This window comes from Alligator mississippiensis, chromosome 2 (genome assembly GCF_030867095.1).
Source record: "Alligator mississippiensis isolate rAllMis1 chromosome 2, rAllMis1, whole genome shotgun sequence".
Classification (NCBI taxonomy): domain Eukaryota; kingdom Metazoa; phylum Chordata; order Crocodylia; family Alligatoridae; genus Alligator; species Alligator mississippiensis.
In genome coordinates this window covers 261,388,131-261,459,853 of record NC_081825.1, presented here as the reverse complement: position 1 = coordinate 261,459,853, position 71,723 = coordinate 261,388,131, and the positions used below count along the sequence as shown (strand labels likewise).

General features: G+C 48.1%; 1 protein-coding gene across 1 annotated transcript; it reads right to left on the bottom strand.

The window, feature by feature from the left end:
- Positions 1-20,291: 20,291 nt before the first annotated feature.
- JDP2 (Jun dimerization protein 2) lies at positions 20,292-44,003 on the bottom strand. Its single transcript, XM_014611335.3, has 4 exons — positions 43,709-44,003; positions 29,022-29,245; positions 22,932-23,036; positions 20,292-21,457 (listed from the first exon to the last, which is right to left on the bottom strand). The coding sequence occupies exons 2-4, from the start codon at positions 29,220-29,222 to the stop codon at positions 21,272-21,274; spliced, it is 492 nt and encodes a 163-aa protein (XP_014466821.1). The 5' UTR covers positions 29,223-29,245; positions 43,709-44,003; the 3' UTR covers positions 20,292-21,271.
- Between the last annotated feature and the right edge of the window lie 27,720 nt (positions 44,004-71,723).

Genomic DNA, 71,723 nt, shown 5'->3' with positions numbered 1-71,723 from the left:
TGCTAATTAGTGGACACCTGTGAAAGACTTTCTATAAGTAACTTCTCCCTTTCCCCTTTAAACAGGAACAGAAGCTGGACTAGAAGCCAGTTCTCTAGAGAGACATCAGTTACCTTTCTTTTGAGATCTTCTGTTCTCTTCCCACAATCCCCTGCCTCATTCAATGGACACCTGACTTCTGCCGCCAATGAAGCAAGACTCCTACAGACAACATCTCCTCCCCAGAGAAAGTCCATCATGTGCACTGAAGAGGCTGAGGTCTTGTAGCCAAGATGGTCAGTGATCATACAAGGAAAGGCTATATTGTTATGCATACACCCAGGAGAATGGATTTCAGGTTACACAAACAAGCTTAGTTCTGCCAGTTCTCAGCTATGGAGTTTTCAGCTACAACCCAAATCATTTGAACAATTTCTTACATCCAGTTTTCTAGGTTTTATTATCATCAATAATAATAACAACAATAACCATAACAATAATAAATACAATCAGAAAAAAACAAAATTCCATCGTGCAACACAAGCGGGACTGAAACCTTTACTTTTGCCACATGAGCTAGCTCCCAGGCCCTGCACCTACCTGCCAAAACTGGAATAACGAGCAGCTCCTACTTATCTGATGACCATAGCAGGAGGCTCGGAAATGACTGATAAGAGTCTCAGTTGGTTCTGAAGATCAGCTGGAATGGCAGGGACCATTTAAGATGCCCACGATGTCTCCTTCAGCTCCTGGTCTTGCTGCCTGTAACAGGACCAGTCCCTCAGGGGTGGCCATCTTGCCCCCTAGTGATAACTCAGCTCTTGCACTGCTCAATCTCTAAGGCAGGGTCAGCAACCCCTGGTATGCATGTGGAGCATGGCACATGAAGCCATTTTGCTGAGTACAGCCCAGGCTCTAAGCAGCTGCCGCCAGCCATGGAGCCCAGGCTGCTCCCAGCAGGTGGCTGGGAGACTACAAGCCCAGCTGCAAGTAGCCCAGGCTCTATGGTTGGCAGCAGCTACCCAGAACCTGGGCTAGCTGCAGCCAGGAGGCTGCAAAGAACTGCTCTGGACTCCAGCATCAGCTCCAAAACAGCAGGTGCACACACGCCTCAGAGTGGACAGTGGGGGAGGGGCCTGAGGTAGCACAACCCTGGCTTCTCCCCCGCTGCCAGCACAGAGCTGGTGACTGGGCTCTAAAGCCCGGCACAGTTGTTCATAGCCAGCCTGGGCTCTGGGCAGCCGCAGCAGGCAGCAGGCAGGCTCCAAATAGATGCACTGGGCTCCACAGGGATTTGGCTTCTCAGCCCTGGCATCAGCTCGATGCTGGTGGTGATTGCATGTGCACTTCAGAGGGACAGCGGGGATAGGGCCCAAGGCAGCACAACCCTCCCACTGTCTGCTCTGAGGTGTGCATACAGTCCCCTGCCAGCATGGAGCTGATGCCAGGGCTGTGGAGCCCAATGCAGCTGTTTACAGCCTACCCAGTGCCTGCTGCAGCTGCCCAGAGCCCAGGCTGGCTACAAACAGCTGCGCCAGGCTCCGGAGCCCAGTCACCATCTCTGTGCTGGCAGCAGGGGAGAGGCTGGGGTTATGCTGCCTCAAGCCCCTTCCCCACTGTCCAGAGGCACACATGCACCCGCCGATATGGAGCTGATGACGGGGCCCGGAGCAGCTGTTTGCAGCCTCCTGGCTGCAGTTGGCCCAGGCTATGGGTAGCTGCTGCCAACCACAGAGCCTGGGCTGCTTGCAGAAGGGCTTGTATCTGAGCCTACACCTGTCTCCCACCTGCTCCGTGCCCAGCCCCGGCCCATCCCCACCACCAGGATGAGGCTGGTGCTGCCCCATGCCAGGAGCACTGCTCCTTTGCGGGCTTGGCTGTGTGGGGTGGGTGAGTGGATGGGCTGATGGGCTGGCTCCAGGCCAAGGCTCCCGCCGGCCGCGCTCCAGCACAGGGGCTGGCTCCCTGGGGAAGCACAGAGGCTCCAGTGGGCCCAGGGCATTGTTGGGCCAGACTTTGTCCGGTGGCCCAGCAGCCCGGCTCTGTACGCCCATGCATCTTGTTTTGCGTGTTTGTCTGCCTGTCTGGTTCCGTGTGTGTGTGTGTACACATATGTCTGGTTCTGGATGTGTGTGTGCATGTGTGTTCTGTTTCTCTGTGTTTGTGCACATGTGGTTCTGTGTGCATGTACATGTCTGGTTTTCTCTCTCATCTTTTTTCTCTCTCTTTTTTCCTCTCTCATTGCAACATGCTTACAAAAAAGGAATACACAACAACAAAGGCAATATTTATGATTATTAAATATACTAATATGTAGTGCATCCTGCCATTTACCCCCCACCCAACCCTCTTTTTTTTGGGGGGGGGGAGGGGGAAGGGACACGCCAGCACTCTAGTACCTTCCAAGGTAGACATTGTGGTTTTTTAGGCAATCCGGCCAAAAAACATTGCCTACCCCTGCTCTAAGGTATCTTCCCTTTGCTTTCATCTGCCACACCTTGATCTTGTTAATAAAAAACTTGGAAGGGTCTTAGATCCAGCTGTAACCTGTCCTCTTTACACATGGATCTCTCTTGGACCCCATTGTTCCCAATCAATTCTTCCCACTGGGTGAGCCGTCCTGGCCCACATGTGCCCCCAAGAGCACCCATTGCCTTATGGGCTAATCACAGCCTCCAGCCTCCTCTGTATCCATGCCCATGCCTCATAGGTGTACCAATCAAACAATCTAGTGGGCCTCAGCCTCAGTCTCTCCTACAGTCTTCTCCACCTTTTCAGACTTTTGTCAGTCTCCTCCTCTCCTGGGCTGTACTTTCTCTATCATCATCTCTGCCCCTCTTTGGGCTGTGGGCTCTCACTAGCCCCTCTTTTTCCCTACCTGGGCTCTGGCCTTGGCTCAGCCTTTCTCAGCCACTGTACTACTGCTTACTCTGCCCTCCTGGCAGGGACAAACCTCATGTGCTTTGCTGGCACTACTGGGACCTTCTCTTGCCCCCTTCCAATCCTACTCAAACCACCAGCTAAAACACAAACCAACACACCAGCTCAGTGGCTATAACTTAATCCCCTAAGCATGCCGGTAACCTGAAATCCCCACCCTACAGTCTCATCCTCATGCCAGCCCTCAACTCCTTACTGACATATCTCAGGGACAGAAGCATCTCTATCAAGCTCTCATGAGCAAGCATCTTACTGCAGAGCTCCTTCCCCTTCAGCCTCCAGGGCCAGAATGACTGTTTGGGTTCTGGCCCTGATTTATATGCCAGGAGAGCCCTGCCCCCTTCCAGTCAGATGACTCCCTGGGCAGCCTGCAGGTTTTATCCTAACTGGTTTGACTTACCTTCAAAGTAGCCTATAGCAGCAGACGTAGTAGTTGTAGCCTTGCCTTGTCTCCCACACAAGGCTTGGTCTTGTACTACTGCCAGAAATCTGCTAGACTGCAGCATGTTTCTTGCTACTCACATAGATTACTCCACTATTGTAATTACTGTACTACTAGCTACTACCTATTGCTGTGCTACTAGAACAGCAATTGGCACCTCCCATTCCTGGGCTCTGGTGGTCTATCTCGTTACAGCTAGCCCCCTTTTAGTCAATCTGGGCTCTGTTTGCCCGTATTTTCTTCTCTGCCCCCTTTTACTCTCACCCCTTGATGTCCCCTGAGGAGGTACTACAGTGTCCTCTACCTAACTGTAACAGAATGCCCTGTACCCAGGGATCAATGGGACTACAGGAAGCTGCTTCCATCCCATCAAACCCACAGCTTCCTCTGGCCTAGAATTCTGTGGACCAAAACAGTGACACCTGTGTTGCTTTCATGGTCAGATAACTTCTGCCCACTGACTCTTTATAGAAGATGTGGGCAGTTCTGAGTTAGCCTACAGGTGGCTTACAGAAGCCATCCATTAAAAAAAAAATCTTTCTATATCAATTATGCAAATATAGGTATTCCTATTACCCATATACATGTCTAATCTTTTTACCTACCCCATTAATCCCTATGCCTATAGGACATCTTTTGACCAGGAGTTCCACAAGGTAGTTTGTCTACTGTAATAAAGCGTTTCCTTTTCTTCGTTTCATTAGCTGCCTTTTCATGTCATTGATCATTCCTTTGTTCTTCCAGTAAGAGAAAACAAGAAGAGAAGAATGTAGTTTGCCTGGTCAAATCCATCCATTTTCCTGCATATCTCTTTCACATCCCATTGTCCTAGTCTCCTCTCTAAACTAAGGAGTTCCAATCTTTCTATTCTCTTCATAGGAAAGTTTTCCTAGGCCTCTACTCATGGTCAGCATTATTTCTGAACCCTTTCTATTTCTACTCTCTCCCTTCCAGGATACAAAACAACTGGAATTGATCACAATGCTCCAGGTAAGGGTCTCCCACCAAGTTGCATAATAACATTACCATATGTTCTGTATTTTTTCCATCCTAATCCTTTGCTTGACTTTTTTTATACCACCAGTGAACATGAAGTTGGATCCAACAGCTCCTCCATCTTTTCCCTGAGTGGTCACAGTTAGAAAAAATGCACTGATGTGCCTAAAAGGATCAAATTATTCCTTTCCATTATGGATTCTGTTGTATTTGAATTTCATCTCCTACCATGCTGTCTGTTCACTTAGCTTTATTCAGTCACTCTGAAATTCTTCAGTCCTTTCTGGTCTTGACTAACTTAAATAAGTTTGTGTTGTCTGCAGACGAGAGGCAACTAATGAATCAGGTCACTTTGTTTACAAAGAGGTTCTGCCCATAAGAAAGAGGATTCCTTGTTCTCAGAAAAGTCCCCACAACAGGACTGCTGACTGCTGCTTGCGCCCACAGGTTCTACTGCGATTGCCCGTTATTGTTAGAACCCTGCAGCCCACACAGAATGAAAGCACTTACCAGAAACCCACACACTGAAGCTGGCAAGAACCTTTATTTGGTAACCTCTAAGACAATGTCAAGTCAGGGTGCCATGACGGGGCATTAATCTGTTGTCAGTTCCAGCCTCAAGAGTAACCATATATATGCCCTGTATACATGTTCCATTGGATTTCAAATCTGTGCCATGGGCAGAAAAACACTTGCCAGATTTCCTTATGCTGCTCCCAGACCTTTCAGAATAAGCAGATTTCCAACAATCCAGCTCTTGTGCACTGATTTTGCTGGAATTGTATTTATGGCACAAGTACAGGCAGGAAGTGCAGCGTCAGAACTTAGGACTTCCCCTGACAGCACCACAGATGACAACTCAGCAAGTTCATTCTACAGAAACCAGATAACATCAGCATAAGGTGGAGGTTACTGGCAAAGAATCTTGTCCCAAATCTTCATCTGAGACGTGACACTCTGCAGTGAAACCTCTATGTCCCACAAACAAAATGCTGCCCTCACTTACACCCATGGAACCCCACTGATAGCAGCCAGCTTTCCTGACTGTGATTGACCCCACTCAGCTCTGACACACCAGGCTCCTTCCATCAGGGCTTCCTAGCCCTGTCATTCCCCATCACATCAAATAGAGATGCTAGACAGGTTGACAGTATTTGAATATTTGTGCTTAAGGATGGTAGAAATTTTCCTGAGCAGAGACCTGACTGCAGCCTGCTTAAAGGGCCTTCCTTCCTGAAGAGCACTAGACAATCTACACTGCTGTCAGGCACAACAAACTGCTGAACCACCGTCAGTAGCTGGGCTCTGCTCAGACGGATGAGGCAGAAGCTCATGCTAGAGAGGTTGGCAGCATTTGAATATTTGTGCTAGTGACAGTTTTCCAGGAAGCTGGGGATCTGAAGCCCACCAGCCCCCATCATGACTGCTTCTCTCCTCCCAAGGCCCAACCTGGCTTCTTCCCTCCCTCATTTCCCACAATTGTTGGCTGACTGCTACCCACAGTTCCCAACCTAGCTGGCTGCTACTCCCTCCCAAGCTGATTGACTTCTACCTACATGGATGCAGATGAACACAGGGTGAAGGGAGGAAGACTACACATTTTACAGATGGGAAACTGAGGCTTCCCCACACCGGGACACTCAGGAAAGTTAATCTGAATTAACTGTTAAGGTGAGCTAGTAAAAAAACTCATTAAATCCCTGTGTAGACAGTCTCAGTCTGAATATGTGGCTTAATTTGGCTAAACTGACTGCATTTCCAGAGGACTTGTCTACAAGAGGCAGTTCCTACAAAACAGGATGTTAATGCAATCTGTGCTAACTCCCTCTATGGATGCTCTTAATGTGCTCATAGTTGCTTTTGTGGTAGCCCATTCACTCAGAAAGTGAAGTAAACTGAGTCAAAGCAAGGCCACTTTTATTCCGAGTAACAGCATCCACAGGGTTGAATACAGTTTAGCCAATCCACTTTGATGCTGCCCCTTCAGTCCATAGGGATTCACTTTCCTGAATGCCCCTATGCAAGCAGGGGTTTAGGTTATAGGCAGACAAGGAACCTTGTCTGCCTATACAAGCAAGCCTTCAGGCACTGAGAGGTTAAGTCACTCTCCCAAGTTGACATAGTAAATTGGCAGCAGCAGTACAAACTAAACTAAGGTCCTTGAGGCTAGTGCCTTGCCTACGAGACTAACCTTCTCCATAAGGTTAGTTCAAATGCTCTGTGCCAGCCACCTCACTTGGACTGTGACCAGCTAAAATGTGACTCCTGCAGCTGGGAGAAAAAGAACAGGGAGCCACAAAGATGCAGCGAGAGGAAAGGATTTGAGAGAAAGCAGACACCAACCTAGAGGCCATTTGCTATAAACTGAAGCACAGCTATGCCCAAGAGGAATCCTAAACTCAGTTGCTTCTCACCCCAAGACTAATAAAGTAACAAGAGAGTGAATACATACCCAGCTAGTGCCTCCTTGCCCCAAATGTCAGCTCTTCTGTGCTCTCCCTTCCCTATACCCTTGCTTTTGAAGGCCTAACAGCTTGCTCTGAAGGTCAGCAGGCTGCAAGCACTTCTACATGAATAAAGAAAGTTGATACAGAAGCTGAAGGACCTGCTGAAGAGGACTGGCATAGGGAGGGAGCCATGATGTGAGTAGTGACACTGGCCACAGCTGTACTAGGATCATGCTTGGGACCATCCAAGACAAAAGCAATGCAAAGGAATCAGGCTTCAAGGAAACACCTCAAGCATCTCCTGGGCTGGGGGATACTTAAGCCTTGCGGCAGCTGGCAAAGACTGGGGAAGAAGCCATGCTCAGAGTTGCAAGAGCATTGGGTGAATCTGAAAAGTTCCATCCCCCCATTACTATTTTTAGTTTACAGTCCTTATTTTATCCTTACAGTGCCTCAGTCCCTGAAGCTTCTCTTTTTTCCTCAATCCTCCTGTGCCCCTGGTGTCTCCTCAGCTCCCTGCTCCCCCTGGATCTCACCCCATTCACATTTCCACCCACTCCAGACTGCAGAGGCGGCAGTGTTGACACTAGTTTTGCTCAGAGCAGTTTGACACCCGTTCTGCTGAGAGCGGTTTCCGAGTCTCTCGGTAAATATCAGGGCTGGGGATTTTTTTGGGGCTTGTTTTCCAGTGAGATAACTAAAAAGAGCCAATCAGGACAAAGATAAATTAACACCTGTTGGCCCAGGGGCCTGACACAAAGTGAAACAGGGAGAAAAGGGCAGTCGCTTTGCAAAGGTTAATAAATGCCATTGAGTGCAGTACCACAGCCCCTGGCTCAGCCTGGGCCTGGAAGGGCACTGAAGCTCTGTTGGGTATAACAGAGCTCCCTGTAGAGAGAGCGGATGCAGGGAAGGGTGCTATAGCCAAGTTTAGTGACATACGGGGGCTTTGGGAGGCTCAGGGTCTGTGGGACCTACTTGGTTTGTAAGGGAAAGGGTTAAGAAAATTAGAATAGTGAGACAGGGTGGGATCTGCAGGGAGATGAGAAAGATGTGAGAGATTTGCGTTTGCACACAGGTTGGTGTGTTAGTGTGGACTCTGGAGTCTAGAACACAGGCAGGAACCAAGGGCATGTCTACACCAAGGCAGGAGAGTATTAAACCTTGCCCCTGAAGAAATAAACCCCACCTACCCACTCCTGCCCCACACATATCAGACCCAGAAATGAGGCAGTGAGGAAACCCTGGGGGTACCTCTGCTGGTCCACACCCTGACCTGGGTTTCCAGCATACTCAAGAGCAGCAGCTTGGGGTGCCCTCACCACCTTTTCCAGGGCTGATGCATGTAGACTGGGAGCAGGAGGATGTGGCTTAATCCTCAGAGGGAAGACTGAGTGTTCGTGCCATGCTGTAGACATACCTTGGGAAGCTGAGTGACTACTGCAGCTTTTCCTAATGTTGTCACTGCCCTTCTATCCCTCCTTCCCCATCCTTAGGTTTTCCTCAGAGCTTCACTTGATAAGGGGGATTGGGGGGGAAGGGGAGGGGGCTGAGGTGAGAAGGTCTCCATAGGGGGAGCTAGAGAAGGTATCTGAAGGGCAGTGGGAAGCCATTACTGATCTAGACAATGGAAATGAGGTATATCTCATTTGGCTCCATATCAGCCAGTATTTGGTACAGTGCTGCATGGGAGATTGCTGGGGAAGGTGGAGAAGCTGGGGATTAGTGAAGGAACTGTAAGGTGAGAAAGGACCTAGCAAAAGAGACAGCAACAATAGGTAGTGTGGAAAGGGGAAATATCAGATTTCAGAGACATCACGACTGGAGTTCCCCAAGGATCATTCTTGGGACTGACCTTATTTAATATTTTCATTAACAACATTAGCACAAAATGTCAGAGCGTATCCATGAAATTTACTGATGAGACAAAGCTGGGAGGCTTCCTCAATACAGAGGAAGATCAGATATTGGACAGAAAGCCCTGGAGGACTAGAGTAATAGAAATGGGATGAAATTCAATAGCGCAAAGTGCAGTCATGTACTGAAGGACTAATTTCTGCTACAAACTTGGAGCTTGTTGGAAGAGGAGAAATGCTTAGGTGTACTAGCTAATCACACAGTGATTATGAGTTACAAATGTGCAGCAGCTGTTAAAAAGACATACACTATCCTAGACTGTACCAGGCACGGTGTTTCCAGTGGAGACAGGAAAGTACCAGTGCCATTGTACAAGGCAAGGGTGATGCTTCATCTCACATACGGCACACAATTATGGCTGTCCATATTGCAGAAAGATGAACTCACACTGGAACAGACAGAGAAGGACTCCTAGAATGATCATAGGGTGGGGAGGAGAGACAGGGAGTCCATCTAACAGGAGAAAGTGAAAGGAGCTTGGCTTGTTAAGCCTAACAAACTGAAGGCTGATGGGCTGAAGTCTAAAAATGCATCAGGGGAGGTCAAATGTCAGGTACAAAAGCTCAAGGACAATGTTGGCATGAGAACAAATGGGTATAAACTAGCCATAATATGATCAATTTAGGCTAGATTTTTGAACCTGCCAGAGCAGTGAAATTCTAGAACAGATTTCAGATTAGAGTAGCTGGGGTAAGTCCCTTAATATAGAGGTTGGTAACCTACAGCCTGCAGGCTGAATCTGGCCCACAGAGCTTTTGGATCTGGCCTGTGGAGCTGGGGTTGCTTTGGCAGTGTCCCAGGGGTGGTGGAAGGAGAAGCAGAAGCAGGGAGAAGCCAGGTAAGGGATAAGTGGTGGCGATGGTGGCAGCAGCTGGGTCCCAGTGTGGTCTTCCTGGATCCAAGATGGGTCATTCTGGCTCACCGCTAGCCAGTGTCACTGATCACTGCCCTAACTACTTTTAGGGTGGAGCTCAATTGGGTTCTGAAATGGATTTTACAGTGTGGTGCTTGTGACGAGTCATCCTGTGATATTGAAAATCATGGACTATGGACCCAGGGAGCTGGGCTGAAGCAAGGGTTGAATCCTGTTGCTTTGAGCATAAACAAAGAGAAGGTAACCAGTTTACCATTTTATGGGGAAATCACTGAACCACTGCTACATGAAACGTCTACCAGCACTTCTCCAGAATAGGCTTTAGGGGAGGAACAGGACATGTACCAGCTTCACAGGGCTGTATATTCTACAGTATCCTTATAGCCCCCCCTGCTGGGAAAGATAGAGCTGCAGGTATTTGCAAGAAATGGGAGGAAAGGTGTTTCCCTCCTGAGAAAGATCTTACCCAAGGCAAGTCCCTGCATGGCAGGTGGGGATGAAGAAGGGAAGCCATTCCAAGGATGTGGGACTGGGCAGGATGTGGATGAGGGTGATCTGAATAGAGGCAAGGCAGCAGTCCCAGCTCAGGACCTGCATTTGGAGAGGGAGGTAGGTGGGCAACCAGCCCCAGTGCTCAGAATTTCCACTGTGCTGCTGCCATCGAAATGAAAACCACTCCCACACACTAACCAACCTTTTCTCCATCCAAATGCTGGTGCTGAGAAGAGAGTGCCAAGGGGCTCCCTTGAGACACTGTGGAGCCAGCAGCCTATGTCCGTGTTTCCTGGGACCACTGCCTGAGAATTAAGCTAGTCCAGAGATACTGATACTAGATGTGAAATGAAGGAGAGAGCTTGGTGAGAACAGAAGCACTGAGGCCTGGTACAAGAATGCAGAGCTCCTGGCATTGCCAGTGCTTTCCTCTGCTTTGCTGTTCTACTCCCCTGGCACTCAAAGGGCTACACCGTTCCCAGACCACCAACACTGGCACTGAAATGGCAGGGTAGCATTTTGCTCCCACTAAAGAGGAGCACCGTGGGACTGTGCCAGGCTCTCCCTTTCTGTTTACAGTTACATGATGATGACACTACTGCAGAATGACCTGGAGGTGGCCAACAAAACTGCCCAGAAAGGGCAGTCACAACAGTGCTATCCCCTCCCTTACAACAAGGGCCAAGAGATGAATACTTTTGTGCATTACAGACCTTCCCACTGGTAGCACTTATGCTGCCCATGCCCAAATACCCTGGCATAGGCATGGTCTATGGCATTGGTTCTCAACCTCATTAGACTCCAGGCTCCCCTTGGATGATGCTAGCTCTGAGTTTTCATTCACTTCTTAAATTCAGAAAAATAATGGAGCAATTGTCCTGTTGTAAAGAACTCAGAAAAACCACAGCAGGTCAGAATGGTTTTGACACTCTGGATTCCTATTGGAAATTTCTGCCTTGATCTTGTGACTTATGTGTAAGTGTTTGCACACCTCACAGTGCTAGTATTGTGCATCATGCTACAGTAACCTTAAAATGATCTCATGACCCCCGGGCATGAATCACTGGCCTATGGGAATGAGCTCCAGAACTGGAAATTAAATGGTCTTGATCAAAATAGTCTCAGTGATCAAAGGGAAAAAAATCATCACAGAAAAAGAGTGGATCAGATCCTGACCATATTTCTGGTGTGGAGAGATGGTATCAGCTGTAATTACTTCCATATTCTCAGCTGTACAGTGCAACCTCTTGAGACCTCCCCCAGGACAGATCTCTCTCTTCCCACCAAATATGAGATGTTATAATAACTAGAAAAAAGAACTAACACCAGAGAACTAACAGCTAAGAATCAGTCACCACAGCTCACAGGTGCCAACCCTAGCAGCCTGTGGCAGGGATTGAAATATCTCCTAATGACAGTGAGAAATAACCTCTACAAAGACACAAGTGCCAAGCACACTGGCCATTTTCCTGTGAAGAAAGCCAAAGCCCACACGTTCCTTTCTCCCGTGGGGTTATCCTGCAACCCAAAGTATCACCAGTAGGTGGCAATACAGGCTTTGGCATACTGCATCTTCTTAGGGTGGCCCTTAGCCAGCATGGCCCTGTTCCTGCTCTCATTTTATCCATCCTTTATACTTACCCAGAGGAGGGGAGGTTAAAATTGCTACCAGCCTGATTTGGGATGTGTGCACCCCACTCTGCCCTGGTGCCAGATGAGAGTCCAGCCACAGCTGTGAGGAGATGGGTGAGCTTGTTGTAGCCAAGGGTGTGACATCCAGGGGGATGTGCAGCCAAGGAAGCCTCAGGAAGGAGAGAGAAGAGAGACATCACAATTAACCAGTGGTAGGGGGCTGCAGGGCAAGGGAGATTGGTACCTGCAGAGCTATGTTCTGTGTGCTGGGCCTCTGTCCTTGCCTGGGTCGCTGTGGTTTTAACTTCTGAAAGTTCAAACCTCACGCTTGGAAAAGGGGGCAGGGAGCACTGGGACCACTGGGAAGGGGGCTTGGTGAGTGCCCTGGGGTCAGCAGGCAGGGAGTGTTCTGACACCTTTTCAGCTGTTGCTCTCAAATGAGCAGGGAGGCTGACATTGATTTAAAATCTCTGCAAGTCCTCACCGTGAGAGAACAGCAAAGGCATAGAGATAAGTCCCTGGCCCAGGGCCCACAGCGTGTGCTGGGCATGTTCCATCAGAGCCTGGTCATGTCAGCCGGCCCCACCGTGCGCTTCCTCAGAGCATGTGCAGGGCTGGTACATCCTGGGAATAAGGTCCTTCTTGCTGGGCTGCACTGGCTGAGAAATTCATCCAGTTCATCTCTGCTTCACTGTATTTTCCTACTCATTGCAAGCACCACACCTCCACAGATGGCAAACAAGCCCCCATCAGCTGGCCAGCCCATTACTTGGACCCTACAGTAATAAAGACCAAGAGAGAGGGAGAGGACACATGAGTATCCTGTCATGTGGCTAGTCCTGGTCTTTTCAGGAGGTCACACATGTCCAAGGCCCATTTTGGAGGCAGCACCAGTCTTCCTTGGCATGACCTGATTTGCTGTTTGCTTTGCTTCCTGCAGGCTTGGATCTGCCTGTTTTCACTTCCCTGCCTAGCCCAAGCCCCCTCCATTAGCCTCATTTGGTCATAGCTGGGTCCTAGCCAAGTATGACTGAAAAAATGACCTAACCCCAGCGGCAGCCAGTTGAGCACTAACCAAAGTTCAGCAAAGGGACCTTGTGCAGAGGTTGCTTAGATAGAATGGGCTGTACTCAGCATGACCTGCCCAGCAGCACACCTCTGGGAAGAGCAGGTTGGCAGTCAGAAGCAATCAGTGTTCATGGACAGACCATTTATTGACACCATCACCATAGTACTGGAGCATTGTAACCACATGCAAACCATTCAAAGACTACATCCTTCCCTCTGGCTTCACAGCAGTTGTATGTGGTACAGGTGGTTTGTCAGGTGGCTCTATCATTTCCCTCCCAAGGTGGTGAATTCTGCAGCCTCCACGGGGCAGGGGGGGGAGTTTCAGAGCTGAATGGACTTTCCCCAAGGAGACCTGTCGCCTGCACCTGTGTCACTGGCAGCATGGCAATCTCTGACAATTCTGAGGAATGAGGCTGAAAGGGGTAGGGAGAGCCACAGCCAGGGCTGTGACCTCCACGACCACGGGGTCTTACCTTGGACAGGTCTGAGGTCAGCATGCCCATGCTGGAGTCAGGTCTTCTCCATATGCTTGGCAGGTTGGGATGCAAGCACATTATAGGGCAGAGCTGCATCCAGGCCTGCACCTCCCATTCCAGCTGTTGGCTATTGTAGTGATGAAGCCTGAAGTGGTAGCCATGTAGAGCACTGTACCCAGCTCTGAATCAGACAGGAAGAGGCCATTTTCTGTCAGCTGGAGGCAGCACAAGGCATTTCCAGATGCAGAGGTGACTTGGATGTCTAAGCACCATGAGGAATCCAGGAGGAGCTCAAAACTCCACCACCAGAGCACTCACAGGGAATACCAGGCACAGATGGTGAAGCTAGGAGGGCAGACTGGCTGGGCTACCAGTCTCATCTGTGCTGACACGTAAACTTCAGGGCATTTAGGACCAGGTGGGTTGCCTTTAAGGCCCCTGAAGGTTTGTTCTGGTAACCCACGCAGGTAGGAAAGCAAGGACCTAGGGCAGGAGGTAGGAAAGTAAGCCCCTAGGGCAGGAGAGTCCTTGGAGGAATCCTGCCTTGCCTCCCCCCTCTTCACTTCATCTCATCAGCAGGGAGGGATTAGAGCTCTGAGGAACTAAGTGAGACCTTAGGGGTTGTCTCTGCACTCAGCTCAGAGCCACTGTCTACAATGAGGCAGTTCCACCGGCATTCATAGTGGCTAGGAACATTAGTGCAGAGAGCTAGTGCAAAGGGCAGGCCAGCAGAAGCATCTCAAGCCCATTTCCCAGCATGGCCCACATGCTACAATGGATGTTGGCTTGGCCCAATTACTGGCTGATCAGCCTAGAAGCACCTATTGCACTGGAATCTTTCTGACCCCACGATATGCAGGCATAGTTGATTTTAGAGAGACTGCTCTACCAGTGAAGCCTACAATAGGCTTACTTGTAGGAGTCTACTATAGACCTCCCCATCAAGAGGAAGAACTAGATCAGGAATTCAGTAGGGAACTGGCCAGGGCCGTGTGCTCCCAATACTTCCCTGACGTATCGTGGGATGAGCGCACGGCCAAATCTGATAGGTCACGGAGCTTTCTTGCTTGCATTGATGACCTCTACCTAATGCAGGAGGTCTATGGGCTAATTAGGGGAGAGGCATTGCTTTATCTGGTCCTGGCCAAAGGGGAGGACAGGTGAGCAACGTGAGGATTGAGGGGAAGCTTGGTGATAGCGACCAAGAATTGTTCACCTTCTTAGTTCACCAAAGAGCAGGCAAACCCCTCAGTAAAACAGAAATCCTTAACTTTGGGAAGGCTGACTTTTGCAAACTCAGAGATTTGGTCAGTCAGGCAATTAGAGGCCATACCCCCCTAGAAAAGGGAGTACACAAGGAATGGTCATCTCTCAAAAACATAATGATTGAAGCACAGGGAAAAGCAAGTCCATCTCACAAGAAATGTAGTCATTGGGCAAGGAAACCCTCTTAGCTGAACAAGGAAATGTTGGACCTCATTAAGCTCAAAAGAGAAGCCTACACCAGGTGGAAAATGGGAAGCATCACCAAAGAGGACTAGTCAGCACTCACCTGCACCTGTAGAGAGCAGTCCAGAAAAGCCAAGGCACAAACTGAACTCAGGCTAGCTACAGGAATCAAGGACAACAAAAAGTTCTTCAGATATATGGGAAGTCAAAAAAAGAACAAAGGTAGCATTGGGCCCCTGCAAGATCTAATGGGGCAACCGACATCTGATGCTCAAGAAAGAGCTAATCTCCTAAATGACTTTTTTGCATTGGTTTTTCACCCTCCCAAGAGGATCACACCGTCAGAAAAGACACAAACCATCCTGGGAACAGGTGATGGGCCCAAAATTGATGTGGATTAGGTGAGGGAACACCTTGAGAAACTGGACATTCACAAGTCCATGGCCCCAGACAGAATGTACCTGAGAGTCTTGAAGGAGCTGGCAGACATCATTGCATCCCCCTTGGCAAAGATTTTAAAATTTGTGGCACTCAGATGAGGTCCCAGAAGACTGGAAAGGATCTAACGTGGTCCCTATCTTCAAGAAAAGGAGGAGGGTGACCCGGAACCCTCATCAAGACAGAATCCAAGGTTGAGGGAGTAGAAGGATTGTGGGTTAGGCTACATGGGGGGCAAGGAGAAAGGGATTTGGTGGTAGGGGTCTGCTACAGACCCCCACACCAAGGGGAAGAAATAGATGCGGGGCTCCTGAGGCAACTCTCGGAGACCATAAAAGCTAAAGAGGCGGTAGTCATGGGGGACCTAAACTACCCGGACATCTGCTGGGAGACGCAGACAGCAAGGTCCCATTGCTCACGCAGGTTTCTAACCTGTGTACAGGACCTCCACCTGACACAGGAGGTGCATGGTCCCACTAGGGGGAATGCCATACTGGATCTGGTATTGGCAACAGGGGATGACATGATAGGGGACCTCCAGATCGGTAGCCATTTGGGAGACAGTGATCACCTAATAATAGAATTCAACATAAGACGTCGAGTGGGTAAGGTAACTAGTAGGGTGAAAGTGCTAGACTTTAGGAAAGCTGATCTCAACGCACTCAGGCGATTAGTCAAGGAAGCACTGCAGAGTAGGAGTTTTGAAGGGATGGGAGCCCAAGAAGGGTGGCTGTGCCTTAAGGAAACGATCCTTCGGGCGCAAAGCAAGACGATCCCCGAGCGAGGCAAAAGAGGGAAAGGGGCCAGGAGGCTTCCATGGCTGACCAGAGAAATCCAGGGCAGCCTAAGGGCCAAAAGGGGAGCACATAAAAAGTGGAAACAAGGTGAGATCACTAAAGATGAATATACCTCCTCTGCTCGTGCTTGTAGGGAGGCAGTTAGACGGGCCAAAGCTACCATGGAGCTGAGGATGGCAACCCAAGTAAAAGACAACAAGAAATTGTTTTTTAGATATATTGGGAGTAAAAGGAAGGCCCAGGGAGGAATAGGACCCCTACTAAATGGGCAGAAACAATTGGTGACAGACAGGGGGGACAAGGCTGAACTCCTCAACGAGTTCTTTGCCTCAGTGTTCCTAAGTGAGGGACACGACAAGTCTCTCACTGGGGTTGTAGAGAGGCAGCAGCAAGGCGCCAGACTTCCATACGTAGATCCTGAGGTGGTGCAGAGTCACTTGGAAGAACTGGATGCCTTTAAGTCGGCAGGCCCGGATGAGCTCCATCCGAGGGTGCTGAAGGCACTGGCCAACATCATTGCAGAGCCACTGGCGGGAATATTCGAACGCTCGTGGCACACGGGCCAAGTCCCGAAGGACGGGAAAAGGGCTAACGTGGTCCCCATTTTCAAAAAGGGGAGGAAGGAGGACCCGGGCAACTATAGGCCAGTCAGTCTCACCTCCATCCTTGGTAAAGTCTTTGAAAAAATTATCAAGGCTCACATTTGTGAGAGCCCGGCAGGGCAAATTATGCTGAGGGGAAACCAGCACGGGTTTGTGGCGGGCAGATTGTGCCTGACGAATCTAGTCTCTTTCTATGACCAGGTTACGAAACGCCTGGACACAGGAGGAGGGGTGGATGTCGTATACTTAGACTTCAGGAAGGCCTTCGATACGGTATCCCACCCCATACTGGTGAACAAGTTAAGAGGCTGTGATGTGGATGACTACACAGTCCGGTGGGTGGCGAATTGGCTAGAGGGTCGGACCCAGAGAGTCATGGTGGATGGGTCGGTCTCGACCTGGAAGGGTGTGGGCAGTGGGGTCCCACAGGGCTCGGTCCTTGGACCGATACTCTTTAATGTCTTCATCAGTGACTTGGACGAGGGAGTCAAATGTACTCTGTCCAAGTTTGCAGATGACACAAAGCTATGGGGAGAAGTGGACATGCCGAAGGGCAGGGAACAGCTGCAGGCAGACCTGAATAGGTTGCACAAGTGGGCAGAAAACAACAGGATGCAGTTCAGCAAGGAGAAATGCAAAGTGCTGCACCTAGGGAGGAAAAATGTCCAGCACACCTACAGCCTAGGGAATGACCTGCTGGGTGGCACAGAGGTGGAAAGGGATCTTGGAGTCCTAGTGGACTCCAAGATGAACATGAGCCGGCAGTGTGACGAAGCCATCAGAAAAGCCAATGGCACTTTATCGTGCATCAGCAGATGCATGACGAATAGGTCCAGGGAGGTGATACTTCCCCTCTATTGGGCGCTGGTCAGACCGCAGTTGGAGTACTGCGTGCAATTCTGGGTGCCGCAATTCAAGAGGGATGCGGATAACCTGGAGAGGGTCCAGAGAAGGGCATCTCGTATGGTCAAGGGCCTGCAGACCAAGCCCTACGAGGAGAGACTAGAGAAACTGGACCTTTTCAGCCTCCGCAAGAGAAGGTTGAGAGGCGACCTTGTGGCTGCCTTTAAGTTCATCACGGGGGCACAGAAGGGAATTGGTGAGTATTTATTCACCAAGGCGCCCCCGGGGGTTACAAGAAACAATGGCCACAAGCTAGCAGAGAGCAGATTTAGATTGGACATTAGGAAGAACTTCTTCACAGTTCGAGTGGCCAAGGTCTGGAACGGGCTCCCAAGGGAGGTGGTGCTCTCCCCTACCCTGGGGGTCTTCAAGAGGAGGTTAGATGAGTATCTAGCTGGGGCCATCTAGACCCAGCACTCTTTCCTGCTTATGCAGGGGGTCGGACTCAATGATCTATTGAGGTCCCTTCCGACCCTAACATCTATGAATCTATGGAGAATTATAGACCAATCAGTCTGATGTCTGTCCCTGGAAAAATCTTGGAGGAAATTGTCAAGGGATCCATCAACACGACTGATGGAAGGCAAGCATCTGAATGCCAGCCAACATGGCTTTGTGACTGGCAGGTCTTGCCTGACCAACCTCATCTCCTTCTATGACCAGGTAACATGTGCCCTGGACAAGGGAGATGACGTGAATGTCAGATATCTGAATTTCAGGAAAGCCTTTGACCTAGTTCCCCATGATGTCCTCATGGTTAAGCTGGGGAACTGTGGCCTTGATCATTTTACAGTCCAATAGCTAGGTAACTGGCCATGGGGTTAGACCCAAAGAGTACTAGTTGATGGGACCAAATCAACATGGCACAGAGTGACCAGTGGAGCCCCTCAGGGCTCAGTACTTGGGCCGGTACTCTTTAACATCTTCATTAACGATCTAGGTTCCAGAGTCAGATGTGAACTGGCAAAGTTCGCAGATGACACCAAATTATGGGGGAGGGCAGTCACACCACAGGACAGACTGGGGATACAGGCCGACTTGGACACACTCTCAAGGTGGGCTGACCAAAACCTGATGGCCTTCAATGTAGAGAAGTGTAAGGTGCTGCACCTTGGTAGGAAGAACCTTCAACATACTTACAGGCTTGGCAGTGCTGTGCTCACTAGCACCACGACTGAAAGAGACTTGGGGGTCTTGGTTGACCACAAGATGAATATGAGCCACCAACACGATGCTGTGGCTGGCAAAGCAAACCAAACTCTGGCGTGCATCCACTGCTGCATCTCAGGCAAAACAAGGAATGTCATCCTCCTGCTTTATTCATCCTTGGTGAGACCACAGCTGGAGTACTGCATCCAGTTTTGGGCCCCCCCACTTCAGGAAGGATGTGGAAAAGCTTGAGAGAGCCTAGAGGAGATCCACTCATATAATCCAAGGCCTGGAGGGCAGGCTGTATGAGGAAAAGCTGAGGGACTTGGGACTCTTCAGTCTGGAAAAGAGAAGGCTTGGGGGGGGGGGGGGGGGGGGTTGGTATCAGCCTACAATTATATAAAGAGGGGTACATCAGGACCTGGGAGAACAGCTGTTCATCAGAGCTCCCCAAGGGATAACAAGGTCTAACGGCCATAAACTCCAGGAATGCCGATTTAGACTAGACATAAGAAAAAAGTTATTTATGGTGCGAGTGTCCAGGGTCTGGAACAGACTCCCCACAGAGGTGGTGCAAGCACCTACTCTTTCAAAAAACACGTGGATGTTTTTCTTGCTGGGGTCACTTGATCCCAGCTGACTTCCTGCCTATGGCAGGGGGGCTGGACTTGATGATCTCACGAGGTCCCTCCCAGCCCCTAGTGTCTATGAAATCTATGAAATAAGGAACCATGCTGCCCAGTGGTAAAGGAGGAGCTAGGGTTCAGCTGTTCAACCTCTCGCCCTCCACTGCAGCAAGGCTGGAGGTGGGCAAGAGCCAGGATGGGGTTTTGGGCTTGGCTGGAGTATGGCAAGTGTGCTAAGGACATGGCAGGACCTCAGAGAAGATACCTGCCCCTTCAGTCAGGCACATGATCCCAGTCAAGTCTTCTTGACCCTGTGTCATCCCTTGAGAGTTCAAGCTGCTGTAACTCACAACCATGGAGCAGGGAAAGAGGAGCCACTGAAAGGAAGGCTAAGACTGAGACTGAGATGGCTTCTGTAGCTCATACCTTCTGCCTCCTCAAGCTGCCAGTCATTCTTCACCCAGCACTAAGGTGTGTAGCACCTTCAATTATATCACCCTTCCCCTCTCTTTGCCCTGGCATACCCAAGGTCTGAACCTCCTTCAGGGTTCTCAGCTTCACCTCTGCACTGGAATTTGCTATGCCACATCACTAAGGCCTCGTCTGTGCTTACCTGGTTCTGCCAGCGGAGAGTCTAGTGGCAGACAGCAATGATTGAGCCACCACGGCATGTTTATATCTGCATTCTTCTGGCAGCTCCACATGTCTGCACTAAGGAGTTGTGCTGCCAGAGCACAAAGGCTTCCCTGGGAAGGTCTCGGCTCCAGGGAGAGACCACAGGAGCATCTACATACCCTTCTGCTAGCTGCTTGATGGCAGCAGAAGTCGTATTCTGGTTAACAGAGGTGGGGTAACCCTGTTGGCAGAGGAGAGGGTGCTGCCAACCACAGAGGGTTCAAAGTTCTGTTGGCAAAACTCTGCAGCACAGCCATCAGAAACTAGGCCCTACTCAGCCAGTACCAGGCAGTCTGAACCTGAGCCAGCACAGCACACTGACCAGTGTCTGCATCCAACCCAGTGAGCACCAGGACCCCTTCCAGACAAAGCACAGGAGGCCAGGGTATAAGTAAAGGTAACATTTACTGAGAGATACAGAACTGAGTATTATGAAGGACATACATGGATGGAGCTGGTAGCAGTGCCGGTGTTGGGGGAGATCCAGACCCCTCTCCCAGCATGCCAAGAGGAAAGGAGCCAGGCACTACCAGACAGGTAACACAATGGAGATAACTGCAGCATATGTATTTGTAACAAACAGACCATCATAACATACACTTCTATAAGATCACATCTAGTGATTATATAAATCCATATAGAGATCGCTGTATAAAACCTTTGTAAAAAATATAAAAAACGTGTAAAAATGTGCATTTAAAAGCACGGCCGACAGGGACAGCTGGGCTGTAAACATTATACTGAGAGTGTGCTTGTGGGGGCGCCTGCGCCACAGTGCCACGAACAGGCCCAGCCGTGAGACAGGGCTTGCATCAAGTGTTTGCGCTTCTTTGTTTCAGATTCTTCTCTGGAGTGTGCGCAAGGAGCAGTGGCAGGACCAGGAGGATGGTGACAGGACAGGCCTGGGGGATCTGTCCAGCATGCCTCTATCTGCTGCCTGCTCCCCACCCTGTGGTCATTTCTCCTGGGTCGAGCCCCTGCTCCCAGCTGGGTGCATACTGGTAGTTATGGGGAGAGGGGAAGTTGTAAGTCCCTGCTCCCCTCACAACATGATCCAGACTCAAGGTAGACTGCAACAGGCTGCTCAGTTGATCCCTGGGGCAGGCAAGTGGATGGAAGAGCCATGATGAGGTATTGCAAGGGGCTGCCCTCACCAGAACCACTAGACCTGCTCTGGGTGCAGCATCAGGGAAGGATGAATGGCAGGTGCCTAATCCTCTCCTCCCCAATATTTGGTTGGTCAATAATCACCTCTGAATTCTGGCTGCACAAGGTCTGGGGACACAGTTCTTTGTACAGTACATAGATTAGAGACCCTTGGAGACCCCACTTCCCGTCTCCTCCTCCTCCTGGCCCAGAGATCCTTTCACTTCTTCTCTAGTTGTTCAAGCAGTGGGTTGGCCTCACTTTCTGGCGTCTTGATGCTGTCTGTCCGCACGATGCATGTGGGACGGTGTCGGTTCAGCATCAGGATCAGCTGCTGCCTCTCTTGCTTCAGCTCCTCTATCTGGGCCTTCAGCTCAGCGTTCATGAGCTCCAGCCGCTCAGACTCCTAATGGGGCCAGAAACGCAAGCAGACAGCTTTAATCCACAAGCTCACAGATGAGGGAAAGCTCAGCCTGCTCCCACCCTGCCCCAGACAGTGGCCCTGCCTCTCTAGCATATACAAAGCATGAAGAGAAACTGCTCTCTGTAGCATAGAGTGGGATTGTTCCCACTCTATGCTACAGAGAGGGTGTGTAACACGCACACACCCTTTGCATGTGTCCACAGCCCTCCTCGCGAAACAGCTAAACTCTGCCACCACCAAGGCATACAGGCTCATCCCCTGGTGAACAGATGGTCTTTGTGGCTCCTGCCCCCAGTAAGTCCCTCCAGAGAAGGTGCTTTGCAGTAGAAGTGTTTTCTGCACTGATGTAAAAATAAAGCCAAGGCTAAAGGGAGCCCCAGGTTCTCAGGGGGTTGACGAGCACCAAGAATAGCAGCTTTTACTCTGACCTTCTCAGGCTTTGTTTCATTATTAAGAATAGTCAGTTTTACAACAAACACCTTTTACAAAAGCCTGACATCTCAGGTATGGAGGACCGAGGCCAAGAGTTTGCCCCCACTGCACATGAATGCATGGATGTGATCCCTGAGGGAGCTGAAGGGGGGCACATCTATGCTGCAGGCTGGGAATGCAATGGCACGCTTGCTCCCTGTGAGGATGCCGTGCTGTGGGAAGAAAGAGTGCATAGATAGCAGCTGTGCCTGAACTGGGAATTGCCAGCCTCAAGGGCAGTGGTTCTCAACCTTTTTGGACTCAAGGCACCCCTCGCTGGACATGAGGCAGTCTCCACAACTGTTGTGACTTGAGTGGCACCCAATTTCAAAAACTAATTCATATATGACAGTGTTTACCTCCCTGTACAGGGGCTGGGAATTGGCCAAAAAAGGACAAGCCTACTCCTCACACCTACTGGCACCCTTCAAAGGGTCTGGTGGCACCCCAGGGCCAGCATCTGATGAAGTAAATTCCAGTTAATGAAAGGTTCTGCTCTCTCTATAATCTCATGTAGGTAATCTGTAAGGTGCATATCTACCCAGCCTTCACCCCTGCTCTAAGAGCCGCCAGACTCTGTCCATTTCACTAAGGCATGTTAAGCTAGCAGGTCTCAAGAGCATGTCCTCTGGCTCACCCTGATTCCCGGGGCCCCTGGTTCTGTTGCACTCACTCGGGCCTCTGGCCCATCAGCTTCTTGGATGGGGCCTGGCTATGAGAGAAGCAGGTTTCATCCAGGTGGTGGGCATGTGCTGACAGGACACAGTCCAGCCCATGCCCCAGAGAAGAGTATGTCTTATGCCTTCCTGCCCTCACAGCCTTCTGTGCCGCAGAAGCAGGGTGAATGAACTCTTTAAAAAACACCCATGGGAGGGTTCCACTTTCATGCCTCTTGACTGGAGGGTGGGGGGACCCAGGTGTCATGCTGCACTGGAGCCTTGCTGCAGAGGCGATCGCTGGCCAGACCAATGGCCAGGGCACTCACCCGCTGCAGGAACTCCGTTCTCTCCTTCTTCTTGTTGCGACATCGAGCAGCTGCTACTTTGTTTTTCTCGCGGCGCCTTTTCCTCCTCTCCTCTTCCTCATCCAGCTGGAAGGGGACACAGAGCCCCAGGTTAGAGCAGAGGAGTGATGTGGGACACAATCACTTTTGTCACTAGATCTCATGGCAGGGAGTGACTGGCAACAGCATAAGCAGCAGCTGTGCGTGCTGCCCACACATGGCTCTGTTCATGCTCTTGAGCCCTGGTCTGTGGCACCTTTGGCAATGCAGGTCTGGCTTTTCCTTCCCCAACACCCCTGTCAATGTGCCTCAGTTCTGCTCCCACTGCTGAGGTCAGGGACTGATAACCAGATAGATCTGTGACACACTAACCCAGTGGGGGTCAAACTTTGTGGCTTGCTTGCCAAAAAAAATCAAGCCCCACACCTTCCCTGAGTGACGCTCCAATCCCCCTCCTCTATCTGCTGCTCAGATTTCTGCCCCATGCCCTATCTGCTACTGCTGCCTGAGCCCTCCATGGTCTCCTGCATGCCATGCACAGAGGCTGCCTGTGCCACCTGTACTGTGCGCGCCTCAGGTTGACCACCCCTGACCTAGCCTATCTCCATAAGGTAGACTCCAGGCTGAGGTAAATTCTCTCCATTAGTAACCTGTCTGTATCAGGACAGCACCAAAATTCACCCTACCCCAGCAGAGAGATGTGCAAGCACAGGCAGAGAGGCTGGAGAGGTGCTGTAGTAACTGCAGGTGTCAGGAACAAGAGACCTTGCCAAGCATGCAGAGGCTAGACCAACCAAAAAGAAGAGCCCCTCAGCATATTTCCCAGCCCTGCACAACAGTGCCTTTGTGTCTTCCCCATATTAACTCAGAGCTGATCCTGTAGCAGAGGAGTTCTCAGCTGCAGGACACCAATGTGCAGCGCGTGGATGACAAGGGCAGGCACGGGAAGAGAACCAACTGATGCCCTCCCCCCAAAACAGACCTGGTGCTAAGTTGTTCCACGTGAACTAACTCTGGCACAGGATGCAACAGAGACACTCAAGTAGGGTGCCATTAGCCCTGCTGAGATGTGCAGCTTGTTAGCCCAGGTACAGCACCTGTATCACAACCATGCTGCTTCCTACAGAATCAGGATGTGCAGTGAGCTTGGGTATTTGCAGCCTGCCCAGCACAAAGAAGGCAAGCCAAAGGGCTGCACATGGCATTAGTGGAGAGTTGGACCATGCAGCATCAAGATGTCAAGAACCATTACTGGTGAATCAGCATGGGAATGGACATGTTTTCTCTGGGGACTATTCAAACTGTGCTGCAACTTAGGTGAGGAGTGCTCTGACGCTCTCCCCTATGGTCTCCAGGCAAGAGACAAAGGAACTGTGTATTCCACAACTGCAGAGAAGCAAAGCACACAATGAGCAGGCAGGGCAGCAAGTGGTCTCAGGCCAGGAGCTGGTCAGAGTCAATAGCCACAAAAGCCTGAACAAGCTGCTTCTGACTGGCTCCAGTCACTCCCTGTGCAACGCAATGGATCAGTGTCCTTGGCTAGGTGTACCTCTCTGGCCTGTTTCTTTGCCACTGGCTGAACAGTAGAAGGCACAAGGGCAGTGCGTACAGAAGGCAGCAAAGTGGACGGTGGACCCTGGCACCCAGATTCCATGACAGCACAGGGTAGGAAGTTTCTCTGTGCTACTGACCCAAGCCACACAGACAGGCCAATAACCCTGTGGTCTGGAAACCTAATCAAAGGAATAGGGGCACTGCTGCAACTCTGTTCACAACCCTAGGGCTGTCAAAAGACCCCCAAAAACCATTTGTTTAGGCACAGTGAAGCTCATTAACACTCATTCACCTCCAAAGACAACATTATGGGTGGATGGGTCATTTTCGACCTGGACGGAAGTGGGCAGTGGGGTCCCCCAGGGCTCAGTCCTTGGGCCAGCACTGTTTAATTTCTTTATTAACAACTTGGACAACAGGGTAAAGAGAAGCCTGTTTAAATTCACAGACGACACCAAGATTTGAGGTGAGGTGGGCACGCTAGAAAGGAAGGGCAGATTATAGCAGGACCTGGACAGGTTACAGGGGTGGGAAAATGAAAATAGGATGGGATTCAATACTAACAAGTGCAGGGTGCTGTACTTGGGCAGTAGGAACCAGCAGCATACCTATAGGCTGGGGAACTCCCTTCTCTAAAGCACGGTGGCAGAAAGAGATCTTGGAGTCATTACTGAACATGGATGAACATGGGCCGACAATACAAGAACACGGTCAGTAGGGTTAACCGTACCTTGTCCTGCATCCACAGATGCATCACAAACAGTGCCAAGGTGGTGATCGTCCCCCTCTATGCGACACTGGTGAGGTCACAGTTGGAGTACTGTGTCCAGTTCTGGGTGCCGCACTTCAGGCGGGATGTGGACAGCATTGAGAGGGTCCAAAGGAGGGCCACTCGCATGATCCAGGGACAGCAGGACAGACCCTATGAGGAGAGACTACGGGACCTTAACCTGTTCAGCCTTTGCAAGAGAAGGCTGAGGGGGGACCTGGTGGCTGTCTATAAACTTACTAGGGGGGACCAGCGGGGTTTGGGAGAGACTTTGTTCCTTCAAGCGCCTCCCGAAGTAACAAGGAATAACGACCATAAGTTGCTAAAGAGTAGGTTTAGACTAGACATTAGAAGAAACTAGTTCAGTCAGGGAGGCTAGGATCTGGAACCAACTTCCAAGGGAAGCGCTGATGGCTCCTACCCTGGGGGTCTTTAAGAGGAGGCTCAATGTTTACCTGGCTGGGGTCATTTGAGCCGAGTTTTCTCTCCTGTCCACGGCAGGGTGTTGGACTAGAAGATCTACAAGGTCCCTTCTGACCCTACATCTATGAATCTATTACTCAGGTTGCACTGTCAGTAGTTGGGAGTCTGAAAAGTCACCAAACAATCTTAAAACTGCCACTGAATCAGCCCTCAGGAAACAGCCTTAGCCATGAACAGTGCAGCTCTCCATCTCTCCATTGTGCTGGGGACTTCCAAATCCAGGAAGCTATCAAGCTAACCCACCTACTTAGATCTTAGCCATCAACTTGAGTGTGCTTCTTTGAAATGCTTAAGCAGCAGCATATTTTGTCATCACTTCAGCAAACTATCCTTGCCATCTCTAAAGCCAACTGCAGTCACTGACAGGGCAACTTTGTAGCAATTAGGACCCAAGTTGACCACAGTCAATGAATTCCCTCAAAGTTGACAGGATTTTAAATGCTGTCACATAACTAGAATCTCTAATGGAAAGCTAGGACGTTTATATTCAAGACAGAATTGCTTCAGCAGCACACATCTGTCTGTATGAGCTGAAAACCATGTTCTCCAGACCTCCTACCCTCCACAGGCAAACTACTACATGCATGTTTGTAAAGCACATGGAAACACAAAAGGTGGGGGAAGGGGGGGCAAAGCTGGCTGCCAGATTTAATTACATACTTGAGTTTGTCCCACCCCCTCCAGTTTAGGGAGAGGCTGGCACTGCCTTGCTCAGCTGCAGGGACTGGGAGCACAATGAATCTGACTGGGGATGGTACCTTCAAGAGAAGGACTTAGTCTTTCTTCCTAGGGGAGTGCTCTGCTGTGGTCTGGAGGGATCTCCAGCAAGCACAGCAGCTACCCTTGGGGCAGTGGTTACAGATTCAGGTGGCAGCTCCAGGAGAGTGTCAACCTTAACCCAGACTCATGAAAGTTGCTCCCAGCTGTGTTAGGCACCTGGCCATTCAGGCCAAGGAGTGGTATGATGCTAGCCACACCATTCCCTGGTGTGCTGTTTGCCACAGGAAACTGGGTGCCTTAGCCATACTAGCGGAACAGGATGCCAGGCTCAGGCAGATGCCTAACCTGTCCTGAGAGCAGTGGCTGTTTCTAAGCACCCCAGAGATGGCCAAACAATCCATGCAGCAGTGTATGCTGCTCCCACCTGCAGAAAAGGTTCAGCACAGCAAAGTGCCCAGCATGTACATACTCAGGTCTCCACCCCTGCCCATATATGAGCATCCACACTCAGGGATACTCCTTCCAGGATGGGTTGGGGGGCAGCTTCTCCTTCCCAATGCCAAGAGGGTCCCTTTCCTCCCGGACAGGAGTACGGCCATAGGTACCAACTCTATGGGTGCTCCATGGCTAGCAGGTGCTCAGCACCCAAGGAACCACGCTTGCAGACATTAAACAACACCCCCCCCCCCAAAACAAAACAAAAACAAAAAAAAACCCCAAAACCAAAAACTGTGCATTACTGGAAGCAGCAGCATGTTACTTCAACATGGCTCTGCAGCATCTGTAAAGACTGGGTGCTTCAGCAGGGCTTTTTGGTGCTTTTAGCTGATTGATTCAGCTTTGGCTATTAGATAAAAGCTCCAAAAAAGCCTCACTGAAGTGCCCCATCTCTACAGACACTGCAGAGCCGGGGTGAAGTAACGTGCTGCCTCTTCTGGGCATGTACAGGGCTCAGCATAGGAATGCACCGAGTTAAAAGTAAAGCACTGATTTTTGGGGGCTTTTTTGCAGGGGAGAAGAGGTTATCTTGGTAAGCACCCACCAGCAAAAGACAAAGTTACTGCCTCTGAGTCTGGCAGGCAGGTGTCTCTAGTGCAGGGGTGGGCAAAACGCAGCCTGCAGGCCAGATGCGGCCCACCAGACCATTCTATCTGGCCCGTGGGCCCCTAAAAAATTTAGAAAGTTAGTATTTATCTGCTCCTAGCTGCCTGTCATGCGGCCCTTGATGCCTTGCCAAAACTCAGTAAGCGGCCCTCTCTGCCTGAAATAATTGCCCACCCCTGTTCTAGTGCCTCCACTCGGAAAGGAATGAGGCCAAAACAACTGTGTCCACTGCTTTTAGCCAGTCCTTGGTGCAGCAGTTCTGGCTTTAGGTCACCCAGGTTTGGTTGCCAAGCCTTCGCCTTGGGCACTGCCATGAGGTGTCTTCAGCCTGAGATCATCATGAGTGTTGCAGAGGAGGAACATGCTGCAGCGCAGCAGCTTGGCTCCACTGCCTGGCACTCTCTGCCCTGGGATTTCCCCTTTTTCTCTGCATGGTGTTTCCAAACTAACAGTCAGAGGAAACTCAGCACTTTCAGTACCTGCTCTAGACCAGCACAGAGCAGGGCAGAGAGCAGTCCACTTCCAGACACAGGCAGATGATCCGGCCTATGCTAAAAGGCATGAGCTCTATGCTGCGGCGTCAATCATGGATATAGCTGGAACTTCATGGGGCCCCTCTGGCATAGTGAGAGGAGGGAGGCAGGATTCCCATTGTACAGGTGGGAAGAGAGAGGCACAACGGCTGTGTCTATGCTGCTTCCCAAGTGCTTCATTAAAGCAAATAGCCCTGCCTACCTGCTCCTGTTCCACATATACCAAACCAGGAAATGAGGCAGTGAAGCCATTGAGGGCAAACCCCCTCTCTCGCGCACACGTGCTTGTGCGCACATACATGTATACACATGTTGCTCTCAAGCCACCTGTCTGTAAGGCACTTAAGAGCAGCTGTGGAGGAGGACAGTGGCTTCCCTGCCTCATCTCTGGGTTTGGTGCATGTAGAATGGGTGCTGGACGACAAGATAAGTTCTTTAGTGAGGCACACTATGAAAACAACATAGATAGGCCCAAAGAGGAATGCATCTAAGGCCATGGGAGGAGTCACTGGCAGCAGAAGGCACCAGAAAAAGGGGAAGCTTTGCCTCCAACAGGCTGGTATGGCATAGGAAGCAGCTAGGGAAAGGGGCTGCGAGGGTACAGTAGAGGGTGGTTTCCCAGAGCAGGGCTGCCAGAAGAGGGTCCTGGCTAGGATACACTCAGAGCTCCCACAGCAGCGGAGTCCAAGGCTGGGGCCCTTTAAGCCTTGTTGCCCATAATCCCAGGAGGTGATCAAAGGAGGGCTGGGACTAGGAATCCTAGTGGCAGCCCACAGCACAGGAGCGCTTCACCTAGCCCCAAGGGTGCAAGCCTGCAGCTTGATCCCAATAACCACTGGGCAGATTCTATTTCTGTGCCTGGGGTAGGTTCACACAGCTGCCCATTGCCGCAGGTCTGTCAGGACTAACCTCACTTTTCACTGGCTGGGGTCTCTTCCCAAGCTTCACCTCCAGGAAATGCAGTGGTGAGATCATGGCCCCAATGTTGCGGATGTCGGCGTACTTCAGCTCTTCCGTGGTCAGGGCGGTGCCAGGCAGTCCCGTCAAGGGGCCAAGCCCAGGCAGAGTGCCAGCTGTCACGGATGGGTCTGGAATCTGCCCTGGCATCATAGCAGGACAAACAGCTCCACAGTCTGGAAAGAGACCAAGACATGAGCTGTTAATGGAATTCAGCCAGGAAAAACCCAACGTACCCCAACCCCATCACCACACAAGAGTGCAGGAAGATGTAGCTTTCTCCCAAACCTGTAAAATACCATGTGATGAGGCAACTAATCTACTCTGTTACAGGACATCCTTCTCTGAGCTGGAGTCTCTCTGGTGCTCTTGAGGAGGCAGGAGACACCAAATCCCTTTGCTCTCTGCTTTGATGCTGCAAGCCGTGCCCCAGTGAGAGTCTGGCAGAAGCATCACCTCAGCCCAGCCATGGAGAAACACACAAGAGGGCATCATACTCCTTTAGTGCCCCTGGAAAGGCAAAATGACTTGAAGGAGAGGAGGCAACCCTCAGCTCTATAACAGATCAGGCTCAAGAATACATATGTGGAAGATGCCCAACGGGGATATCTTATCTGGGAGAGGAGCAGATCCATCCCTGTGATGGGAGCTCCCCACCCCAGCTCTGTGGTTCTGTGAAGTGAATGGAACTCAGGTGCTGCACAGGAACAGCATGCACTCCAAAGAGCATCACAGGGCTGAGGGTGGAAAGGAATGGCTTCAGAGAAGGGGCCTGGGAGACACCCATATCAGTTATTTACTGCAGCTGCTCCAGGGCAAGGCTATAGGGGAAAAGCATGCTAGTGCCAGCAGATCAGCAGCGAGACTCGCTTTGGATATTGGAAATCCTAGCTCTGAACTACAGAGGAAAGTCTGGACTGGTTACAGAGGCCAAGGAGCATGCCACTAGAGCCCATGTGGAATTTCACAGGCTTCCTGAATGAGGGTGCCTGAGAGGCAATGATTATCAGGTAGGATACACAAAGAAACAAATACTAGGTCAAAGGGAATCGACCCGCACAGCAAAGGCATACAACTATCCTGCAGATCAGGATGGTGAAAGAACTCAGAGGCAACAGAGCACAATAACCCCAATGGATAGCAACAGCTACTGGGACACTACCTGGTCAGTGCTACCTTCAGGCTGAACAGCTTTTTGCTACCAGAGACCACTACTTCTTGAAACACCTTGTTCTGGATCAGATAGGATCCGAAGCTACACAAACTTAGTTTGAAGTAATTCTCAGGAACTGATAAAGGAAGAAAGCACAGTGGAACCATTAGTGACCAGAACATGCAGAAAATCTAACACTGTCAGGTTCAGGCTGACAATTAGGGCCGTCACAGCAAGACATGGGAAGCGGAACTTTGCCCAAGTGAGAACAAAGAAAAATAAAAGGAAACCAAAGTCCACAGAACCAGCGTGGAAACTGCTTAAGAATAACTCAGAATCATAGAGAAGATCTATTTCCCAAGGCAAATGAAAGGAAACAAACAGGCAAAAAGGAGGGGAAAAAAAATCAGGAGACACAAGAGTTTATTCTGGCCAAGTGGAAAGAAATCCAGCCCAAGTGAGACTAAGGGATAGGGACAAGCTTTGGCAAATCACTTGCAGGCTGGAGGCTGAGGGGAGCTAGGAGGAAATATAGAGAACAGTAGCCAAGAGTACGACATTATTTAATTAGATCTGAAGTGGGAAGCCCACGAAAGAGCAAATGGGATGCTGAGACCAACAGACTGCAAAGAGTACAGTCAGACGCCAACTATGGAACCTCTGTGTTTGCATAACAGGACTGTAACACTTGCCAAAGACCCAGTTACAATAGGCCCAGTTCATTTCTGTCCAAACAGCAGCTTTTTTCACAATGCGACCGTATGCCACCACATTTGTGCACTGCACTCATTACTCTGCTTAGTTGGATTTGTGTCGATGCACTCTGGAAAAGCCTGGGTATAGGCCATCAGCAGGTAATCAACATGACACCTATGAAAAAGTAGTAGATGGAAAACTCATACCCCTGAATTGGGGTAGCTTCACCCAATCTGATAGAGGATTACCCCTGAGAGTCATGGATAAAGCAGTATTGGTGGAAATTACATTGGTTCAGGTTTTGTCTCTCTGCGTCCACCATAGTTTGCTAAGGGCAAACAGTCTGTTTTATAGACTCTATTACCTGCTCTCCCATGCCACCAAGCAGTTACAGTAATAGCCACCTACTGTGCAAGATACCTTGGGATAGTTCCACATCTGCCTGTTTTTGATCCCAGTGTAATTTCCATAGGTGTAAAATTTAAACGTTTATTCTCCTGGGGTACGTGTTCATCTGTCCATGCCCCTACAGTACCTCATCTGGGGAAGGAGTACTTTGGGGACAAGCACACAGAACTGGAGAGCATAGGGAAATGAATCTTGCTATATCCTGTTACACAGAGCTGGAAGGCAGGGGGACTAGCGGAACAGTCAGGAGCTCTTTTACCCAGCCCAGCAAAACATTTAGAGCTGGTTAGTTACATGAAAGCAGACACATACCAGTGCAGGCAGCGAGTTGCCACGGTCACCAAGGGCAGAGTCCTATTTCACTTACAAGCCTAAATGGCAGTTTTTCCAGTCATGTAACTTCCATTTTGGCACTTCTGAACAGTTTGCAATAGCATGCCCTGTGTAGCATTGACACATAAGCATCCACACAGCTACTGAGCACTGCAAACTGTGCCTCAGTGCCAAAGGTGGCAGCTACACAGGTGGAGAACTGCCAACTGGCCTTGTAAAATGAAATAAGATTCTTCCTTGAGTGGACACCGCCTGTGTCGAACTGATACAAGACATATCATGAGAGGTTATATACTTGGTTTAAAGTTAAGAGTGTGGACACAGCTTCTGGGTGGATAAGAACACTGCAGAGTTGCATCAGCTAGGGGTTGATGACCAAGCAGCTGGTTTTGGGAGCTAACTAGAAGAGGGAAAGCAGGTAATAGTGATTAGTTCAAGTTGTTTGGAGCATTTATTAATCTCAAGGAAGAAGAGAGAAGCAGAAAGAATAAACCTAGCTGAGAACATAGATGAGTCAAGTCAAGGTGGACTGGAAAGGTGGCTAGAAGTTCCTGACTATACTAGATAAGTGGGCACCACAAGGGAAGTCCAACCCACTCTAGAATGAGTCTGTGTAGTACAGCGGGCTAGGAACTGGTTGTTACCTCACATAGGTACCACAGCAGCAGTCACATAAGTCACTAAAGGATGGGAAACCATTACTGTAAATTAATGATGGTTCCATAGAATCAGAGCAGAAAGGAAAAGGCAACAGTCAGAGGCACAGGGGCAGGTTCCAGACACAGAGAAGTCAGAAACTCCAACACTGAAGCTGGAGACTACATTGATGCTGCTTGATAAAAATGGATGTCCTTCAAGTACTTCTGCCTATCTGGCATCAGACAGACAGAGAAAAAAAACGCAGTAATATTATTTGGCCTGAGAAAAGACAGATTAATCAGCTGGTTGGGACTCCAAAACCAGAAAACAATATAAGGTATTAACCTCCCTCATGGCAAATGAGAACAAGGCAGCTGCAATTCCACATGTTTGGAAGTGGTTACGTTTTACAGAAATACAGAACAATACCCCCACATAGCAAAGCACTGAAGCAGCATGTCATTCTCCTTTTATGCTTTCCAAGCTGATTTATGGCTAAAAGATTTTGCTCTCTCAAGAGCTCATACAACATCCTCTCTGAAAGGCACCACTCTGAAAAGAAGATTGCAAGCAGGTACTCCAGCCAAAATGCTCATGGAGTTCCTGAATAAGCTGCTCCTCAACAGTAGGAGGATTCAACTCAAAAAGGTGGGTTGCCAAAGGGTATATGATCACAGAACTGGGAATAACTCAGAAAACTACCATTTGGGGATATGTGCATGTGCCTGCAAGTTAGACATATCTGGGTACTGTCACTAAAGAAGGCATGAAACAGCTGGAGAAGAATGCATTTGAAGGTATACCAGTAGCTAAAGATATACCCCAGGTCTTTAGGATAAAGTCCTAAAGACTTTATCCCCAAGGATAAAGTCTTATCCTTACTGCACAACTTCACAGAGAAATACACAAAAAGTGCCAATCCCAAATTCTAGACCCCAGGCTTTAGATCTTAAAATTTCTCTTTCAGATAATCAGTGACAGAAGCATTCAAATACTCCTTTGAAGCCATTCTTTGGGGAAAAACAAGCAAGTCCAATGCTTCGTTTTGTGGAGATCTTACTGGGTTCTTATAATGTCAAGGCAACTGTACGTCTCTACTTGGCTAAGAAAATCAGGATCCGAGAATCAGTCATCCTCATGCAAATGTCGTAAAGGAGCACCAATCCACCCTTTTCCATGTTCCGAGTTGAAAACTGACTCAGGCCCAGGGAGTCGGGGGCCTGACTGCCTTCCTAGCTTTACCCTGATGCTCTGAATCACTCTCTGGGAAGCCGGTGCTAACTCTTATGTGCTATATAGTGCCCAAGTTGAAGGTGCCTGGGGGGACAATCTTTATTTTGCCCAATATTCTTTCTGAAGTAGCTTCCAACTGGAAGAACAGCCATTCTTGATGATAGTGATCAAATGTTTATTATAGTTTAAGGTTTGGCCTTTACAGTACCACATGTATGATGCAGGCTGTGTGGATGCAGTCAGTAGATCTTGCAGTAGCTTTTAGTCCATCATAGACCTGAGTCAGTGGTGCAAAGGGCACTTAAAGCTTATCCTAGATGCCGGAACTGCATCCATACAGCCTGTCACACCCATGGCACTGTGAAGGTCAATTTAGGCACTGTAACATATAGCAATTAGGTACCTGGTCTCAGGTACGTGATTCAAAGTATATAGGTAAGGTTCCACAGCTCAAGAGAGACTCACTACAGAGTTAGGCACATCTGAAAGGTGATTTAGGAATCTGAAAGTCCTTTAGAATTAGCCAGTAGGAAGCACTGGGCACATGGATGCATCTGAATGCCCATCTCTCTCAGAAACTTAGACACTTTATTCAGGACAGCACATATCAAATTCACCCAAGGAACCTTGTCTGCCTTAAGTATCTCTATGCACTTTAGATCCAGAGACTAAAGTACCCTTCTGAGGATGGACACCTAATAGACATCATGGGAGTGTCCACCTTTTACATAACAGCTTAATGGTTACAGCACTCACCCCAAGTGGGACACCTGGGTTTTAGGTCCTCCTCAGCTTGTAGGGATTCAAACTGACATTTCCCACCTCCCATATGAGTGTCTTCTTCACCAGTCTGGGCTTCCTGGACTGTCTCTGGATGTTACATTTGATAGCTTGGTTCTGCTTTCTGTCTAGCTATCAAGACAGGCTTTCTCTAGCTGGCTCTCTTTCTGGCCTGATGACTCTTGCATTCTTGTCTGCAGAGTAGCCCAGCTTCAATAGAGGGACTGTAAGGGGACATTCACCCAGACTACCCTACTATTGAGAAGTGGGAACTCCAGGTCTGAATCTTCTCAGTCTGAGGAAAGCCTAGAAACCAAGTCTCCAGCTGTCTGGCTGAGCTACAAAGCTATTAGGCAAAGGCAGGTATCATTAATCCCTGTGTTAAGTGAAAGGGTCAGGCTGCTCCAGTTGTACTGAACCCAGTGTTACTAGTGTGATAGGTGCACTCCAGGTCCCTCAGAGGACTTTGACAGAATGTAAGTGCTGCAATTGCAATGGAGCCAAGGTGGGGAATAGACACCTAGCCATTTACACTGGGTTACTTCTGTACATGCTCATAAATTTTACTTTAGGCATCAAATAAGTTTAGACGCCTGAGAGTTCTGCAGCTACAGAACTGGGGGCGGGGAAAGAGTTCTGTACCACTTTTTGTAAGTTAGGTGTAATTTGGGTGACTGGTTTATAAATCTGGATCCATCCAATAGAAAGTACGCAGAGAACCAACAGGGAATGGAGAAGAGATATGCCAGCAAAGAAAGCACTGTCTTAGATGCAAGAGGGAAGCAGATAAAGCAAGGCTTGCCAAGTCACACTGAGCTAGACCATGTAAAGGAAGTTAAAAATAAGTAGCGAGAGGTTCCATAATCTTATAAAATAAAAAAGACCAAGAGGAAGTGGCACCACTACGCAGTAATGATAGGGTTAAGATTATCTAGAGCATACTCTGTGTGTTATTAAATCCCTTAGAGAGGGGAAAATTAACTCCTATTTGATAGAAGCACTCTTCCGGTCACTCATTTTGTTTGTTCCGCCAGCTGCCCATGGCACACCAATCTTGGCAGATGTTCTGGTTTTACTCTTCAAACATGTCCCAGCTAATTCTCTTTCCCAGATAACTGTGGTGACAAGGAATTGTTGGCCTCTGGTACATAGTTATTCCATTTAATATGTGTTTTCCCGAGGCATGTACTTTTGAAGGTATTTAGGTCTCTCTCTAACTTGGGTAGCTTTCCAGCTTTCACATCCATATACGAGACAAAAACGACATTTGAATTCAACAGTCATAGTTTGATGATGACTATATCTGCTTAAGATGGTGAATGCAGTTGCCACCTTCCCAATTCAGAACTTTGTTTCCTTCCAGATATCCCCATTGGTGAGCTGTTTATGGCAAAGATATGTAAACTAACTCACTCCTTGTATTCCTTTGCCTTCTGATAAAACGCTTGAGTTGGGAGTTTCTGAGATTTTCATTAAACTAGTTCTCATAATTTATTAATCTCAGCAAGTTCAGGACAATTTTGTTTGCCACCAGTTTTAGTGTTAAACCATTGCTCAAGTATGCGCTTATTTTATATATGCTGTACCTTGATATAAAGTCTTGGGGATTTTGAGTATTTCTATTGGCATATATTTCAAGGTGTTGCACAGCCAGTTATGTTATTTACAAATTCTCTCTTTTTTCTTTAAACTGCAAGGTTACAATGTATGGTTTTTGTCATTCAATAATTAGTCTGAGTGGGAAAAACAAACAAACAAACACCTGGTCAACACCTGATCTTCCAAGTAAAACAAAAATTCAGTCTGTTTTTCCCTGAATTTTGCCTCAACCATTTCCTGTATTCTGCTTAAGATATGGCAACGGCCTTCATTTATTGTTGAAAAGAATGTTAACATCATACTAGTTACTGGAGTCTCTTAGGTCACAAGTTTTGACATTTTACAATGCCATCTTTTCCTTGTTCTGGAGTCCTTTTCCTGGTCTCATGCCATGCAGATAAATTTGGATTATTTTGTCAGTGGTTACATCAGAAGTCATCATCATCAGCTTTGTGGTGACTTGATCTTTACCTGCTGCTTCCTGGCCTTTAACGGTTTACATTTTCAGCTTCCTCGTAACATGAAATGTCACAATGTCTAGTTCTAGTGCAGAATTTCTTTGTCCAAGTCAATAGTTTCTTGTGGCACTGATCTGTTCAACAGTGTTTCAGAGTGTTGCCTATCACGGTCTTTGGTTTTCTTTCCCTTTCTCCATTGGTTAACAGGCTCTTACAACCTCAACAAAAGGGTTTTTTTGTTTGGGTTTTTTACTACCTCTCTCAGCAGCTTACTCAGCTTCCCTGGTAAGGCTATGCACATATATCTCCCCTCATGCTGCTGTTTTCCACTATTTGATCCTTTGTTTCCAATTCCAGGATTTTTTTGCAGATTCATTTTGTGGAGGTATTTTTGTGAAGCTGATATTTGCTTCAGGCTATATGCAGACAGCAAAGTGAAGGAATCAGTTAATTATGTTTATAGACATTACCTACTTGCCCACGATTTTATGTTTTGGTTGCTAACCTATGTTGAGGCCTCTCTCACCATGTGTCCACTGTTATCATTCTAGATAAAAGACAGCCTGGGTATGCCTCCCTTTGTTGCAATGCCATCTTCCTTTTGCTCAGCAGACACTTTAGCTCATTTCCTTTCCTCCATGCAAATTCCACATACCCTCCCTTATTCAGACTTTAGGTTTACTTTTCTGGAATCTTACTACCATTACTGTGGCACTCATAGTCTCCATGTTGATTTGTCATGATGAAGAAGTCTTGGAACACACAAGAACATGCATTCTTCACTTCAGTTTGAAATCACTGCTGCCATGTTTCATCTGTTGGCTTTCTGTGGTCAGGTTTTTGAGAGTTTGGGGGCCCTTTCACTTTTTTGTGTTTAATATTCAACCTTGTCACATGTAAATTGCAGTGACTTCTTAATGTCAACTCTTCTCTATGCTCTGACATCCTGGAGATCTGATCTAAATGTCTATCCAATAGTTAGATGGTCTCTTTGGACCCTGGAATTCTACTTAGAGAGCATAATTCCTTATGCATCTAATTCAACTGACAGTTTAGATGGGGATGATCCTGCCTTAACTATCCCAGCTAAATGTTATCTTATGTGTTTTAAAAAACTTCCAGTGATGAAGGTCCCATGGCCTCTCTAGGTAATCTGTTCCACCTTCATACGTGGAAAGTTCTTAACATCCAACCAAAATTTCCCTGTAAGGGACAGAATAGGTGGTTACCATCCTCTTTGTAACCCTTTTTGTATTTGAAGAGTTATCAAATCCCCATTTAGTTGTCTTTTCCTCTCCAGACTAAATAATTCTGGTTCTTCCAACCCTTCTGTGTGTCAGGCTTTCTAGAACCCCAATCATTTTTATTGCTCTGCTCAAGACTCTTTTCAATTTATCCACATCTTTCTTGAAGTGTGGTACCCAAAACCAGAACAGCACTCCAGATGGGGCCTGAGACCAATGCTGAAAAGAGGGAATCACTTCAAGAATTGCAAGTGACACTCCTAATACATCCAGGTATGCTATTGGCCATTATTGCAACACCACACTGTTGACACACATTCAGCTTGCTTTCCACTGCTTCCCCCAGGTCTTTTTCTGTAACACTGCAACCTAATCAGTCATTCCCCAATTTGTATTTGTGCATTTGATTATTCCATCCTAAGTGCACTACTTTGCAGTTGTCTTTACTTAATTTTATCTGATTAATTTCAGTCCATTCTTTTAAGGTCCTTCTAGTCCTATCCTTTAAAGCAGCTGCTATCCCACCCAGCTTAGTGGCATCTCCAGATTTAACCAAGTATGCACTCAGTTCCATCTTCCAAGTCATTAAGTAAGCTACAGAACAGTATTAACCCAGGACAGATCCCTAGGGATCCCCACTTGACACCCTCCTTCCAGTTAGACATTTAAGCCATTCGCTTATCATGCTTGAAGAGTGGCAATCAATCAGTTATAAACCTAGCTTATAGTAGTTTCATCTAGAGTGTCATTTCCTTAGCTTATGAGAATAACATGGGAGATGGCATCAAAAGCCTTGCTAAATTAAGGTACATCACATCTGCCATTCTCCCTCTATCCAAAACTCATCACCTTGTCACACTAGAAAATAAGATTGGTTAGGCATGACTTGCTCTTGACCAGTCCACATTGCCTACTTCTGATCACCTTGGTACCCCCCTGAGTGTTTAGAAATAGATACTGGAGTATATCATCAAGGAATCATTCCAGATATTGAGATTAGACTTCTTACAGTCCTCATTCTAAATACTTAGTAGCTTGTTTCACCTATACTAAATATGGTAACCTCTCAGAACCTGGATAGATTTCATCAAGATTCCTCTTTTTTTAAAACTAGTCAGGCCCTTATCTGGCATGCTGTTTACCTGTATGGCTCCCTGTTGCATTTCTATAACATACAGTATCTTGTTTTACACATATAGGTTGCTGGGCTCTTCCTCAACCCCAAGGTGGAGACCCAGCAGACTGCTTTTCATTTCATCCTGCCTTAAGCCTGTCTAGTTTAAGTAACACAGTAAGAAGTTAAAATTCCTGATGGCATCTCTCTCAAAGCCACCAGAACACACAAGGCTTCCTAACATGTCAAGGGGCAGTCTGAAGGGAATTGCTAGGCGAAATATTAACTTTGGAGATGGTAAGCCAAAAGCAAGCTTTGATGTATACCACCCACCTCATCATTCAACAAGGGTTTTCTTCTGTTATCAAACATTTGGTACTCTCCTGTTCCCATGCAACTGTTTCTCATTTTGTCTATCATGAGCACATATATGCATTTTCAAAAGAATGTTCTACAGATGGCTGACCAGGGTCATATTTAGCCCTTTCTGCACCATATTTCAAAAGCCAACAGCTTTAACCCTTAGATCACTTCCAGTCCACTGTGTTATAGCATTCACTTCTGCATTTATAGAGAGGGGTGCAGTATTAATGATCAAAGGCTGTACAGCAATCACCAGTGGCAACCAAGGACGGTCTTGTTGGGATTCTTGTGCTAGCTACTGGCAGAAGCTGACTTGAGCAGCAATTGCCATGTTCTTTTCTTGTTATACATTAATCTGTGAAACAAGAATAAACAGATGTAGTGACACTAGCTAGCATGCAGTCAATAGTCACAGCTCAGACAGAACAAAACAAAAAAAAAAAGTTATCCTCCTCTCTTTACCAAGGATATAGTGGTATCAAGTTTTACAGTGCATTCTGGGATATTTACCTTTCTCTAAAAGGATCAGATTTTAAAGGCACTTGCAGGGATGCTCTGCTAGTTCAGCTGATGCATGAGCTTCCTACAGTGCAGCAGCCTCTGTAGGACTAAGATTCTTGAAGTGCCTTACAAAGGCAACAACATTTCCATCTGGAGTCAGGAAAGGAACTCCCAGAATCAGGCCCCTGAATCTAAGGAGTGATATCAAAGTTCTTCCCAAAAGGATCCAGAGATGCCCTTGCTGTGTCCTTTCTTCCACAGACATCAAGATAATAGGATGTGAACAGTTATGTACAACAGACTTTATAAAGCTCTATCCCTGAAATGGCCTTCTACCAGAATACTTGGATATTCTTGGGTATTGAGTATGTGAACACATCCCAAGGCCCTGATGGCTGTAGCAAGGATAGAGGGAGAGAGTTGCTCCCCCAAAAGACAAACCACAACCTGCTTCTTGTGCAGGAAAGGCCTAGCTCTAACTTGAGCTTCTGTTTATTCTCAGAAATGACAGGAATGATGAGAGTCATAGACAGACAGTCAGGCAGACACCTATAAAGATTTCAGGAAAGCATAAATCCAACCCAAGAACCCTTCCATGCACCTTCCCTTCCTCATCAGAAAGAGAAAGACATTTACCCAGTGTCTTCACACTGCCATCAGTAAGATAGCTCCACTGCCCACCCCGACCAGAGACGGGATCCCAGACAGCAAAGAGGGCACCATTCCTCAGCCCCACCTCTCAGTAAAAGTCCCCCTTCCTCACCCTGCAGCTCAGCATAACGATGTCCCTTGGAATATAATCTCCCACACTGACAGGAGCTTTTGGGAAAGAATAAAGTTACAAAAGAGCTTACCACCCACAAGGCCCACCAAAACAGCCACCACTTGGGAGTAGCCACTCAAACTTTCAGACAAGACCAGTTCAACACTGAGCCCCAGCTACAGCTGTTTGCATTACAGCCACCTTTGTGCACAGGGTGACCCCTTCTAGAAGCTGCTGCTAACTCAATGAAGATGTTACCAAGTCCCCTTCATATGTCCTCCTCTTTTTGCTCTGGCTACAGATCGCTTCCTATTCCTTCTTCTTCCTTCCCTCCATTCAATGCTCCCAACCCACAACCTTTCACTACCCAGTCCTCACACATGCTGTCCTCCCCCCTATTTCTCTATCACCTTTCCTCCCTAATAAATCCCAAGCTTTCCAAAACAAGTACACATGGGGGATCACCATCCCCATCACCACAGCTCTGTAGGCATCTACTCAGACTGTCTCTCCATCTTGGGTGGCACAGTACTAATTGCAATGGGGTCCTTCCTGGTCCATGCCTGGGGCTTCCCAGAGCTACTGCAACACCAGTAATAAGTTATAAATTGACCTCTGGAATGGAACATGACAGATATTTAACAACAATATATTGTGCAGTTACATAGCAGTTTAGGACACAAAGTTAAGAGCCATCTTATTTCCAGCTAAAACAGCTTGGGGGGTGGCAGAAATGATCCTAGCAGGGTGTGGGGCCCAGGGCAAATCAGCCTGTGTGGGGCCCCGCCCCTGGATGCAAGAAAGCCAGGGGCAGATTCAGTGGGAGGGGAGGTGCCGAGCAACCAGATGTGAAGCCAGCGGCAGCACAGTTACCATGCCGCTCTGCGGGGGCTCCCCCAAAGCGAGGGGACCGGGGTGGTCACCCTGACTTGCGTCCCCCCTAGGGACAACCTTGGGGAGGGAGTATTTAATTATCTCAGTTGGTGTTTCACCCAGACACTGAGGTTAACGACCTGACTCTTGTGAAAAGTCCCCATGGACCTTTAACAACCACAACTGCTCAGAACAGGAGTTTCTTTTTTGAAGGCATCCCATGGGAGTTGACACCTCCAGCAACACAGCACCCGTTCTACCACTGCACTGGGGCCTTCAGGTTAATACCAACTCAGAGGGATGAATGTCCTCTGCAGATTCCTCAGAGACACTTCTTGCAACTGAAGGGCATTTACATTTCAGTAGTGACCAGCACCAGTCAGGTCACACTAACATTAGCAGAGAAGTCCATTTGTACCTGCCCATTGCCTACCTGCGGGTTAGAAATCCTTCGGGGTTTGGATCAATATTTTGAATTCTCAGATTAATTGGAAAATATATCAGGCTTAGCCAGTGACAGATGGGATACCACAAACACCTTTCCCCCAACTGGTTGTTCTAGCTCCTAAAGAAACCTGCAGCCTACCACAGTTACTAATGCCATGCACCAAAGGTCCCATTCAGATCAGATAAGGTCCTGAGCCCAGATTTTCAAGAGTGCCCAAAACCCACCATCTCTCCTAGTGTCTAGTGACACCAATAGGCAAATTCTCAAAACAATTTAGCACCAAACATGCTGAACTCCTCTGAATATCTGACTGCTGGAGTGAAGCAGAGCCAAAGCTCAGCCCAGGGGCCGGGAACAAAGAAGCTGGAGAAAACACTGTCCAGTTCTCAAGGCTGCCCACTGTGAAGCCCCTCTGTTAACAGCATCAACAGAATCTGGGAAGGGGAAGAGGAGGGGGATCCCATCTACACTTCCTTAGGGCCATAATATAGGACCTCAAAGTACTGTGAGGAGGCAGATTACTATAGCATAGTTATTGTGAGAAGGAGAAAGAAACATCCAAGGATACAAGACATTTAAGGACACGAGGCTGAAAAGATGCAGGTCTAGACAGCAGTTTGCACTTTACTTCTCAATGGAGAACATGAAATCCAGGACAGTCAATTACTGCTCTACAACAGGCCAATTTGGATAGCAACCCCCCACACCTCACCCACTCGTCCCTCAAGTGGGCATTTTTTTTTTTTTAATTATTGGAAGTTAAACTAAGAATCTGGATGCCAACAAGTTGTATTCCCAGAAGTCCTCAAGTAAGAACGAGCTAGCAGATTCCCAATGTGGGCTCTGGCAGAGGCCACCTGATTGCAATTTTCATGCAAGTTTCAAGAAACAAACTAAAAATTTCTAGCCTGAGTTGCTCAAGCATCCGTCTCTGCTGTGCTCCGAGAGTCCAAACACACACACACACACACACACACACACACACACACACACACACACACACAGTTTGGCAGTGGTTGCGTTCCAGGGCTGGTAATACAAGCCATGAAGCAAGCTGCCAAGACAAGCAACAGAATGAGCCAGGCCCCGTTTCATTGGCCACCATACACTGCATATGGCCCTGGAACCAGCCAAGAGAGTGTTCTCACCCTCCTTGAAGGCATAGGAGATCCTGTGTTTTCAAATACACCTCCACAGGGCCTTCATTAAAGGAAAATGGAAACATAACGTGGCTGTTGCTCACTCTCTCTATTTCTCCCTTTCCCCCAGTTTGCTCTCAAACCTATTTCCCCACCGTGGAAAAAAAAAAGTGCCTCATGGAGCAGAAAGTGCAAAAGAATGTGGCTGCCATTCAGCTGTACGCCTGAGTGCTGAAGTGGACTTGGGACCCAGTGAGCAGAGGGAATCTCTGGGGGCCCCTTTCCTTTGGAGGGCCTGGAGAGCTGGGAAGGAGGCGGCAGCAGCAGCAGCACACGCAGGGCACTACAGCATCCACTCCCCAGCCACAAAAGCACAGTGGGGCACATGGAGGAACCCCAACTCCCTCGCTCTTAGCACGGGCCCTTCCTAGAAAGCTTCGACCTTGCCTGACACTGGCAGGTGAGGCGGGAAACTGTGATGCCAGGAGAGGCTTGAAGTGGCTCTCTGTCCTGAGGCATCACAGCCCCGGAGGGCAAGACCTGGAGTCCCCGGAACCAGGCGCTGGGCGAGGGGCCTCACTACACGTAGGGCAAGCCCTGCTCAGACCCGCATGCGGGGGGGCTGGCCCTGCTCTCCGCCAGGCTGCCTGTGCCTTTGTCGCCCAGGTGGGCCCGACCACCGGGGAGCCTGGTCTGTCCCACCAGCCCTGCGCCGCTCCGGCCAGGCACGGAGCCACTGACTCCGGTCTTCCTTCACCTGCGGGCCACCCCTGCCCCTTAAAGCCCCGGGCCGGCCCCGCAGCCCCGACGGGAGCTCCGCTGCGGCCGCGGGGACACGGGCAGCTCCCAGCCCCGCGCCCAGCCCCGCCGGCAACCGCGCGCTGCCCGCACCCACCGTGCACGGGGAGGAGACGGCGGGGCCCGGCCGCAGAGGCCGGGGGCAGGCTCGGCTCGGCTCGGCTCAGCCCCGCCGCGCCGCGCCGCTGCCGGGGGCAGCCGGAGCCGGAGCCGGAGCCGCCGGGGTGCCTGGCCAGCTGCTGCCGCCGCCGCCCCCCGTGGCTGCCCCGCTGCGTCCCTGCGGCGGGCTGAGGCGGGCAGGCGGCGGGGCGCGTTGCATCAGCCCGGTTATATAGCGGCCCCCGGGCTGCGGGGAGGGGTAGGGAATGCGGAACCGGCCGCGCTGCCAGCTCCACACGTCAGGGAGGAGGGACGAGAGGAGGCAGCGCCGACCGGCCGGGCAGCGGGGCGGGACCAGCCCGGGACCGGCCCCCGCCGCTCGCCAGCCCGGCCGCCCCGGCACGCGAGGAGGAGCGCGCCACCGCCTCCGCCTCCCGGCCGCCGACTTCCGGCGGGGCGGAGGCAGCTGCGGGACGGGCGGCACGTGCTGCCGCTGCCCCCCGCATCCCCGGGGACGAGGAGAGGACGCGGAGCGGAGCAGCCGGCTGCACCTCGGGCTGGCCCCACATCTCCCTCGCCACGTTTCTAGGGGGCATTCCCGGACTTGCCGGCCTGGCCCTCTTTTCCCCGTCAGAGCGAGCGCGGGGCCAGGGGGACGCGAGGGGTGAGGGCTTCATCCTTGTGGCTTTGGGAGGTGGAGGGAGGACAAGAAAGAGCCCAGCTCTGTCGCACAACACGTGGTCTCCCGACTCCTGCCTCTCAGAGACAAGGAGCTGGAGTGAGGAGGGAGAGGATGAGGGTGTAGTGGCATCCATCCTTCCTGGACTTGCTTCAAGTCCATCCCCTCCTTTGTGCCAGCGTCCTATCTGAGCGACCTTTAAGGGGGGAAATGAGGCTATTTCAGTTGTTCACATACACCTGCACCTCCTCTCCGTGTCCCCCTCTCCCCAATTACTAATGCCTCAGAGATGCAGAGAAATGACTCCTGGCTAGTCTCCACAGAAAGGATTGTCAGCCTCTCTCTCCCTCTCAGTTTTGTAACCTTTCTTTGCCTCACCCAGAACTCTAAGAAAAATGAGTGACAATAGAGAAAGCAGGTGGTTTAAGGTCACCTCCACAAACTGCTTTTATGGCCTTACCTATCAGCTGGGTCTCCTGGAAGAACAACCCCCCTTACATACATCTCCACACCCAGCCTATCCTCAGTCCTTCTCCTACCCCAAGGTATCAGAGAGGAGGGAGAAGGCAAAACAGAAAAGATAACTGGAGCCTTCCTGCTAATTTGTGTGCACTGATTATCATCACCTTCTTGCTCTTCCCCTCTCTGACATTTGTTGCCTTCCCCGCCCATATCCACCAGATCCTACTGGAACTCAAGACCACAGTGCACAGCCCCTGGGGCATACTGGACTCCTCACTGACCTTGGATGCTCCAGTAGTTAGAGTAGCTAAAAATACCTTCTTCCACATCAAAAGATAATATTCTACCCCTTTCTCTTTGAGAAGGATCTCCTTGCTACAGTGGTTAATGAGAGCACCCTGCCAGGCTGCACTCTGATTCACCTGAGAATAACCATAAAGGTCATGAGAAAGTAGCAGGGCTTTTTCTCCTAAATGGGACAGGATACAGAGAGATTTCTCCAGGATATGCTGAACAAGATCTGCATTTGCTGCCCAAGTTCCCATGTTGGTTCCCCATTTTGGTGCTGATCTCAGAACTCTTACTAAAAGCAGGCTGGAGGTTCACAGACCTGTTCATAATAGAGACAACATCTTGCACAGAGAATCTCTGGTAGGCTTCTCCTCCCACCCCATCCCCTGAACAACCCCTGTGTACTCACTCATTGTTGTCCAGCTCTCAACCCCTTTTACTCCCAGTTACACAGATGTATTCCCAGGGGAGGTGCACCCAGACCTAGGGTCAGTGAGGATCTAGTCAGGGAACTTCTGGAGGGACTGGACGTGTTCAAATCAGCTAGCCCTGACGATCTCCACCCCAGAGTGCTGAGGGAATTAGCAGAGCTCATTGTGGGACCCCTGGCACAGCTTTACGAGCACTCATGGTGTTCTGGTGTGGTGTCAGAGGACTGGAAAAGGGCCACTGTGGTTCCCATTTTCAAAAAAAGGGAGGAAGGAGGACCCAGGAAACTATAGGCCGGTTAGTCTTACCTCGATCCTGGGTAAGCTTTTTGAGAGAATTATCATAGCGCATGTCCATGAGGGTCCAGCAGGGGAGATTATGCTTAGGGGCAACCAACATGGGTTCATTAGAGGCAGGTCCTGTCAGACCAACCTGGTGGCCTTCTATGACCAGGTCACAAAATCCTTAGACGCAGGAGTAGCAGTGGATGTAGTATTTCTGGACTTTAGGAAGCTATTTGACACTGTCTCTCACCCCATTCTCATTAAAAAACTAGGGGACTGTGGCGTCGACACCTACACAGTCAATTGGGTCACTAACTGGCTGGAGGGTCGCACCCAGAGAGTGGTGGTGGATGGGTCTTATTCAACCTGGAGGGATGTGGGCAGTGGGGTTCCTCAGGGCTCGGTCCTCGGGCCTGCACTGTTCAACATCTTCATCAGCGACTTGGACGAGGGGGTGAAAAGCACCCTGTTCAAATTCGCAGATGACACTAAGATGTGGGGGGATGTGGGCAGGCTAGAAGGGAGGAATAGGCTACAATCGGACCTAGACAGGGGTGGGCGGATGAGAGCAGGATAGGTTTCAACACTGACAAGTGCAAGGTACTGCACCTGGGAGGGAAGAACCAGCAGCATACCTATAGGCTGGGGTACTCCCTTCTCGTCAGTGCGCTGGCAGAAAAGGATCTTAGGGTCATTATTGATGCTAAAATGAACATGGGCCAACAGTGTGGGGATGCGGTCAGGAAGGCCAACCGTACTTTGTCATGCATCCACAGATGCAGCTCAAGCAGGTCCAAGGAGGTGATCCTCCCTCTCTATGCGACACTGGTCAGGCCGCAGTTGGAGTACTGCACCAAATTCTGGGTGCCGCACTTCAGGAGGGATGTGGACAGCATGGAGAGGGTCCAGAGGAGGGCCACCCACATGATCAAGGGTCAGCAGGGCAAGCCATACAAGGGAAGCTAAGGGACCTGAGCCTGTTCAGCCTCCACAAGAGAAGGCTGAGGGGGGATCTAGTGGCCGTTTACAAACTAGTCAGAGGGGACCAGCAGGCATTGGGGGAGTCCCTGTTCCCCCAAGCGCTACCAGGAGTGACTAGAAATAATGGTCACGAGCTGGCAGAGGGTAGATTCAGACTAGACATCAGAAGGCGCTACTTCACTGTCAGGGCGGCTAGGATCTGGAATCAACTTCCAAGAGAAGTGGTGCTGGCTCCTGCCCTGGGGGTCTTTAAGAGGAGGCTAGACGAACACCTTGCTGTGGTCGTTTGACCCCAATACTCTTTCCTGCCATGGCAGGGGGCCGGACTTGATGATCTACTCAGGTCCCTTCCAACCCTAGCAACTATGAAACTGTGAAACTATTCTAATATTTCTTCCTATGACTGCCTTGGGACAATTACAGCAGTTGTTCTCTTGGAAAGGGCATGGAAGATAATGAGAACTGAATACCCTAATGTGTCTTAACAGCAGAAAAGAAGACTAATGAGCCAGACAACATTGGATCAGCAGGTTCTCCTCAGATTTCCAGCTAGTGCTCAAGGACTTCAATCTGGGCACCACTGAGGGATCATGGCTACCTCAAAGGCTGGCACTACTTAGATTTGCTATGGCTGCCAAAATCCTCTGGTAGAGGCCAGGGTCAGAGTGGAGGGAATCAGAGACTAAGCCTTCTGAACAGCAGTTTCGAAGAGATTAGCATAAATCCGCTCCTTGCTCCATTCAAATTGCACCGCTAGACTTGCCTGTCTGTCAGATTACAGTATATCACAGATATTCACAGCAGATGAAAGCCTTGGTAGCTGGCTCAAGAAGCCAATAGCTACTGTAAGAATAGAGAGTAGAACAGATCTCATACAGACAGATCTCACTCCAAGTCATAATCTAGACCCAGGGGTCAGTAATATTTTTTGGGCAGAGTGCCAAAAACACCCCCAACCAACCTGTAAGATGTTGGTATGCCAGGGGTGGACAGTGGGGGAGCCACAAGGGGTCCAATACTTATTATGGCAATGCAGTCCCAGCCCCTTCCCTGCCATCTGCCCTGAAGCACGTGTGCCAAGCAAAATGTTTTCACGTGCCATGCTCTGGCACTTGTATCAGGGATTGCCTACCCCTGATCCAGACTGGGAAACCAGATACCATAGCACTAAGTGATAATGAGACAGATACATGCAGACTTCACAACATCTTCACATGTTTTCCCTCCGATTCCTTGTCATTGTCTTTTCTTCATTCATAGCTACGAAGCAAGAGAAAAAAGTCCAAACCTTCCTCTATCACAAGCATCTTCAGTCTCCTTCTCCTCTTCACCCAGATCTAAGTGGAACACAAGAGTGAGATATGAAAGCTGGGACCTTTGCCACAATCCATTCCTTATCACTGCATAAGTCCTTGGGCTGTCCAGGAACAAGTACAGTATCACTGTATTCAGCATGGGGTGGGCTGTGCTGTGTCACCCTATACAAGTACCTTGCAGTCAGGTGGCAGTATATGACTCTATGGGACCATCTGCACTTATTGGCATCCTCAGCTCCATCCTCTATTCTGCCAGCCTCAGAGAAGCAGAGTGCTTCCAGGACACCTTTACCTGCAAACTCCATTAATTTAATCTCTCTCCTTTTCCCATTCTTTTATCTCATAACAGGAGAAACACGGAGACAGCAGGCAGAAAAGTATTATTTCCTTTACACATACCTTCATTGTCTTTTCTCCTTCAGATAAATCTGATTTTTCTAGTACCCAAAGCTTGACTGCTTTACAAACCTCATAGAGATAAGGATCACCTTGCCTATCATTGAAATGCAGCTGCCTCTGAGGTGTAATGCAGCTACTACTGTCTTGCAGCATTGCGCAACAAGATTTAGGGAGAAATAAAGGTTTCTTCAAATTAAACTGCGTGGGAATTTTAAGGATGTATTTGGTAGCCATGTATGTCTGAGACAAAAAAAAATGCAAAACTCTAGAACTCGGTTCAGAGATGATGTCTTTTATTATTAGACCAACTAAGAAATCATGGGGGAAAAAAAATCTTTTTCTCCAAGCTTTCAGGCACACATGCCCTTCCTCAGGCTCCAGGAATATTAAAGATAGTAAAAAGCCCCCATAGGTAGAAAACAAGCTTCATTTTTGTATAGAGGAAGCTGAAGGTGGAAGTATGTCCCTCCGAGTCCATGAGAATGTCTTTGTGAGTTGCTCTTTGATGTACATATTTTATAGGAATTTTAAGGCACTGACAGAAGTCTGTCCAGGACACTGTTGTGAACACTCCTCCCCTTCTCCACACCTTTCTATGCCTTGAGTTGGGGAAGGGGATAAAGTGAAGTGGGGGACACAGCTTGAAATAGGGAGAGGGAAGGCAGTTGCCACTTTTTCTCAATAATTTTCCCCTTAATCTTGTTTCTTTCCAACTAGCCATTGTAGGGTGCCTCATTCTGGATCTGTCTATACCCTGAGTGTGAGTGCTGACTTCTCTCTTTTCCTTACCCAACCCTTAGAGCAGCAAATTTTTAGTGAGGGTGCTATAGCACCCTGGGGTGCCATGAGATCCTTTCAAGGGTGCTGCAGGGTACCACAATGTTAGCTCTGTTACGTGTGCAAACATGATTCACAAGATAACCCCAAAGATATCAAACAGGAATCATAGTGTTAAAAACATAGACCTGTTACAGTCTTTGAGTTCTTTGCACGCAGAAAAATTACACTATTACTTCATGTTAGTCAAAAAGCAAGTGAAAGATAAGAGCTGGCATTTTCTGAGGAATACCTTGAGTCTAACAAGGGGTGCCTTGAATTTAACAAGGTTGAGAACCACTGTCCTAGAGGGACTGAGAACAGGAAGCGTGTACTTGTGGATTGATTGCAGGTCATATGAAACCAGATCAGATAATTTTAAATGCATTCAGGCCCCAGTCAACTTCACTTGGTCGTCATGGTTCAGATCCTTTCAGAATGAATCAACCAATTCCACAGAAGCCTAACCTACATTAGCACATTCTGTACCTGTCATCTCCTCAGGAGAGTGCAGGGACTGTGTGAGAGACAGCTCCCTGCCTTGGGAAAATGAGAAAGCTACAATAAGAGAGATAGTGGCAAAGAGAGAGAGAGAGAGATGCTCTGATGCCCAAGAACACAGAGAAGGCTGCATTGAGACAGAGTAAGAGTTCCGTGTCCTACAAATGTGTTTGCAGTACATATTCTTTATACATATGAGACAACTGGGGACAATATGCATTTACTGGGAGCTGATGTCAAAACCACTGTGCCTCAGTGTTTTGCTGAATTAAGTGGTGGTTAAATGTGTATCCTCATTCTGTATGGTCTTTTCCAGAGTTCCCCCACTGCAGTCCCCAGGGCAGCTGTGACTCCATTATTATGTTAATACAAGGAAGACCAAGTTAATCTGGACTATGAATCCTTTAACTTAACTATTTAAGAACCAAATTCAGGAAAGTGTTCCTATTTCAGGACAGTACTTAGGCATGTTTAAAGTCTATGCTGAATAGGGTAGAGACAGACTTCAGCACATGTTGCATCCTGTTTTCCAGCACTGAGAAGCCTTTTTTTCACAGAGGAGTTTTTCCTAGTTCTTCCAACTTCCTGTGACTGAGCTGTTCTTTTCCCAAGTTGGGTTTTGATTCATGTAAACATGAAATATGTCTACTATTTAGATGGAATTTCATTTGAGTTAGAAAGTCACAAGAATTAATCCAACATTCATTGCTTCTGCAAGTAAAAGAGAACCAAAATACTAATGACAATGCAGCATCCACAAAAATTGTAGGGCAAATAAAACAGTCCCCATGCAGGGCCTGGTGACACCCATGTTTGCAATGGAAACATTTATACTGACAAGGAAAAATTAACATTTGCCAGATTTGATATCAATGGAAGGGGAGGAAGGTACACAAAAGCTATAAATGAATGCACAGGAAATGGGAAAAAGCAAAAATTCCACTACGCAAAACATTGTGGAAGACCAGTAACATATGAGCACTGGAGATGATTTTTTCTTCAGGAAAACAAATTATTTGTTTCACACACTCCCAACCCCTCAATTCAAATTATATAGAAGGTTACATATAAATGGACATTAAAACATGGTGATACAATAGTCACAGGATAAAAGATAGACAGAATGTCCTAGGGTTGAAGAGAGCTCTTGGGACAGTGAGACTTTGCAGTCAACAAAGGACTTGGAACTGAAAAAGGTTTGTTCCCAGGTAAAACAGGCATAGCCCTTTGGGAGCTATTAATTCACTTCGTCTGCAAGGCCTTCAACAAAAGAGTCATTTTCACCTCTTTCTTTCCTAGGTGAGCATGTTTACAAAATAAGAAGCAGTGCACATACCTCTGCCAAACCTCTGCATGAATGTGCTGCTTTAACCTCCCTTGCCCTAGCTCCTCTTAATAGTTTGTCACCATTGCCCATTGTGTTACTCTCCCATTAGGAGTGTGAGCTCCTGGGGCAGGCCTGTGTGTCTTTGTGCAGGTGAAATTCTAGCCTTTTTTGCCAAAAATTTTCCTCCATTGCTAATACTGTGCCATGTTCATCAATGACAGCGGTGGTGAGAGCAGGAGCATATACAAGACTCCTGGTGGCCACTGTTTTAAATACCGTGCATCCACTCCTGCTTGGAACAAGTCTTCACAACACTGCTCAAGAAACATTGGCAATGCCAGCACTCCACCCCTGCAAGGGCACCATTCTTGTTACCATTAGTAGAGATGAACTGGGAGTAACATGGCTGGGAATGTTTGTTTTAAAAAAAAATCAAGCATAGACAAGAGCAAAGTCTTTTTGCAGATAAGCACAAATTTGAAGGCTTAATATTAACTAGGATTACAAAGCCTTCTGCATTACAGCATCACTTCTCCACCTGCACTCTGTCCTGAAGCCAGTGGCATAGAAATATGCGTGTTAGCAGTTCCCAATCAGACCTGCCCTCACACACCAATCTTGTACATGGTTTGCCTGAATCCTGCTATCTGCACTGCTGCTCTGGCTACCAATGCTGGCATTAATGAATAAGGGGCAAAAGGGTGGTGACTTTTGTGAGCAAGCTGTGAGATTGCCATGCTTAGCTCAGGTTCCCCAATTTATCTCCTTACTCCCATGTCAAACATTAAGCAGCATTTGCCATCTCTCATCTAGTCATAAGGGGCCAGATTCTATTCAACATATTTGAGACATAACTGGATGATTCTATTCCATCCTGTTCAATCCTGAAAAACCCACTAATGCATCTGCTTCTAACACACCATCAGCTGGCCTTTAAAACAGAGTCATGAAAAGAGCAGGGGAACCCATGCACCTATTGAATTAACTGATGTTTGGGCACTCAGCAGGGTGGAATAGAGTCATACTTAGGTACCTCATTCCACTTATGCTTCCAATAGGTGGAGTATAATCCATCCCCTAGTCCTCAAGAATCCGGCTCCATTGTTCCCCAATATTTGCTCTGCCTCTAGGATTAATATCACCTGTAGCCCTGAAGATCTCATTTCCAAACCTCTCATCCCTGATGTTTAAAATGAATGACGCTGGTACTAAAACTAATGTGTAGTATCTGCCAGCAGGTGCCCTTCGCAACAGAAATTGGTCTTTTGGGGGTTCCCCTTTCCCCTCTAAGCCAGCTTTCCATTCTGCACCCCAACCCCATGGCTCAGAATGGGTGGAATGGCATTCAGGGCTTCCAGAGTCTGCTCCTTTCTCCACCACCACCTTGTGGTGTGACCTTGGCTAAGTCACTTAGGTCAAAGATTTCAAATGTGAGTACCTAAAAATGACCAATTTTGGTAAATGCTCAGGACCTTTCAATTATTTACCCACAACCAGTGGGATGACTGACACCTGGACAACTTATTTATAAAAAAAAAAAGTACCACAAAGTGGGTGGGTTTGACCTAGTATCTGGTTCTGATGGTGGCCAACATTGGATGTTTAAGTGGCTCTGTGCTGTGCTGGGTGTACTGAAGTGTCACAGGCCCAGAAAGCAGAAGGACAAATGGTCTAATTAGATTTCAGATAAAGCATTTTTTTTTAATTTTAGGAATAGAAACTTCCTACATTTGTGGCCCTTGAAGTCTCTCCCAATCTGCTGATTCTAAGAACCCTGTAATGGAAAGTTTTGGAATAATCTTCCCCTTAGGAGAAGTTCTTCCTTCTTTTTCACCATTAGTTAATGTGTGGTTCATGTCTTGAAGCTGAGGAGGTTTTTTGCCTTTCTTACAAAAATTACAATGCATCTCATTCATGTACATTCTTTGTCTCCTCTGTATATCAAACCACAGAGTTCTTTTCAATCTGTTTATCTTTAAGTGTTTTCACACTTTTAACTGTTATTGTTGTCTCTGCATCTCCTATACCTTTTTACAGTTCAGCATCTGAACAAGAAATGTATACAGTACACTACATGAGGACATACTACACATTTATATAGTTGCATGACAATATTTGCTGCATTATTTTTTATCCTTGCACAAAACTACTTTTATGTGGTCCCACATACAAATACTCATAATTTATGAACTGCAGAGAGCTTTAGAGTTCTCCATTTTCTGTCTCATAGCCAGTGAATGGCAATATTTCTTTATGGCTACTTAGCTCCTCTGAGAAACTCTTATGAGTGACTTTGAGAATCCAAATCAATTTTGCCTCTATGTCCAGCTGCATTCACTATATTAACAATATACTTAAAGAATACTACTAGAGTAGACAGACACAATTTTCTTTTACCAGTGCCCTGTAGATTCATCCCTATGACTGCATAGCCACAACGGTGTTTGTGGATGTTCTGTTCTTAACTATCATTTCAACCTGTGTATCTGAGACTGAAGCAAGACTCGCTGCTCTGTAGTTCATGGCTTACTCCTAGAACCTTTTGCAAATTTGTGTACAACACTTGCTACCCTCCATTCCTCTAGCAGACCAGCCAATTTTTTTTTTTTTTTTTGTAGTTAAAGAACTCCATTCTTAACTACTCTTGGTTGAGTAATCTCTGCTCCCAGGGACTATTGAATCTGTAATAAATCTGACTTCCTCTTGCAACTCCTCACTCTCTGATGGTGCCTTATCTTTATTACCTGGGAAAAGGAATTCTGTGAAAGGTCTCTCCCCACCATCAGCTGTGCTAAAGAAAGCATTTAGCCTCTGTGCTATGCCCTGAACCTCCTCAGGTTGTTCCTATTTCTCCCCAGTACCCAGCAGATCCACCAGGTCCCTGACAGACATCCTGCTTCCAACATACCTAGCTGAGGCTTTATTCTTTATCCCTGTGTCTTGACACTTGAGCTCCCTTCCTAGCCTTGCTTCCACCTCCATCTTCAATTTCCCCTGATAGTGTTCATGCTCCTACTAGCTTTACCAGAGTTGCCATTTTCTCAAGGATAGCTCTTTGGTTTGAACTGCCTCTTGAAACCCCACACCCCATTAAGCCGGGCCAGGATTTTCTTGCCTTTGTTTGGGTGGTAACTGTATTTTTTTTTTGTAATTATATTGTTAGGGATGAAATGTTAAGAAAAAATAACTATTCCCAATTCTTGTTAAAAAATGTCAGCCTTTCATATTTGAGTAGAAGAGACCTCAGAAACAAAAATAGTCTTGGGTTTGTAAATCAAATGCATGTTGAATTTAGAGACGCCTGTTCCCCAAATCCTCCCATACCCCTTTGTCCTAACAAACTGTGTTTCTCCCTTATCCCTTCCTAAGCTCCCCAGCACTCAGCCTTTTTCTCTTTTCTGTGTCTTTGTCCCGCCCCTTTACTCTCTTCTCCCTCTCAGTCTCCCTCCCTCTCCCTGGCTCAGTATTTGAGATCCTTGCCCATAGCGACCAAAGGAAAAACAACAACACAACACTCTAGCCTGAGGAGGCCAGCACTTAGGATTCCTTCTCAGAAAACTTAAAAACCAGAGGAAAGAGAGAAAGCAAAGAGTGAGGCAGGAAAGGGACAGAAGAAAGCAAGGCTATTTCACAGAGGGAAATGAGCTGCTATCTCAGGGGAACTTGATGGGGGCCAGAGACAGAGATGGGGAGGTACTGGAGGGTCTCACCCCAACGTATCACAAGGGCTGCTCCCGTGGGGAGTCTGTGTTTTCAACTATTAGTCCCAAGAGTACTTAAAACACTTGCACCCAGGGCAAGAGGGTGGGGAACTCAGTACAAATAGGGAGAAAAAGCAGAATAAAATACACTGGGCAATTGCTGTACTGTGTCGGGAGGAATTCCCAAAGGAAGCCCCTGTCCCAGAGAGAGATGGGTTAATTCTGAGGGAAGGGAGAAGTGTGAATACTGCAGAGACATGCACTGGGGAATCTGTGCCAAGGGAGCAAAGGGTTAATGCCCCACAGGCATGTACCAGGGCAGCCACTATAAATAAGGCATGGTTTTCTTTTTAATTCCAAGTAAAAAGACATTTTCTCTCTCAACCAGTCTGGGCAGGTGAGAAATCAGGAGCTGGAGTGTGCACTTCCCAGGGACACAAAGTGGGTTGTTAGTACAGGTCTCCTGCTTTGTATCCAAACTTGCCAGCACAGTGACTTAACCCCATAGTGCCTGGTGCCAGGAATCCCTGGTAATCAGAGGGGAGCTTCCTGGAACATCAGCACCTGCCTGTTAATGTAAAGCCACAAATTAATGGGGCAGCACGAAACAGCTTAGTCAGTTACCCATTACAGAAAGGCTAGCAACAGCAGGCTTGGGAAGGAGAGGGCAAAACAGCAGACCTCCATAACAGTGTTACCCATAGCCCTCTATGCTCCTCTGGCCTGGAATATTTCACCTTTCCACAACCCAATCTTTTAATTTGTCTGTGAACAACCATGATGTTGCAGGAAACCACCACCAAGGCAGTACTAAAAGTGTCTATATTTAAACTGCATTATCACTTTCCTATTCACATTTTTAATCTAAGTCCTCTAAAAAAGGCCCACACCTTTCCAAAGACAAATGTTAAAATATCCATTATATGTATATTTCTGGTTAATAGGGACAAAGGACCTGCCCTTGTCTAGCAAACCCTGTCCTCAGCTATCAGGTACCACAAGAACCTGAACTGAATATGATAGAGGCTTGGAGCCCCCAAACTAATTGTTCTGTGTGTTGTTATTCACTCAAGAACTGCCTGCCTAGCCTGCTCCACCATCTTTCCTTCTGCACCCACTGCTTAGGGGAAGAGCATCTGCAGAATCCATTTGGCTCTCTGACTGCTTAGGCCCTCCGTGGCATGATTTCAGCCTGGCTGGCCCCACCTAGCCAGGCTCTGGCCTGTGAGATGCACTAGGAAAAATATACTGCCCAAGGGTCACCATGTAAAAGAGTAAAATAAGCCAGTGGAAGCCAGGGGGCTTTACAAGGCATCCTACAAAGTGGAAAAGACACAGGAAACAATATCTAAATTAGATCTTCCCCACCCACCACCCAGAGATACTAAGGTCAGCAAGAAATGCCTCATTGGGGAGCAGAGAGAGATGGTGTGTAACATGGTAATCTGCATCCTTCTGGGTTTCTTTTGTTTTTCAGTTTATAAGCAATCAAACTGGTGGCATCAGACCCTCATGCACAGCCTACCCTGGCAGAAACAGGGCTCCCTGGCTTATGCTGGTAGAAACATCCTAGCCACAGACATTTGTGCTGAATCATGGCTCCCTGTCCTGCAGCTAGCAATCTGGATAGTGGGAAATAACATAGAAGAGAGACAGATAAAACCATCTGCTCCCCCTGCCTGATCCTGCTGTGAAGTCATAGCCTACATTTGGGAGACAACAGCCATTATTTCCAAGACAACAAATCAGAAGGTCATAAACCACCCAGGACCGGGAGGTGCCTGCAAGTTGGAGGCTGTGCAGAAGAAAACTCTTATGAACTCAGTCAGCTGCTGCTAAAAACAAAGGCATCTCCCAGAGTCCTAACTGATGGGCACTAGTGTGGACTGTGCCATGTTTCTAGGCATTTTCCTCAGACCTTCTTCCATGTGAAAACCTCCTTGAAAGTCTCTTCATGAGGACCGTGCAGCCATCACATGTTCTAACCAGAGAAGCATCACTGCCCATCTCTCTGGGCAGCCCTAGGGACTGGGGGACAAAAGGCAAACTCTATTCCAACCCATGGACGTACTGATGCACACACCAGGTGAATGGATCAGTTATGACAGAAATAAATACTAGAGCTCTTTAAAGTGAGGAAAGGAAACGGTCCTTTGCTAGCTTCAAGTAAGTTAGCTAAGGGACTAGAAGCAGCATTGCTGTGTCAGCATCCATGCAGAAGTGCCTATTGCAATCTCTCTCTTCCCAGTTAAGGACAAGGGGTGGCCATTGCCAGCGAAAACAGACTATTGTCTGTACCAGTGGTTCTCAGCCTTTTTAGACTCAAGGCACTTTTTGTTTGACTCAAGTACCCCTCAGAAAATGCTAGTTTTTAGTTTTCACTCATTTTTGACTACAGGAAAAGTAAGAGTAGTTCTAAAGTAATTCTTTCGCAAAAATACTCAGAAAGACCACAACAGGACAGAATGTTTTTAACACTATGGATTCCTGTTTGAAACCTCTTCATTTAGCTTGTGAAACCTGCACACCTAACAGCAGTAACTTTGTGTGGCACCCTATGGCACCTTTGAAAGGATCTCAAATCACCCTAGGATGCCCTGGTACACTGTTTGAGAATCACTGGCCTCTGCAAAACAGCAAGAGCTAGCCTAACCAACAACGCAGCACAAGGCTTCCCCCACAGCACAGCAAACCCAAGCCAGCCTAAGCACTCCATTCTGATACTTCCTAGCAAGTTTCTCCTTCCGGCTACTCTCTGCTCTGCTGCTAGAGAGGTTTTTGGAAGGCTTGAATCTTAATGGTGACTAAAGAAGGATACAGGACTATGCAGGAAATGTGCTGGTTGAAGAGACAGTGGGTCATGGGTTCGTTCAGCTTCAATCTTAATTTTGAAGAAAGAAAGGACTTTGAAGAACAGAACTAACCTCCCAGGTATCAGATTGGCAGGGTTTTAACCTAAGAAAAACAGGGCTGGAATAGGACTCTCCACCAGCATAAGCAGCTTATCAAGGGAATCAAGTATCAAAGGGAAAAAAACACTTCCAATGGGGGGATACAGCATAGGCAGGACCACCACAGGGAAGAGGATGGATACAATGACAAGGGAACATGTCTGCACAACTTGGTTCCTACTTCTGTATTTTCCAGAACACCCAGATCCTAGTTTTTCTTATGCAGTTGAAGCTCTGGAATACAGGACCCAGCACTGGCACAAAGTGGGCAAATCCAGATGCATGTGGGAGATAGAGAGATAGACAAAAAAAGCATACATTTGCAGCTTCAAGTACAAAATAAAACCAGAGCCATGTTTATGAGAGGAATGTGATTCAGTGGGAGGAGCTGGGAATCACTGACCCCAATAACATGGATTTGGGTGCATCTCTGAGGCCTACTGACATATTCCACTATAGAAGGTCATGAGCAGAACAGAGGAGAGAGAGAAAGGAGTTGAGGTAAGTTATTTATCAGAGATGTAACAAATTCTCTGTGTGGCAGGTGACCACCACAGATAAGTAGGCTGAACATCTTTGGGTTAAGAAAAAGGGAGCAAAGAAGAGAGGGAAGTTGGAGGAGGAGGAGGTAGGAGAGGGACTCCTGGAACAGACAGTTAATGTTGCAGTCACAGGAAGTGGGAGTCAGATGGACTTTTACTACCCAGGTATTTGCTTAAGGCACAGGCCTGAGAACTGGGATATCTGAGACCACAAGACTCACAGTGTTCCCTTTGGCAGGTTATGTTCTGGGCCTCAATTTCCTACGAGTAAGATAGTGATAAAAGGACTTCCCTAACTCCCAGGTGTGCTCTGATGACAGATCTCACTAACTAATGCAGCCCCCATTTCTACAGTACTTGAGCCCCTCACACTCTTGAATATACTTGTCCTCCCAACACTGAGACTCAGGATAGGTCCTGTTATCCTTAAATAACAAAGGCACAGAGGGCATCTCCACTGCCTCCAAATACACGAGGGTGTGCTGCTGTGAAAGCTGGCCTTGCTCATGTATTCCTGCCAACAGTCAGAAAAATGGTGCAGTTGCTGTTGGGCACTTGCCCCATACTGCTGTTAGGTTCAGGTGTGCTCAGTCCCTCTGACAAAACAACAGGAGAAGTTGGCATGTGCAGAGCAGGGACAAGTGGGCAGGACATGTTTTCACAACAGCCCTGCCTAGCCCAGCTGGAGGCAATCAGATGTGCCCAGCGAAGTTAAATGACTTACCTATGGCCAAGCAGGAACTTAAACCCTAGCTTTCCACATCCCACGTTAGTGCCCTATAATCATCAGAACCAGCTTCCCTCCTCCTCCTGCCTCTACATGAATTTTTGTAAGAAGCACAGAGGTACAGTGAGAGGGACCATAAGCAGCAACCCCTTGTGCCAATAGGAAGAATCTCCTAGATAGAGCAGAAAAAAAACCGAGCACAAAGGACAGGGAAAGAATTAACTGAGGAGCAAAGAGGAATTGCACAAGGGTAAAAGTGAAAATTAAATTGCATCAAAACAAAGGGAGATGGAAGTTTGGTGGGAACTGATGCAGGCCAGGGGGGTCACTGCTCCCACAGGCCCTGCTGAGACCACAAAAAAGATGAAAAGAAACATGAGATGCCAGTAGCTCCCCGGTGGCCTCAGGCTTCCCTTGAGAGAGCCATTAGTAACAATGCATTCCATTGCAAGAAAAAGCTGAGTCAGAGAAGACTTCCCAAAGCAGAACCAGGATGGGGCAGGTAAGCAATCCCACAGCATCAGTGTTCAGATCAGCAATCCTTGGTAGGCAATGAGGACAGCCCATAAGGCCGTGGCAGTAAGAAGTGCATAGGTTAAACCACAGAGAGAACACAGCAATCTGAGCGGTTTGACAGTGGAGCAAGGGGACTGAGGAAAGGAGTAGTATCCCCATCCTAGGAGATAGCTAATAAGTCTGCCTACCCTGGAGCTTATTAATTTGATGTGGATGGCCAGCCACCCTGGAGAGTGAGCTTTCTTTAAAGAGCCAATCTGGACCCTATGTGTATTAGGGTAAAGCACAAACCTCTGGAAATAAATATTTGTGGAACAGTCAGACTGATGAGTACAAATGTGATAGTTCACTCAAGTTAAGTGGCAATCAATTAATTCAAGCTACAACTCTAGTGTAGATGGACCCAATTGTGACCAAAAGCTTCAGGAGCAGAGACACGTTAGAGATAGTAAAAAATATTTCCAGTCCAGTGAAAAGATGGAACATCAGCCCAACCAAAGTTCCTTCCAGAGATAATTCTTTGGTCCAACCACAAAATGCTATGAGATCCTTATTGCTGGCTTTAATCTTCTGTCCAAACAATGCCTTTATCAATGCAATGCCTCCTTACTTGCCCACATACCTTGCTTGTCTTGATGCTGCTGGTTCCTGGCTTGGTGAAAAAGGAGCTCTTGAGCTATGGATCCTCAGAAGCCCAATCTAGGATAGCACTAAATGCCATACAGACAAGAAAGTCCTTACCCCAGAGTGCTCAGTCTCCATGTTAGGCAGAGAGGTGGTCCAGGGCAGGAATATGTTGGGAGGATGAAGTTAGAGTAAATCAAGAATTCAGCAGAGAAGCAGAACTCTAACAGAGTCCAGGGTTGATTCATAAAGCTGCTCAAATACAGTTCAAATAACCCTGGCCCTAGTGTTTTCAATTAAGAGATTGGGTGTCTTGATGCATGGACATAATTCACAGTGTGGAGAAGTCCACAGTGCCCTTGATAGATGGATATAGCCCTAGTGCCCTCAGACACCTGAAGGGTTAACTCTGTTGAGTTAATGCTTCTACCACTTGAACCAAAACAACTCTTTTTCTTCCCCACATTTTTGTTGAGGAGTTAATGAAAAGGGGAAAAAAGCTATTTGTTTTGCCCCTGCCAGAGCTGTGAAGGGAGCTCTTCGGAGTGGACAGTGCAGTCACTATGGCATCTCAGCAGCAAGGGAGGTGAACCGGGAGCTGAGAGGTGAAGGTCCCTGTTTAACAGCTTTCCGTTTGTTTACCAAAAAAATATTGTTCCTTCATAAAAATTCCCAAAATAGTTCCCTTCTTAACAGACTGACTGGCAGCTGCCCAGCTCTGCAGGGGCCTGCTAAATGAAAGGAAATAGAAAGAGCCAAGCTGGTGCCCAGGGCCCAGCGCCTGCAGCTTGGGAATCTACAGACTCTCAGGGCTCAGCTGTCAGCCCCAATGCTGAGGGAGAGAGAGGTCAGACCCAGAGCTAGATGTGCATAAAGAGCCAAAGGGCTTTCCCCAAGGTCCTAGCCAAAGCAGGGCTGAAAGGAGCAATTGAATCCTTTCAAGTAACTGTGTGGGCTGGGCCCCGAGCCCGCCCTCGTCGCCATGCGCGGCGGTGATTCCGATCCCATTCTGGCCGCCATGGGCAAGCCGGGGGCGAACCGGGGTCATACTGGACCCGTCTCCGGTGCACGCGGGCTGTGGCCGGCAGCCCAGACACGCGGGGTGGGAGAGAGCCGTGAAGCGGTTTTGCACATGAGTTAGAATTAGTCACGGAGGCGTAATGGTTGATTGAAAAGATTGTTTACTTACACCCAAAGATGGTATCGGTGTAGGCTGGACAAGTTTCCAGGCACAGCTCCAGCTTGAACCCTCATTGGAGGACTCTGACAAACTCAGTTGCTCCCAAGGAGTTTGCTAGGCTCCGTGGCTTTTGTTATTCAGTTCCCAGGCCCCCAGAGCTGTTAAGACTCCGTGGGTTCGAAAATTGGGCTCGGTCCGGTTTCTATTCCCCAGAGTTGCTGAAGCTCCGCGGGTCCAGTTAAGTTAGGTTCGAAAAGTTTTCCCCGGAGTTTGCTAGGCTCCGCGGGGTCTGAAATTACAGGAAAGGGATACGTCTAGGATTGCGCTCGGCAACGGGGAGAGGCGAGAAGTGAAAGCTCCGTAGGCTCGGTTCTATTGCCTCTTTTGCCTGCTTAGGGGAGGCGCGTCGGGTCCACGAGGGTCCACAGCGCTCGGAGATCTTCACACAGAATCTCTCTCTCTTTTCCTCCCTCCTCCGGCTTGGGCGGAAACTACCCAAGCCTTTTGTATGGCTAGCAAGCCAATCGCTAGCCGCCACGTGTGCCTAAATTAGGAATCGGCCAATAACATGGCGCAGATCCTAATACAAATGGCGGGAACTTCTTTGCAACGTGTATCACTACGGTGTAAGAAAGAGATGCACACTGCAAAGAAGCTGCAATCCGGCAGGAAATCCCCCGCTGCACCAGAGTTCTCTAGCAGCAGAGAACTCTACCGTGCAAAGAAAGTGACAAATTTGGCGGGAAATAATTTAGCGGTGCCGAAGCACACACACAAACAAAAAATCACAACTTTGGGTTATGACAGTAACCTGCCTCCAATTTATTTTTAGACAAAGGTTTTTCACCTCTGTCGGGCACAAAAAGGCATTCTGCAATTCGCAATCCTCTAGGATACTTTTAGGAGATAGCAGAATACTAACCCCCTCTCTGCCCTCCAGCCTCCCTTTGAGAAGTCTAAATGTGAAGCCAGCATAGTCAACATGTCCCAGCCTTCAGGGCTTTCTCTCAGCATGATCAGCCACACCATGTTGGCTGCTTTATCATATAGTCTTCATGGGCTTCACTGCCAGACTACAGATGAAGGCATTGTAACAGGTTGGCTTTATTCTCTGCACAATACGTGGGCTGCAGTCATAGTTACTGACTCTGAGACCACCTTACCATGATGATTACCACTGCACAGATCATACTTTTAGCAAACAGCATGTACAATGTAAGTGGAAATTTATTAAACACCACACAGTCATCAAAGTCACCCGTTCTCTGCTCAACAAAGTGTCATCACAAAGGGTAACAGCTGTACTGTTATGATCTGCTCAGAGACAATAAGGAACATGGGGCATGCATGATTCACAGTATAAGGAATCACTGTGCCTAGATTAGATAATGCAGAAATAGCAGCATTTTTGGAAAGAACCTAACCTCACCAAATGACAGATGTCTCCACAGCTGCAGGGTGAGATTCTCCACAGCCGTCACAATTCTGCGGGTACCTCAGCTTTGGGGGACTTCTTGACTTGAGTTGAGAGCATGTTGTAGGCCTGACCTTGGGGGCTGCCCATCTATTCAGTAGTATTTTCATTATTATGTAAAGACCAGAGGAGTCAGGATGTGTTTTAGGATTGTTTAGACTGAATGGTGAAAGAATTGGGGTGAGATATGAAGGAACAGCCTAGTTCATTGCTGTGGGTACATCCAAAGAATGACCGTGTCCTGCCTTGGGGTGCTCCGCTTGGCACTCAGGTACCCAATGAACCTTTTATGTTCCAGAGCAGTATTTGGGTGAGCTGTGAATGTATACACAATGGAAAATGGGGCCCAGTGTGTTGGAAGCACCATCTCTCCGTTCAGTCCCAGAGCTTCTTGCCAAAAAAGCCCTATGAATCAATCTCAACAGCAGCAGCAGAAGCTACATGTGCCTAGATAAAGCTGTTAGCCACAAGTGTCTACTCCCTCAACTCCCTCAATTGCTCAGCATATTTCCAAATAATGTCCATATTGCCCTAAATTCCAGCATATGAGCAACTCCCCATGGCCCACACAGCAGTGTGGTAGGAAGTGGACCTGCACAACCATTGCTATTTTTTCCATTTGGCAAGGTGGGGATGGGGGGTGCATGGTGGGGATACTGGGTACAGAGGTGGGTGTCAGAGTATATTAGAGGCTCTGTTAAGTTGTGAGACGGTATCTTCTAACTCTGTGCAGCCATGTTGTGGGGGTAGCATTTAGGAATGCTGCTGTTCTGCAGGAGGTGGTATTTTCCTACATTGTTTCATCCTGGGGCTCTTTAGCCTGGAAAAGCGCAGGCTCAGGGGTGATCTGATGGCCACCTATAAGTTTATCAGGGGTGACCACCAGTATCTGGGGGAACGTTTGTTCACCAGAGTGCCCCAAGGGATGACGACTAGGTCGAACGGTCATAAACTACTACAAGACCGTTTCAGGCTGGACATAAGGAAGAATTTCTTTCTTTACTGTCCGAGCCCCCAAGGTCTGGAACAGCCTGCCACCGGAGGTGGTTCAAGCGCCTACATTGAACACCTTCAAGAGCAAACTGGATGCTTATCTTGCTGGGATCCTATGACCCCAGCTGACTTCCTGCCCTTTGGGCAGGGGGCTGGACTTGATGATCTTCCGAGGTCCCTTCCAGCCCTAATGTCTATGAAATCTATGAAATCCTGCCTGTTTCTAGTGCTTGTTTTTGCCTCAATATCATTCCTTCCCTGTTACCTCAGAATCAGGCCTGCCTGAGGCTTTCTGCATTGTGGAAGCTGCACTCTGGCAAAAACCCAAGTGCAAATGTGCTACACCAGTATAAAATGTACTCGGAGCAGGACTGCTTGCTGTAGTTTCAAACCTCCATGTAGACAAGGCCTTAGGCTTGGGACAGAGCGAATCAATACACTTGCTCCTTCATTGCTTTGCATGCTGTTTTCAGGGCCTTGTTTCCTAGGCCCAAATGTAGGCAACCCCACACCTTGGACCTAGGCTCTATTTGCATTTCTTGCCTCCTCTATTCCATCAGTGATGCCAGCTTCTGTGATGAATACAGTCCTTCTCATGCCTCCTCCTTCACTTCCCCTTACTTGGTACCCCCTCAAGTTCCCTCTTGCTGCAATACCAGAACAATGAGGAGGAAAGGAAATAAAAAGCTAAACATGAATAAATAAATAAATAAATAAATAAATAGTTGACAAACCCACCAGAGCAGGCATGTGCCATCTTGAGCTGTGTCATTTGGGGACTGCCCCACTCCCCCACAATACCCCTTTCCTCTCCCCCTTCACGTTTGTGTGTCTACACCCCTTACACACTGTGTCAAAGAGAATATAGGCAGAGGGTCTAGGACAGGGGTTGGGAACATTTTTGGGCAGAGTGCCAAAACCCCCTACAGCCTTGACTTGTAAGATGTTGGTGAGCCAGGGGCAGATGGCAGGGGAGCCATGAGGGGCCTTATCCTTGTTGCAGCAGCACAGCCCCAGCTCCCTCGCACATGTGCCAAGCAAAATGCCTTTGCGTGCCATGCTCTGGCAGCCATGCCGGGTCCTGGTCTAGGAGGCTGGGACTTCCTATGTATCTGGTGGAGACTACTAAGAATCCTGTCACTCTTCTTCCAACCTTCAGGCAAGGGGTCAAAGACCACTCGCTCCTCACTGGAATTCAGGTGCTCTGGCCAGGAACCTGCAAAATGGCCATCACTTCCATTTGTCAGTGCTGGTCCATCAGGCCCTGAATCACAAATTCTCCCTTTCCCTAGTCAGGCAGGTTGTGTTCAGTACACACTCAGTTTTCCCCCTCACTCTCTCACTTACATTTTCCATTTCATCCTGTGACTTGTCATCAGGAGATGATCATCAACAGACCAAGGCAGCCAGGGTAAGAGTGTTTCTCTTTCAAATCCTAACCCCTAGCCACTGGCTTTGCCCTCCAGTCACCACAACTGATGCCAAGCTTGATCAGGAATTCACAACAAAAAAAGAGAGGGCAAGACACCAGCAGTTCTCGCTGATATCCCCGGGGTGAATGTAAGAATTAGTCACCAAGACAAAGCATCAGTAAACACTGAAAAGCCCTAGTCTTATTCCCATTTAATTCCTTGGCACATAACTGGGGGATCCCAACACAAGGAATTTCTGTCTAACTGCTAATCTCCTCCAGGTCTTGGAGGAACCTCTTAGCTAAGCTTTCCTGTCCCAGCCACAGAGAAACTCCCAGGTCTCAGTACCTGAGGAAGCTGATGTCAGGAGAAGGTTAGGGGTGAAGTGGAGCAGAAGTCAACTAGGCCCCAGAGGAATCCCTTCATTAAAATTCTGCTAGCTCAGATAAATAGGACCCAGAGCAACCCCCGCCCCCCAGTGCTAAACTCCTTCCCACCCCTGGGAACCCAGTTTTTTGGAAATGCTTTGGGACTAACAGCCCAGGGAGCGAAATAACACATAGCCCAGTGGAGCTAGATATGGATATCTCCCTTGTACACCCAGGAAAGAGCAAGATCAAGTGAGCCTGCCAGTGTCAGCCACAGAGCAGCTTCCGCAGCAAAGATTCATGCTTAGAATCTGCTTTGGGGAGATGGGGCCTGATGTGAACTTCTTTGATTTCTTTCCAAGGAGCTCATGGAGACAGGATAGGATAGGATTGAAACATCTCAGAAGAGTTTTGTGGAGCTGTGCTGACACATTCCCTTCTCCTCAGTCTGTACTGATTAGTAAGATTTACTTGTACTACAGCAGTGCCCCGAGGCACTGGCATGATTGGAACCTGATTGTCCTGGCTGCTGCATATCCATAGGAGAGGCAGCCCCTTCCCCAAACAGCATGCACTCTAAGTGGGGGAGAGATGTGACAAGCAGGAGGAGGATGCAGCCAGAGATTACGGAAGGGGAAACACAAAACTGATGGTGCTGAGAGTGAACAGTAACAGGGACCAGCTGGGGGTCAACTGCAGAGTGGCCATTTATATAACAAGATGCAAGAGGAGAAATATTGATGCACTGCAGTGACTGCTTGAGAGACCAGACCAGAGAAGAAGTTATGGTTCATTTGCAGAAGAAGACTAATGCCCAGCTCTTCCTTTGGGCCACAGCCTCAGATTGTCTCATGCACCTATTGTTGCCCAGGTTGTATCTATCTTTCTCCTCTCTACATGGCTATGTGATGATTATCTCTTCCCAGCAATATCAGATGGGTTTGGGACTTAAAACATGAAGCAGACAGTTCCTGTTTTAGGCTGAGCAATCCCATCAAGCTGATGTGATTCTGCCAGTGGTCTGGAGTCTGTGAGGCCAGGGAGGGAAAGATGACCAAGGTTTCACTTCCCACAGCTTGCTGTATTGGTGACACAGACTCATAGAGCTCATTCTGCAGTCTGGCAGTAAGGAACCATTCTGCATTTAGTCCTGGGCTTCAGTGGACTCAAGCCCTAACCCAGAAGCACTGCCTTTTCTGAAGAAGCTGCTCACACACCGAGGTCTTCTGGGGAAGTCTGTTCCCTAGGGTCTTATTTTTTTTACATAGCACCTGTCACCCTGGTACCAAAGGACTACAAAAAGGAGCATGGCAGCATGCTTATATAACACCTGCTACCAAGTGCAGTCAAAACAGACAGCCACTGGAGTATGTTCATTCTCCTCTTGCAGCTGAATCTCTCACCACAAGGGTCTAGGAGTCCCATTCACCTCCTAGCCCAAAGGGCTTCACAGAGCAAAGCCACAGCCTAGGTTTCATTGCTGCAGGGAAGTCATCAGAACTCTCTCAGCTCCTGTGGGCCAAGCCCCAAATCAGCACCTCAGAATCACAGATAAAAGCCCCAAACTGTGCCATGTCCCCTTTGGTCCATCTCTATTATACATATTGTTGCTGTTGTACAATTCTAGTGCTCAGTAAAGTTTAATTTTACATTGTCAGCATTTTACATTGTAAACTATATTTATTATTGATAGTAACATCCCCCCTACCTCCTCCCTTGGGAGACAGTCCCACATCCTAATACCTTTTATTCCCAGGAAGGTGTTTTTTCCTTGATGTTTAGCTCAATTCTCCCATGTGTTAAAGAAAACTCATCTCCTGCATGTAGATCCCTCCAGACCACTGTCCTCCATTGCTCAGCCACACTAGACTGAAATGCAGTCTCTCTCTCAAATGTATCAACATCTCCTAGTATCTCCAGAACACAGTGTGCATTGTGAGCATGCAGCAGAGCTGCAATGAAAGGATTTTTAGTTAGTTACTTCCTTTCTCTGAACTACCATATGAATCTGGCTGGAATGATCTAGTTGGGGATGGTCCTGCTTTGAGCAGGGGGTTGGACTAGATGACCTCCCAAGGTCCCTTCCAACCCTCATTTTCTGTGATTCTAAATTCCTCTGGCCTTTATATAGCCATGATGCAAGGCAAACTCCTGTCCTAATGTAATGGTCACCTGCAGGTGGTATTCAAGCAAGGAGTAAGGGTTTTTAGAACATGAAATGATTGCAGCTACTTTTCCTCAGGAACAGCACTGTGTTTTCTACAGGTGATGCTAATAGGCTTGGAAATAGCCAAAGCAAGCAGATCACATCACATCTCTCTTCTCCCACACTTTCAGCCAGTATCTGCATTATTGTGGCCAGGCTGGAAAAAGCTAGCCTAGGATCTGTGGAGTGCCGAAAATTGTATGTGAAATCCTGCAGTCTACTTTACTGCTGTGTGTGGGTCTGAGAAAGAGTGGCCATGAAGGTGGCTTGCAGTAATAAGGCCCAGTTGTTTCCAGATTGCCAGCAAAGTTATTGGACAAGCCCCATCAAACAGGTATAAGTGGGAGTCAGGCAAGGAAGGGGAACCAGATCAAGCTCAGAATAATATCCCTCCCTATTGCAGATGCCTGGGAGGAAAGGATCAGTCCATGTTCTCAAGCAGAGGATGGGGAGCTGTATACAAGGAATTCTGTGTACAGCAGGAAGCAACCTGTCCAGAGACTGTTCAGAGCCCTCAAATGTGCATTGCTTTCACTTGCTCTTGGTAAGGCATGCCAGACCCATTGGTCCTCAGTTCCTGCAGCATGAAGCTCTAGAGGGAAATATTTTACACACATGTTCTCTATATTTCAGCTGAGAAAAAAACTGAAAAGATAAGTGCTCAGTTCAAACATCCACTGGCTGACATCACTACTGATAGGTCCCAGGCAATGCAAGGCAGTGGGCATTTATTTCAGATTAACTGGTTCCTATTTTGAACATGTTCAGCTCTCCCCCAGGATCCTGTGACAGAAGATGGACCACGTCAGCCAAGCAATACAGAGAGAAGCTTTGCGGTCCAGGCCCAGTGTGACTTCCTATTTCCATAAAGGCTCTTAATTAAACAGCAGGACATTGTTCATCAGAGGGGGCAGCACAATGAGCAAGCATGCTCCAAATTATCTGGGAATTGCTTAGAGATGGTGGTGATAGAGCAGGGGTGGGCAAAATGTGTCCCGCAGGCCAGATGTGGCCTGCCAGGCCATTCAATCTGGGCTGGAGGGCCCCTAAAAAATTTAGAAAATTAATATTTATCTGCCCCTGGCTGCCTGTCATGTGGCCCTTGATGACTTGCCAAAACTCAGTAAGTGGCCCTCTGCCTGAAATAATTGTCCGCCCCTGTGATAGATGCTAGGTGGAAGAGACCCACACAGACAAACAGGGTCTGTCTATGTGGGGAAGTAGCCCAGGGAAGCTATTGTGGAATAGCTAGCACACACTTACTGACCCACACGGAAGCTGTTAGCCTGCACTAGGTCTTTAGGTACTGGCACACAAACAAGCTACTGTAAGGTAAACTAGGGTGTGTACATACATGTTGATGAAAGCAGAATAACCTACTTGGCACTTACTGTGGGGCAAGAATGTACACACAGGCAGCTATCAGAAAGTAGCTGACACATTTAAATTTATCTCCAGCTTACTCTGCAGTAATGTGTTTCGGTGCCCGCAGAGCCTTTTGTGTCACTTACCTTCAAAAGCAGATTAAGCTAAACTGCGCAAAGGTACTTGTGTGGAATAAGAATGTCCACACTGGGAGCTAGTAAGGACTATATCTTGTACTTTAAACACATACCCTAGCTTAGTCTGCCAATTTCCCCACATTGATAAGCCTGTAGATGGAAAAACAGGAGTTGTGGAGAGAGGGGAGAACATGAAGAACTGTCCTTTTAGGCACTTGGCTTGATACAAAAGCCATTTTTGAGCTTAATGATGGGGTGGGAAGAGGGGGCGTTAATTCCTTTCATTTACAGTATTTGGAAAGGACTCACTAACATTTCCTTCCCTGCGTTTTGCCTCTTAACAGTTCTACACGGTGATATCATCAGGGCCCTTTCCAAACTCAGACGGACTCAGACATTACAACACCAGGTTTTGGCTGCCTGCAGATATCACCAGCTACACCCTCTCCTACCTCCTCCCTCTCCCAGGAATACCCCAGGGGTGTTAATGAACCTCCCAGTGCTGGCCTCACCAAGGCGCTGCTTAATATCTATAGGAAGCCACGAACCCAGTGTGACCTCATTCTGGATGCAGTACCTACGCCTGCCCTACAGCCTTCAAAAACAGCTTGGCTAAAAATAGAGCTGAGCGGCTCCAAAGAGTGCAATGTTCTTGAGCGCCCTGCTGTCCTTTAGCTCAAGACAGCAGAAGTTTCACAATCCCCAGACACCAGCACAAAGCAGGGCAATTCAGAAGTAGACAGAAGGAAGAGAAGGTTGGGTGCCTCCAAAAAGTTTCCTCCAAGGCCCGTATCCCTGGGACTATAGAGTATGTACTGGGGAAATCACATTATTCTGTGAAAAACCTGAAGCTGCTAAGAGGCCTGAGGAGGGACAGCTGTTTGCTCTAGTCTCCAACTATTACATGGTCATGTCCTGCATTCCAAGCTCCTCTCTCTCACACAGATCTCCGTAGCTGCAGCAGAGGACAGAGGGAGCTAGCTATGCTTTATGTGCCATCAGGGCCCAATTCCATCATAAACCAATGGCAGTTCCCCTGCCTTCACTGCAATTCTTTATGGGTATAAAAGTAGGACGCAGGAGCCAAATCAGGACATTTGAATGTGTCAGAGTTTTGCTACCAAACACCAGTGTCCTGCACAACCAACAGAAATGAAGCGACACGGAGAGAGAGGTTAGTTTCAATTTGTCAAGGAATTATAAAGTGGGAACAGATATTTAAAAAAATGCCTGAGCTGGGTTCCTCAAAATAGTCAGGGTTTTGTGTTATTTCACAGCCCACATGATGCATTAGCAACAGCCTCATCCCCTCTTCTGGAGAGAGTGAAAGCTCCAAAGGCAGAAGAAAAATAAACAGAGCCAAATGCCTGGATTGTTCCGCTGCCCAGGCCAGATGTCAGATTCGCTGCTAATAATCCTAAGGATCTGAGTTGCTTTCCTGCCTGCAGTGGTGTCCAGGAAGATGCTGGAGCCTCTGGAGATTCTTAAAGTTTATGAGCTTAAAGTCTGTGGTGGTCTCGGAGAAGGTGTTCATGACACAGACTGGCAGCTATAGGCTACAGGCATGCTCACTCCATAAAGACCTCACACGAGTCTTGTCTCTCATTCAGTGGCCTTTCCACTCCCTCTCGTGCTCAAGAATCAGAGGGCTGCAGTACTTGTCCTCTGTTTGTTGTAAGAAGATGTTGCCTAGATCTTTTTTGGATTGAAACTTTGCTACTTCCTCTCTAGCAACCTTGGTTAAAAGCCCTTCAGAGCTTTCTTCCAGTTCATAGGACACCTCAGCTGTTCTAGAACAAGACAGGCTTGGTTTGGTTTCAGCTCATTGTTTTGTCAAACAACTTAACCACACTCTTGGCAAGATATTGGTCTGAGCACCAGCATGCTGCCTGGGACCAGTGGTTCCATTTAGCGCACAACTCACTGATGACAAAGACAAAGTACATGCCAGTGGTTGCCAATTCTGCCAAAGCAGACTAACCACAGCTGGCAGCCCTTAGTCACTCCATGATTTATTCTGAAGGCTCTGCTTTGCCATTGTCTTGACAAGCTTATAACTGCTACTCTTTTTCTTCTTTTTCCTCAGAGACTCACTTTAAATACTGACAGAGACACTGCTGGGGTGTCTCTTCTCATTCATTCCTCACTTTCTCCCCTTGCTCACTCTTATTTTTACTCTCCCCACCTCTGTCTAGGCAAGATTTGTTGGCATAGGTTTGGGTTTTTTTCTTTGTAACTCTGCAGGTATAATGTGAACACGCTGCTTTGTTGTAAAAGGCCTAAATTACTTTTCTTGTGGATAATGGTGCACACAAAGTGCTGTACTTTTCCA

What these genes read in the sequence shown, in the direction of transcription:
- JDP2 (XM_014611335.3), bottom strand. Translation starts at nt 29,222, where the DNA reads ATGATGCCAGGGCAGATTCCAGACCCATCCGTGACAGCTGGCACTCTG. An exon ending in CCCAGCCAGTGAAAAGTGAG is followed by an intron (nt 23,037 to 29,021) that starts GTTAGTCCTGAC and finishes GTCCCCTTCCAG; the next exon opens with CTGGATGAGGAAGAGGAGAG. An exon ending in GAACGGAGTTCCTGCAGCGG is followed by an intron (nt 21,458 to 22,931) that starts GTGAGTGCCCTG and finishes TGGCCCCATTAG; the next exon opens with GAGTCTGAGCGGCTGGAGCT.